General features: G+C 39.9%; 2 protein-coding genes and 1 long non-coding RNA gene across 3 annotated transcripts; all 3 read left to right on the top strand.

Annotated features, from left to right (window-relative positions):
* Positions 1-8,621: 8,621 nt before the first annotated feature.
* On the top strand, positions 8,622-10,486 carry LOC131220447 (uncharacterized). The gene is made up of 4 exons (XR_009158585.1): positions 8,622-8,844; positions 9,187-9,370; positions 10,125-10,195; positions 10,295-10,486. It is a non-coding gene; the product is annotated as an uncharacterized LOC131220447 (long non-coding RNA).
* Positions 10,487-23,011: 12,525 nt separating this feature from the next.
* LOC131220021 (nucleolin 2-like) lies at positions 23,012-56,292 on the top strand. Its single transcript, XM_058214996.1, has 7 exons — positions 23,012-23,166; positions 23,254-23,367; positions 54,817-55,084; positions 55,235-55,324; positions 55,795-55,848; positions 55,934-56,025; positions 56,154-56,292. Exons 1-7 carry the CDS (start codon positions 23,012-23,014, stop codon positions 56,290-56,292), a joined length of 912 nt encoding a protein of 303 aa, XP_058070979.1.
* A 20-nt stretch (positions 56,293-56,312) lies between these two features.
* LOC131220020 (nucleolin 2-like) lies at positions 56,313-67,425 on the top strand. The gene is made up of 5 exons (XM_058214995.1): positions 56,313-56,357; positions 56,418-56,506; positions 56,598-56,682; positions 57,248-57,339; positions 66,962-67,425. Exons 1-5 carry the CDS (start codon positions 56,313-56,315, stop codon positions 67,269-67,271), a joined length of 621 nt encoding a protein of 206 aa, XP_058070978.1. The 3' UTR covers positions 67,272-67,425.
* The last annotated feature ends 4,664 nt before the right edge of the window (positions 67,426-72,089 follow it).

Raw genomic sequence — 72,089 nt, 5'->3', positions numbered from 1 at the left:
CGGCTGAGTGCATCGGCTACTACGTTTGCTTTTCTGGGATGGTATTGTATCTCAAATTTATAGTCCTTAAGGGTCTCCATCCATCGACGCTGGCACATATTCAAGTCTTTCTGGTCAAATAAATATTTGAGGCTCTTGTAATCTGTGTTAAGTTTGAATTTTTCATCATATAAGTAATGTCTCCACATTTTGAGAGTGAATACTATTACTGCCAGTTCTAAATCACGTGTTGGATAATTTTACTCATGAACCTTTAATTGTCAATATGCATATGCAATCACTTTATTATTCTGCATAAGTACACACCCCAATCCTTTGTGCGAGGCGTCCGTGTACACTGTAAATTCCACTCCCTCTTCTAGCAGTGTAAGCACGGGGGATGAGGTTAACCTACTTTTAAGTTCCTAAAAAGCTTCTTCGGTCGTTTCATCCCATTGAAAGCGTGCATTCTTCTTTTTCAGACTAGTTAATGGCCAAGCTATCTTGGAAAATTCTTTGATAAAGTGTTGATAGTATCCCACTAATCCTAAAAAACTTCTGACTTCGATAACGGTATCGGGCCTGGCCGACTGAATCACGACTTCTACTTTAGAAGGATTGACTGCTATTCCTTGGTAATTCACTACTTGTCCTAGGAATTTCACTTATTCCTTCCAGAATTTGCATTTCGAGAATTTGGCGAATAGTTGGTTCCTCCTTAGTATGTCCAGGACCATCCGCAGGTGAACTTCGTGTTCCTCCTTGCTTTGTGAGTAGATAAGAATATCATTGATAAAGATTATAACGAATTAGTCTAGGTATGGTTTAAAAATGTGATTCATGAGATCCATAAAGACGGCGGGCGCATTTGTGAGATCAAAGGGTATTACCAAAAATTCATAATGTCCTTACTATGTCCTGAATGAGGTCTTATGTATATCCCTGTCTTTAATTCTCAACTGATGGTACCCTGATCTCAGATTAATCTTTGAAAAGAAATGTGCTCCTTTAAGTTGGTCGAATAGGTCGTCGATGCGGGGCAGGGGATATTTTTTCTTTATCGTGGCCTGATTTAGGCGGTGGTAATCGATGCACAGCCTTAAGGTTCTGTCCTTTTTCTTGACAAACAACACTGGTGCACCCCAAGGAGACACGCTTGGTCAAATAAATCCTTGACTCAGTAGTTCTTCTATCTGTTTCTTGAGTTCTGCCAACTCAACTGGCGCCATTTGGAAAGCTGGTAGGGCTATCGGAGAGGTTCCTGGTATTAGGTCAATTTCGAAGTCCACCTCTCTCCTGGGGGAGTAATCTTGGTATTTCTTGAAACACCTCAGGGAATTCTTTAACTACTGGAATTTGATCTACTAAAATCCCCTCTAAGCCCATTACCCATGCCAGGGGTTCCTTTTTCTTTCTACCCTGTATTGTAATGGGACAACACTTGGGTAAAGTGAAAGTGATTTGTCTGGACTTACTTCTTATAATTTCCCTGGTTTCATCCAGCCAATCCATTCCAAGAATGATGTCAAATCCTTTCAAGTTCATTTGTATTAGGTTGGCCCAAAGCTTGATGTCAGCTATAGTGATGGGGCAGTTTTCACAGTAATTGGTTAGTTCTATTATCTTGCCCATGTGTGAAACAACTATTTCAATTCTAAATTTAAACGTTCTACTATGGCAGTTGATATAAACGATAGGGTAGCCCCACAGTGAAATAAAAGCACAATTGGGGTACCTTCAATGAAAGTCGTACCTCTATTAGGCCAAGAGTAGCTCGGGATCTCCGAGTGATGTCATGGCGAAAAGGCGACCGGACATGGTGTTTTGGCGCACTGGAGTCGAGATGGGGGTGGCCTTTATCTTTCATCTTCTTATAGCAGTCCTTCGCATCGTGACCCGATTTCTTGTAGTAACCACAACTAGGGAGGCCGTCTTGTTGTTTCTTCTCTTCGAAGATGATATTCTTTTGTGGGGCGGTCCTTAGCCTTGTGTCAGTGGTCTTAAACCTTCTTCCTGCTTTGAGCCACAGTCTAGCCTGTGTCCTACACTCATCGTCGCTCTTGGATCAAGTGGCTTTATCAACCATGTCAGCATAGCTTGTTAAATCTAGACAGCATATTTTAGAGTGGATTGAGGGTCAGAGTGCGTCTTTGAATCGTTTGATTCTAAAGTCCTCGTCTTCGGCTACCTTAGGTGTATATTGTGATAATTATGTGAATCGGGCCTCATATTGTGTGACGCTTATTCTACCTTGGGTGAGTTTCAGGAATTCAGATATTTGTTTGTCTCGGTACGACTTGGGAAAATATTTTTCAAAGAATTTCCTTTGGAATTCCTCCCAGGTCAAAGTGTGATACTGGGGCACTGTTCTTCCCAATGCCTCTCACTAGATAATAGCCTCTCCTTCGAATTTAAACATGGCTAGGGAGACTTTTAGACGTTCTGGGCATCCCATAATCTTCAATATTCTCTTAATCTGTTTTTCCCAGTGTTCTGTTACCACTGGATTCGATGTGCCTGAAAATTCAGAGGGTCATAGTATCAGGAATTTTTCTAATCAGGCAGCCTCATTGTGATACTCTAATCGTGGTGGGACCAGTGAGGTTGGGTGAGCAAGTGATACAAATGGTGTTGTAGTGCGAGTGGATGATACGGAAGGCGAGGCGGCCCTCGGAGTAGCATGGTGAGCTTGTTGTTGTAGATCTTCCATGGTTTGTTGGGTCCTCTCCATGAATGCTTCTATCCATCCCAGGATGGAGTAGAATGATGCCCATGCCTGAGTATCGGGAGGTGCCACTCTTGGGGGCGGTCCTGGAAGAGTGTTTTCCCAATGGACCCCATCTTCGGTCACAGGTTCTGGTAGTGCTTGGGTAGTCTTTCTCTTGGGAGCCATACCTTCTGCAAAACATGGTTGGTTCGGTTAGGGTGATGTTAGCGCTTGAGGAAATTTCTAATGTGATAACTACAAATTCCTCAAGAAGTTGACACACACACACACACACATATATATATATACACACACATATATATATACATATATATATATATTTGTTAGTTACCTTTAGGAATTTGGAGGTTCAATTTTCCAGGCGTCTGGGTGTATCGCTCTTAGTTTCTTGTTAGACTATGGTGGTGTAAGCTTTTCGTGAGTTCTGTAATTTACAGGCCCAGCTAATGTCATTTTCATGCTTTGATACCAACTGTAACGCCCCGGATTTCCATCGTTGAGCCATAGCTCATCTTGAAAACCCTGGCGTTATTTCTATCCACCCATCATTCAAGTGGGGTGTTTAATTGTGTACATTATGAGTATTCAAGCACCAGTGCATGAAAAGGAAATTTTCTAAAATTATTATTTCAATGAAAAGGAAAGAAAGTTCAACGAATCACTAAGCGCTCACTCAGAAGGGAGGTTATTACAAAATCTAGTTTCAGTAAAAATGTAAATAAAGCTAAATCAGGAAAATAATTTCTTATTTATTCAGCGTATTCCTCCTCAGGAAGGGGATCCTCTGGGTCTTCAACCTATTCGCCACCTGCATCATCTATACGGTTGGAAAGTTTCAACCCCCTACTCATAGTGATGGTCATTCCTTTACAATTTACAATATATTCATCATAATTCATAAACAAAATAGAGAGGGAATAAGAAAAGACATCGATAGTCCTTATATTCCACATATACAAAGGCATCGAGATGTGTGTTGTTCTACATGGGATGCATGCCTAGCAAAATATGTGCGATCCATCACACTCCATAGTCATGGTCACATTGCGGAAGGCAGTTGGTTATATCCAACTCGACTTACACTCTCACTATACAGATATTCGCCGGTGCGTCCAAAATTAACGTGGCTTTACGCGAACACCTCAAGGCGACACAACGACACAATTGGGGGATTTACATAACACGATGTGTTCATGGAGTGACTATTTATGACATCCAATATCGAGAGTTGATGTAACACGCATGGCATTTTACTTACATCGATTAGGTATCGCGCCAACCAACCCATGAAATTACATGCCAATTAAGAGGGCTGCAACCCATAACGCATTACGTCCATGAATTTATAAGGACTATTAGAGATAGGATGTTGACACGATACTTGTGTGAAGGAAGATAAAAAATGGATATGAATATAGTGATGACTTACAAGGAAATTCAGATAATGCTTCATAGAAGGGAAGCAGGTAAAGAGGATTAAAAAATAAATTGCTTATTTTAAAGGAACAAGACCTCACCTTGGTATATTTGATCTTTAAGGATATTCCTTGTAGTCGGATTCTAATCTATTTTACCTGTTTTTAAGCCAAGCCTTAGTTAGATCTAATGCATATATGGTGTTAGATATAAGTTGTACAACCTTGGCTATAATCTTTCTAGGTTAAGTCCCTCCTATTACCGAGTTGACTCGGTTCGACGTGATGGCTTCTATTTACGAAAGGCTTTTTAGGAAGGAAAAGGAAAGAAAAAGGAAGAGGAGGGCAAGAAGGAACTTGGACAGTGTTGGCTATCTAGGATACAGCCGGCGTTGCTTCCTTGGAGGCTAGTCGAACTCGGCCATTCTCCCTCTTTCTTTCCCACTCTTCTCCCTCTCTCATTCTATCTCTGTTCTGTTTTGTGGTGCAACCAATGGCCATCTTTTATAGCTGGTTGTGAAGGTTCTGGAGAGTTGGTTACGCATCTTGATGGCGTAACATTGTTTGCAATAGCAAAATTGTCATTATGACCGTGCTGTGTTGATCTTAGGTCGCTTCTTCGGGACTCATCCCCCATCAAGAATACTCAGGCTGTTGGCCATCAGCCAATCTACCGATGGGCCATCTTGTGTCATGATCAGCTTCTCAGTTGAGAAGATGACTCATCTTTCATGGCAGACTTTGATTCCCTAGGTTATCTTTCCTTCCTTTGACCCCAGATGGATTGAATTAGTCATGCAATGATCCCTGGCCCATGAGATCAATGGCCATCATGAGATCGTGTGGTCCCCTGCGTCCTGGAAGAGCAATTTTTGCACCGCACGGTTGTGTAGCAGGAGAGGTGGTGGAAGCACATTTTGAGACATTGTTCTCTCTCTCACTTCCTTCCCTTATCTAATCTGATTCCACACAATTCCTGGTGGGAAAAGGATCGGTTTTAGTTGCATAGGTTGTCCAGAGACTCTCTTCCGGATTGGTGCTCGATCTCATGGGGACAGCAGGAGATCATCATGGGGTCCTGATCTCCCTGTGTGAAAGGCCCACATTGATCAGTTTTCTAAATAGAGGTCCGTGGACAGTTTAGATTTCATATATGTTGTGGTGGTGGCCCTCGCAGATTCATCTAGCCATCTTGTTTTCAAATAATGTTGGCGAGAAAGAGTGATCTCCATATGTAGTGCAGTTATCTCGTCTCAGACAAAGATGATCGATCGTTAAGGTAATGGGACACTGATGAACGGTCTAGATCCGTCCGACCTTTCGTGATGGTGGGTCCCACTGCAAGTTCCTTCCACAATCGAATTTGAAATCTAGAACGCGGGAGAGAAGGGAGAGGATGTGGTCGCAGCCAGTCTAGTCAAAACATGTTTTGACTGGAATCATTTTGGTAGTCCGTGGATGGTGGTGCAACAAGTGCACACGCACTCTATTGTGTTTTGACCGGACTCATTTTGGTAGTCCACGGTTGGTGGTGCAATAGGTGCACATGCACTCTGTCATGGCTTGTTTCGCGAGGATCCGCTTCATCTGTTCGGAGTGTAGGACCCTTATAGGGGTGGGGTCAGGCTTGGGTTAATAATATGTTGTGGTTGCTTAGTGTGTTTTTTGAGGGAAAATTTTGGGGTGTTATAGGAACATCATCACTTATCACTTTATCTGTCAACCGCAACACTACGTTTAGTGGAACCAAGTCACTTTATCTAGTAACCTATCACTTTGTCTAATGGAACCCTGCTACTTTATCTTGTATAAACCCATCACTTTATCTAGTGGAACCTCGTCAGTTTTTCTATTGGAACCCCGTCACTTTATCTGACAACCCTATTACTTTGTCTGGTGGAATCATGTCACTTTGTCTGTTACTTTGTTTGGCAACCCATCACTTTGTCGACCAACCCCATCACTTTATCTAGTGGAACCCCAATACTTTGTCTGACCACCAACTACGTCATTCCATGGAAATGGTTTGGAATTTGAGCATTGCCCTATACACTATTTCCAATCATGTGGTCAACCTAAATCATAGATGGAACTAATTTTTTAGCCTAAGGTTTAACATGGGGTGACACCCTGGTGGTTGGGGTTGACTTTACATGAACATCATAGTGAGCCCCACCTAAGCCACAAACCCATTTGCTAGCACAGGCGGTTGTTATAGATGGGGCTCGAATTGCATAAGGTAGCACATAGTACCACAATGGAAAAGCTTGGTGGCTCCTACCATGATGTATATGTTTTATTGACGTCATCCATCCATTTTTAAAGATCATTTTAGTGCATGAACACAAAATTAAGGCAAATCCAAATATCAGGTGGATCACACCATAAGAAACAATGGTAATTGGATGCCCACCATTAAAAACTTCTTGGAGGCTAGAAAAGTTTTGGATCAAGCTTATTTTTTTTTCACTTTATCTTCATTCATATCTTTATGACCTTTTAAATAGGTTGAATGAAAAATAAACATTACAATGGGCCCCAAGACATTTTTAATGGTGATCGTCAAATCATCATTGTTTCCTATGGTGTGGTCCACTTGAGATTTGTTGTTGCCTTATTTTTGGGTTCATGCCCTAATATGAGTGGGCAAAATAGATGGATAGCATGGATAAAACACATCCATCATGGTGGGGCCTATGGAGATTTTTTGGCTGCATATAGTACCGACATCAGTGTTGTGTGTCACACTACAAAATTTGAGTCTTGAAAAAAGTCGCATGACTTTATTGCAAACCCAGATCCCATGATGTGGGTGCGACCTAATTTGAAATTGCGGTAATGACCACTTTAGTAGAAGTGGGAATATGCCAAGATGTCCTTGGGAGGGGGGTGAATAGGACTTTTTAGAATTTTATGATGATTTAAAATCTATCAACCCTATCCTGAACAAATATGCAAATAGCAGGATTTCTTCAATGAAACTCTATTGGCTTCCAAACCAAATAGAGGATCCAATCATAAGACTATTTAAAACATAAACAAGATGTATAACATAGTTCATGATGGATGTGGCTGTGTGTGAGATGTGTTTCTAATTAATTCTAGGTAATCAAGTAAACATGCATTATGAGAACATTCAAAGAAATCACACAGGCAGTAAAAGTAAATAGCAATCCCAAACACAGTCATTTTTATAGTGGTTCGACTATGTGTATACTTCATTTCTGACAGATACACTCAACTCTTGAGGTTTCAAATCAAGTTCACCTCAAACTAATAGAGGTTTCAAATTAGGTTCACTTCAAACTAGTACAACCTACTCTGGGCTGACTCTAGGACCTACACAAGGTACCTAACATGTCTCCACGAGACATAAGTTTATAACCCACACAGGAGCAAGGGTCAACACATAGTATCCAGATTTTAAGCCACACAGGCCAAGGATCCACACAAGGAACCTAGAGTTTATGCCCTACATAAGAGCAAAGGTCAACACACAACACCTCGATTTTAGGTCACACAGGCCAAGGATCCACACAAAGAACCTAGAGTTTATGCTCCCTAGGAGCAAGGGTCAACATACAACACTCAAATTTTAGGCCATACAGGCCAAGGATCACTACAAAAAAAATGACTAAAGGCTATGGACTATACTGGTTTTTGGCTACGGATATTAACTGTAGCTTATTTGCTACGGCTTAAAACCGTAGCTAAAAGATCCCCAAACCGTAGCTAAAAAGTAACACTTTTAATCATTCAATTAGCATGGGATAGCCCCATAAGGGACTCTATGAGGCCCATTAAAATGTGTGTACTCCATCTAATACGTCTATCCATTTTGAAAGAGAATGTTAGGGCAAGAGTCCAAAAAATGAAGTAGATCGAATGCTCAAGTGGACCACACGGTGGGAAACAGTGGAGATTAATACCTACCATTGATTGATGGTGTGGTTCAATTGAACCTTCAATTTGCCTAGATTTTTGGGTTATTCCCTATAAAACAAATTACAAAATTAATGGACGAAGTGGATATAACAAATGCATCACGACGGACCCCACAAAGCTCTCGGCAAGATCGTCCGTCCAGCACCGTCAGACGTGCGAACGCGGGGGGCTACGAAGGATGGTGTAATGGCTACGGTCCAGAGGGCTTTTAGCTACGGTTTAAAATCGTAGCAGGACCGTAGCAGCTAAAACTGTGAAATTCGCGCTACCTTTTTCTTTTCCCCCTCTCACGGAATGTTTCATTTCCCTCCACACCTTGCTAAAAACCCCATTCTCCCCCTCTCTTCTCTCTCTAGGTCTCCCACACCCCTTTTCTCTCTCTGTTTCTCAATCTCCTGCTTCCCTCTCACGTCCCTCTCTCTCTCCCTCTCTCTCTCCCACGTCCCTCTCTCTCCCTCGATCTCCCACGCCCCTTTTTCTAATCTCTCTCTCTCTCTCTCGATCTCTCTCATTTGCTTCTTATTTATAGTGATCTAATCAGATCTGATATTCTGTCTTCCATCTCTTTCTTTCCTTTGATCTGATCATCTCTATATTTTGCTTTTTTTAGCTTTGGATTTTAGGTGAAAATGGGGCTCACGTTTACAAAGCTGTTCAGCCGTCTGTTCACAAAGAAGGAGATGAGGATTTTGATGGTCAGTCTTGATGCCGCCGGTAAAACAACCATCCTTTACAAGCTTAAGCTTGGAGAGATCGTCACCACCATTCCCACTATTGGTATCGGATCTCACCCCTGTCTCTCTCAATCTTGGATGCTGGATGGTTTTTGTTCTCTTTTTTAACCTAGATTGTGTTATATTGCATGTTTTTGGTGATTGATTGATGTCTGGTTTTCATGCTTTTGGACTCAATTAGATCCTTTCTCTATCTATAAAATCGAACCTGGGTTATTGAAGCATGTATGTTTCTAGATCTATTCATCTATTTGTACAGTTAGGTTTCCTAGCTTGATTCTATTGGAAACAAAGCTGTTTCAATTTTTTCTTGTTATCAATATATTTCTATTTTCTATTATGTGTGCGAACCTTGAGTTTCTTTTTTCTTTTTTAACTTTGATAGGGGTTTCAATGATGCCATCAATGGATTCCGTGATGATGGCTGGTCAGTGTTGGATTCAGATGGAGTCGAAGATGTAATAATTGTAATTAATTCAACCAAGAATATGGGCACCCATGTCACTAATGCAAATGCTCTCCCACTGCCTGAAGGCATTCTCTGTGCAAAGGCCTCCATGTTACTCCAGGTAAGCTCTAAGCTTATTACAACATTTTTCTTTGCCCTCCTTTTTCAGATGATAGTGCTTTGTCATCAATTCCATCACACAGTTAATAGTTAATATTGTTTTCAATTCTTATCTATATTAACTTATATGAGTTGATCTATCAGGGCATTTTGCTTTTTGATGGTACTGGCTATGACATATTTACATATTTTTCAATAAATTGAGAAAATTCAGCTCTTGAGATGTGCACCTTGGATTTGAAATCCTCCTATTGTGTTAGGCATCCTAGATTTGAAATCCTCATGTTGTGTTAGGCACCCTGGATTCAGAATCCATAGTATAGTTACTGAGGTTTGAATTTAATTACTAAATCAACTTTAACAATATGTAATGTTTCACATGTTTTCTAAGTAACCATTGTTTAAATTAAATCCAACTGTTACAATGCTACGAAGGTTCTTTCTTGACCCAAGCCCATAGACCCAACCTGAGCTTGGGTCAGGTTGTCAAGTTCCTCGAGCTGGAAAATGCCAACCTGATTTGAATTTTGGTTGGGTTCAAGTTGAGCAAATTTGGGTCGGGCTAGGTATTTGATTTTTTTTCCCTTCCTTTGTTTCTAGGGTTAGTGTTTTATATGTTTTCCTTTTTTGAAAATGGAATCTGTGTACCAGAGATGGTTACATGGATGAAGAATGGTTCATCTGAAAATGCACATCATTTTGAGTTGGTTTAGTTACATTTCCTTCCTATTTGTGAATCCATCCATGTTTTGGAGTTGAAGAGCTATTTGTAAAAAGAATCTCGTCTACAAGGACAGTGAAGCTGTCCATCACCACTTATACAATGGTTAGCCATTTTCATTTTCTCCTTCGGTTGATTTTTTTTCTAATGTACTCCATCTATTTGATCTTGACTAGGGTTTAACAATATCTATGCAATTGCCAGATTTTAATAGGAAAATGCTGTAAATTTGTTGATAATGAAGCTTGCATGTTCAAACTCTGCAGTCTATATGTGAAAGAGTTGGCAATGCTTTGGTAATTGGCTCCCCAAAATTGGCTACCTGTTTAGCAGATTTTGGGTTTTTGAGTGCTCAGAGCAAGCCCCACTTGCACCAGCATATCATCAACATAATTTGAAATTTGTAAGTTGCTCATGCCCTATTTGGATGTGAAATTTTGGTTTAATCAAAGGTGATATTAATTATATAAAAAAAGAGGTTGCCCTCATGTTGCAGTTACGTTTCTTTTATGCATAATTTGATAAGTAATGCCATTGTGCTTTTTGGGTCTTTTCTCTGATGTACTAGACTAGTAATTGCAATTGAATTCAAAATTGTATCTAAATGCGATTGCAATTTTTGGGACCTCATCGAAGAAACCCACCATGTACCAAAACCAGGGCTTCAACGTTGAGCTAAAATTCGATGACAACATAGTCTATCAAGATGAAGAGGTTATACATGTTCTTCAAACAATCTTGCTGGTAATTTTTTAAAATCAGAGATTTTTTTATTGGACATTGTCAAATACATGAATTTCTTAAATGGGCATCTATTTATTCTCATTTTGAGGGATTTTGAGATTTGTGGCAGGATGATGCGCAGGGGATTTTTGACAATATAGCTAGGCTGCTTGATAGATCATGCTTCAGTTCATTTCTCTATCTTGAACTTCTCCCATTCCCATTACTTATCAATTTTTCTAAAGTTCACATGCTTTCTGGTTTCATCACACATCTTATGCTAACTGTTCTGTTTCTTTAATATCTTAACATTTTTCCTAGATTATGTTAATTGTTCATTTAAACACTGCTAGGATAGAGAGTGTTGTCAATGCTGAATGTTCGATGGATGATCACAATCATGACCATCATCATCATCACCATGATCATGAAGAACATGACCATAAATAGAAGTCAGTATATGCTCTTTAATCCTTTGCATTTTAGTTGAAAAGAAGATGCTTGTCTCCTCATTGTATATTGATGACACTGCGAACTGATGTTGGGTTGTTCTTCTTTTAATGGGTATATTTCATATTTCTCATTTGTAGTTTCAGTCACAAAATCAAATGTTGGGTTGTTCTTCTTTTGATGAAAAAATATGAGAATTTTATAGATTTTCTTTTTCTTTTCTTTATTGTTCTTCTTCATTTTCTTTTTCTTTTTTTTTTTCCTGTAAAGTTTGTTGGTCCTAATGAGATTTCTAAGCATCATGGGCATTTCGTTTGGATGCTCGGCTTCAGGAGAGTGTCCGCAAATTGCTGATATTGGAGAACTATATAATGTTGCTACAACCTTCTCCTGCGTCATGACTATTGCACCTTCAGCAATGGAGAATATGTGAAATTTGGGTTAGGTGAATTAGAGTAATGGTGTGTGCAAGATAGATATATATTCTAATACTCCACACCATAGAGCCCTGCTCATCCTTATGTAGGTTCATTTGGTAGAGCAGGTTTGCAAGTTCTGAGCTTTCCATCAGGTGGGATGCACTGTTTAGATCTTCTGGTCTAGAAATTAGGCCACTTCATACCTCAGGTGGGTCACAACATACAATACAAATGCACGGTTGGAAAATTTGTTTCAACGGAATAGCCTGAAACTTTTAGGCCAGAAGATTGAAATAATGTAGTCCCTGATAGGGGTTGGGTCATGAACTTTCTTCATTGAAGTCAATCATGTGATCCTATTGAATGCAGATGGAGAAAGACACTTCACCCTTCTAGGAAAAGGGTAGGGAGATGGACTGTGGATGAAGACAAGCACTTGAAAATAGCTGTGATGCTTTTCGGGAAGAAAAACTGGATGAAAATTGCTCAGTTTGTCCCTGGCCGAACTCAAGTTCAATGTAGAGAGAGGTATTTTAAAATAATTTCCAAAAAATTTAACCTGACCAATTGCTTAAAACCATTAGTTACTATTCTACCCCTATCTTTGATATACAGATTCTCTCTTTCTTATTGGTAGTAGCTAAGCATTTTAAAGTACTATTCTAATACCATAAATAGTCGAAAGGGAGGCACATTCATAAAAAACAAGGGTTGTAGGATTCATTCATATATAATTATTATTATATATATATATATAAGAACGAACCATTGATTTGACTAAATTGCAGAATCTTGACTGTGGTGACAGGTGGGTCAACACTCTGGATCCGTCTTTAAATATGGAACCATGGACTGAAGAAGAGGACTCTAAACTAAAAGCAGCAATCGTTGAACATGGACATTGCTGGTCCAAGACACACCACTTCTTTTTTCTCTTTTTGGGTTATGCTGTATCAGCAATTTGGCCAGTCTGGATTGCGGGACAATTATCCCATGTGTATGATTGAATAGGAGTGGCAATGGCTGTGGCCCAGTCGTGTATGGATAGGGCTTGGTCCCCTTGGTTATTATTATTATTTTTCTATATTTTTGCTCTACAGATTCTTGAACTGCCAAGTCATCCTTACATTGTTGGTGTCCAGTTTCATCCTGAATTCAAGTCGAGACCAGGAAAACCTTCTGCACTTTTCTTAGGTATCGTCTCTATTGGCTAGTAATCCTTGTAGTAAGTAAATGACAAAAAATTTGTTGTTTCTTCAATTTAAGCATGTATTAGTTGAAGTGCATGCCCCCATGCAGAGTGAGATGATGTCAGAATTGCTTGACAATGTCTTAGACGATGATGAGGCTGAAGAGAAAACTGAGGAACTGACTAACCAGGTAAACTTCGCCTTTATTTAATAATGGAATCTGCTCTATGGAGCTAACCATGCCATAGGTTAGATGATTATCCCTTCAAGCCTCCCAAGGTGACTACAGCTGATCTCTCATTTTAGTGAGCAGTTGGGGACCTTGAATGAAGAAAGGTGGGTTTTGAAGTTTAGGGGATAGGAAAAGGTTATATGCTTAAGGAAACTTTGAAATCAGGAATATTTGTAACATTTGAAGTTTTAACTAGGAGACAATTTTGGCATGTACTGACATCCAGATCTTGGTAGAAGAAAAAAACATAGACTATATTTATTTTGGATAGGTTGGTTTATTTATTCAGGATGAAGTGGAACTTTCTTTACTGAAATAAATGGTCTTTCTTCTTTAACTTACTCCATTGAGAAGAAAATTCCATGGTGGATGATATAAGTCAAATTGGGTGTGGCTAGTCCTGCTCTATTTGTTGTTGTGGCTAGCAGTGGGGTGTGTGTACTACTGTGCTAACCAAAAAGAAAAAGAAAAAAAGTCTTGCTCTATTTGTCGTTGCCTCTTATTATTTATATCTTGAAAGGATATTGTCCTTGTTTCTCACCTTCCATGAAGTTTTGTCTCTGATGTCAAATGTTTTTTTATTTATTATATATATATATATATATATTATTATTGTAGTTTATGCAGTGGTAAAAGTTCTTTAACATTCAATTTGATCTATTATCTTCGGGAAGACTAATGTGACAATGAGATTTTGTCAGTTTCCTATTTTCAATTTTGAGAAACTAAGTAAGAGGATTGAATCTATCCAATATTCAGGTTGCCTTCTGTACTAAAATTTTGCATCCAAACATCAACAGTAACAGTAGCATCTGCCTCGACATTCTGAAGGAGCAGTGGAGCCCTGCTCTCACAATCTCCAAGGTGACTCAGTTCTTAATCTGCCTTGCTTCTTTTCAGGTCTTCTTGTTTGTAGCATATTCATTTTGCATGGTTAAGAAATATCCAACATTTCAATCATTGATAATGATATTACCTTGCTCAAGGTAATTCATATGGCACTGCAGTGGTTCTAAGGTATGGCCTGGTGACTGATCATGTCTGCATGTGAGTCTTATTTGACAATCACGCATCAATGGGTTCCCGGCTATTTTGAGTTGGCATGATGTTTTACATGTCAAGGTGCTTTTTACCTAGCGGTTTCCCTGTCAACTACCCCTCCATGGCCTTACCATGCTTGCTTGCCCTTTAATGTGTGCATGTAATAGTTGTTATTGGGAATCAATACCAAATTACCATGTAGTTGCCTAACAACTACCCCTCCATCACCCTACCATGCTTTGCTTGCCCTTTGGTGTGTGCATTTTATAATTGGTATTGGGAATCAATACCGGATTACCAGGTGGGACTGTAATGTGCTTGTGAATGGTGTCGGTGTGACCCTGTGCCATGGTCAGATCTGAGAGCCCAGGTGGGACTGTAATGTGTTTGAGACTGATGGCTTTCTTCTTAACACTTGCCCAGGTCTTTTAGCCTTGGATTCAGAAGAGAAGACTAACATATGCAAAACATAAGCATGTAATAGCAGGAATTTTAAGGCACGTGCACTCGGAAGCTGCTCTAGGAAGGCTCCTCAAAGAAGGTGATCAGCCTGACACAGACATCATAAAGAAGTTAGTTCTCAACAAATACTTTCTGCATTTTTCAATTTCTTTTTATACATGTTTGATATTTATTTTCTTTCCTGTTGTAATTACAAATTATTTAAGAGAATCGATGAGGATAACAACACATTTTTATCAATTCGCGAGTTAACAGCACTGATCATTGGAATCAAATTTGACAAGATAGGTTTTGATAGGGATGATGCTATGAAAAAGGCAATGGATGAGTTTGATACGTCGAAAGATAATCAACTCTCTGAAGAAGAGTTTGTGAGAGGAATCTCAAAATGGGTTGAGTACGCTAAGCGTTCTGTCCCTCAACCAACTATTGATCAAAATAGATTAATTCACGACTTTCATCAAGTAAGTTGCCTCCTTCTCATGGTATGTTTTCCCATAATTGTCATAAGCAACATTAGTGATTTAAAAAAAATAAAATGAAAAGTGCATCTTTCACCAAGACATAGTGTGATGTAGAGAAACTTCAAAGTTTGGATTGTCACGCCCCGAACTCGGAAACCGGGCTCACAAAATTCCCGATCGCCGAATCCGGCGCCGACAGCCTCCGTAGAACCCCATTCTCGGATCCCGGCACCCATTTACCAGGTTCCAATCCTGGGATACCACAAGAAGGGTTTCAAATCATTAGTCTGATTCATAATGAGCATAACAAAAGCATAACCCACAAACAATAAGCACAAGAACACAACTACAAAATCCACTATGATCAAAAACATTTGAGTACAATACGGCAGAAAGGGGAAATACAATGCAACAAAAGAAACAAAACTCCAGAAGCTCGGCTGCACGCTCCAACTATGGCCAGACTATGGCTGCGACTGCGTCCTGGCGTCACCTGCACGCATCAATCGTGCATAAGCTTATGGAAAGCTTAGAGGGTGGTGTAAGTGTGTGCGCAATATAAACGTGCTCAAAATGCAAGGTCAGAGTGATGCGGAATCATGGTGATGAGCACATGAATACAATCAGCCGTACCAAGGCTATGCGGTGCAAGATATGAATGCTATCGGCCATAACATGGCCATGCGATGTGAGATGCAACTCAAACATGCCAATCCTCATCATGTATCAATACAGTTCTCATTTTGGATAATCACCGGGGTTCAGTACACACCAAATGGCATTGCCGCTCTCCTATCCGCACAGTCCAAGTGAGCGCAAGAAACCTCACTATCCTCCTGGACAATAGTCTGTCAATACCTATCCAGTACATCGATAGCAAACCCATTCACGAGCTGGTCAAACTCAGACTAGTATTGCCCCCTACCCTCGGGGGAGTAAGGCCACACCCCTTTCCAACCGACCACAAGACAGTGGGAGACGCCGCCTCCTAGTATTCGGCCCTCGTGCGCTCATATATCCACTCGGTCTTGACGTTGGAGTCATCCTCTAGTACCATTGAGTTTAGGAATTTCCACCCAAGGACATCTATGGCGCCCCAATGCTTAGTAACAATATTTTCGATATCCAATCTAGCCACCCACGATGTGTCTGTGGAGGCTATGGCCCCGATGTCGCTAGGGCATACAAGAACTACAATCACACAAATGCAAGTGCATGAGTCACACTATCACTCATGTAATATGGATATACCATGCACTTATATGAGGCAACTCCACCTATCAGGGAGCCCATAAACAGTTTATCCAAAGGTATATGCTATGATCGGTCACTCCTCACATCAGGCATACATATGGTGCGAATGATCATGAATCATGGATCTATACTAAACATGAATAAAGAGATGGGCTCTGGATATAATGGAGATGGCCCTAGGCGGCCTTCTTACCATAATTTTGGGCCTATCAGTGGGCCTTAGGGAGAGCTATAATGCGGACATTTAACCAACATTATCAATGTGGACGTCAAACCAACACCGCTCCCAAGGAATAGCCTTCCATGAATCACATAAATCTTATTGGGCCTCGTCCCAACGGCCTTAGGTTCATTAAGTGGGCTGCCTCATATGGGCCTTATATAAGTCAAGTGGGCCGCATCAATGGCCTCATGTACATTGCAATGGGTCATACTCCATGGGCCTTTGAAAACATCACAATGGGTCTCGTAACATGGGCCTTATACATATCAGAGTGGGCCTTGACAACGGGCCACCAATACGTCGAATGGGCCTAATCTCATGGGCCTTATATATATATATCAAGGTGGGCCTCCCCAACGGCCAGAAATACATCAATATGGCTCCATCATATGGGCCTAGGGCCCACCATAATATTTATTTGAAATCCATCCTATTCATAAGGTCACTTGGACCTTGGGTAAGGCCCACTGAAATGTTTGTTTGCCATCCAAACAGTCCACGTGGACCATAGGAGGGTAGGGCCCACATTGATGTCTGCTGCCATCCATCCTGCCACAGGGTCATGCGGAACCCCTTTTTTTTTTATTATTATGATTATTTTATTTTTATTATTATTATTTTTTTTAAAAACCGTTCATAGGGTCATGATTTGGGGCCCACTGTGATGTGGTCCACAAATCCAGCCCGTTCATTATGTGTGTCCCACTTGGCTGAGGGTACAGACCAAGTTTTAGTCGTATCCCAATTTCAGGTAGGCCCCACCAACGATTTTATATATTTTAGGCATGACTTCACATGATTTTTAAATGATGTGGCCCACCGGAGTTCCATATACAGCTGAATTTTGGCATGGACAGATGAAATGTGGGGACCCATCAAATGTACGGTTTGGATGGGAGATATACATCAAGGTGGGGCCCACAGCTGGGGCCGTGACCCCCAGCCAATCCGTCCGCTCGTCACTCAGCAGCAGCAGCGCTGCTGCTTTTTTTTAAATTTTTTTTTATTATTATATGTTTTTTTTTTGTTTTGGGGCCCACCGAGATGTGATTCACAATCCAGCCCATTCATTGTGTGTGTCCCATAATTTTAAGGGTCCAAATCAAGTTTCACTTGCATCCAAAACTCAGGTAGGCCCCACCAAGTGCTTTTATATGTTTAGACATGTCTTCATATGATTTCAGATGGTGTGGCCCACCTGCGTTCCGTATAAGGCTGATTTTTGACGTGGACGCGTGGACTGAGGGTACTCATCAAACGCATGGTGTTGATCGTCGAAACACATCAAGATGGGGCCCACAGCTGGGCCGTGAGCCCCCAGCCCGTCCGCCCGTCGGTGGCCAGCGCAGGCAGCAGTAGCAGCAGCACTGCTGCTTCTCTTCTTTTTTTTTGATTTTTGTTGTTTTCCTACGGATTTTAGTAGATGGGCCCGGTATTGGCAAGATCCACTCCAGCCATGAGTCCCTGTGGCTTGATACAAGCCCATAGAGTCCAATATTGGGATATTTCAGACATACAGGAGCATTAGGGAGGGATTTTAATGGCAATACCGCTATTTCCTTTTGTATGGCCCGCTTGATTATCAGATTAGTCCAAATTTTTGGTTCAACGGCTGAAATGAAATGGGTAACGGAATAGACGGCTTAGATTATACGTGTACATCAAGGTGAGGCCTGCATGAGTGGCCCACCACTCCTTCTCTTGGCTAGCCCATTAGCATAGCCCACGTCAGTTTACACTTCACCGTTCGCCAGCGTCCAGCGTCCAGGGACGCTGGACGGCATGCATGAATACATTAATGTGGTGGGTCCCACGCAGATGTGGCCCACCAATACTTATACATATAATATATATATATTATATTATATTATATATATAATACATATTACATTATATATATTATATATATTATATAAAATATAACATATATTTACATATATAAAGCATTTGGCCCACCTAAACGGTGGATGGTGTGGATCATCACCTACAATAAGATGGGCCGCACCGTCTAATGTAGATGGACGGGTAGATGTAACACATATTGGTGAGATCCACACCATCACAAAGGAAGAGAGAGAGAGATAGAAAGAGAGATATGCGGTGAGATAGAGGAACCCCGCCACTATGGGCCCTCTTGAATAAATCACATACATCCAAATGGGTCCCACCAACAAGTGGGCCCTAAAATTTAAAATAATGGCCAATCACCCACCTTTAAGCCTCCTCCTTGCTCCCTTGGCTTCAAATGCACCTTGCCTATGCCTTGAATGGTGGATGATGGGAGATTAATGGTGTGGATGAGAGATGGGAGGGTGTAGATGGAAGATGGAAGGTGGACCACACTTGAGAGGGAGAGAAAGCTTGGACGTGAGGGGGGGGTTGAATTGCTTGGGAGAGATATGAGAAATGAGAGAGAGAAAGAAGATATGGAGGGGTGAGGTGAGGTGATGGAGTGATGGGTTGGGTTGAAAAAAATGTAAAGGTGTATGGTTGTTGTTGAAATTTGAAAAAGGGGAGTGGTGAGGTGGAAAGAATGATGGACTTTTGGAAAAAGAGGGAATGGGTGTAGTACTTGAGGTATGGTTGCATTTAATGGTTAATTAATGGGACTAATTGTGTAGAGATTCCCTCGAAATCCGCAACGCGCGGTGTTTCTTCGGAATAAACGCTGATCGGCATCTTCTTGCCTGGGTATCGGTTCGGTGCGCAAGTCACGGCGTTGGAACCGCGGCGACGACGCGGTCGCTATGATAAAACTTTCGGATCAAGCCGACGTCGGTGCGCGGGACCTGGCCTAGGATCGTGCGCAAATACCGAATACGGTGCGAAGGTTGCCGGAATTTGACCGGAAGGACCGCGGAAGCTAATGAAATGGTACGGATTAGGACACGGGTCTTACAGCTCTCCCCTCCAAATAAAAATTTCGTCCTCGAAATTTAAACAATCATTACAAGAAAACTTAAATCATAATAGAAGAGGAAGTAATGCAACGTCAAATAAATATCAGAGACAACATATAACATACAATATACAATCAATCATCAAAAAGATGAGGATAGCGCTCTCGAATCTCAGCCTCACGCTCCCAAGATGCCTCATCCACAGAATGGTGACCCCACTGAACCTTCACCAAGGGGATGACCTTGGTTCGAAGGACCTGCTCCTTCCGATCAAGGATACGAACTGGCTGCTCGATGTAAGAAGCGTCCTCACGAACCTCCAACGGCTGCCAGTCAATAACAGGAACTATGTCTGACCCACACTTCCTCAACATAGAGATATGGAAAACGTTGTGGACGCCAGACAACTGAGATGGTAAGGCAAGCCGATAGGCCACAGCGCCAATGCGCTCAGTGATCTCGAAAGGTCCTATGAATCTCGGGGCAAGCTTGCCCTTCGCTCCAAATCTAACTACGCCCTTCATGGGCGAGACCTTGAGATACACATGGTCCCCTACATCAAACTCCAAGGGACGATGCCGGCGATCAGCAACACTCTTCTGCCGGCTCTGAGCTGTGCGCATCCTCTGCCTGATGATATCAATAACCTCTGATGTCTCCTGCACAAGCTCAGGACCTAGGAGACGCCGCTCTCCAACCTCGGTCCAACAACTCGGAGATCTGCACGGTCTGCCATATAATGCCTCAAAAGGAGCCATGCCAATGGTCGCCTGATAGCTGTTGTTGTATACGAACTCAGCCAATCGCAAATACTCATCCCAGCTACCACCGAAGTCAATCACGCAGGCCCGAAGCATATCCTCAAGGATCTGGTTGACCCTTTCGGTCTGGCCATCGGTCTGCGGATGATACGCGGTACTGAGCTGCAAATCAGTGCCCATAGCTCTCTGAAAGCTCCTCCAAAACTGAGACGTAAACCTCGGGTCTCGGTCAGAAACGATCGAGACTGGTATGCCGTGCAGTCTCACAATCTCCTCAAGGAATAACCTCGCAAGCCGGTCCAAAGGCCAAGTCGCACGAATCACAAGAAAATGTGCCGACTTCGTCAGACGGTCCACGACAACCCAGATGGCGTCATGACCTCGCTGAGTCCTCGGCAAACCCATAACAAAATCTGTAGATACGTGCTCCCACTTCCACATCGGGACGCTCAATGGCTGCAATAGACCAGGGGGTCTCTGATGATCGGCCTTGACACGCTGGCATGTGTCACACTCGGCCACAAAACTGGCAATCTGGCGCTTCATCCCTGCCCAATAATACTGTCGCCTCATATCACGGTACATTTTCGTCGAGCCAGGATGGATAGAAAACCGCGATCGATGCGCCTCGGTCATAAGATCTCTGCGCAACTCAGGAATATCCGGGACACATAATCGGCCTCTAAAGCGAAGTCCATCATCAGCACCCATCTGCCAATCTGTCTGACTCTCAGATGCCGCATCTGCTCGGTAATCTTGTAACGACTCATCTGTCTGCTGAGCCTCGATCACCCTTGCGACAAGAGAGGGTTGAATCGACAGGCTCGATAACTGAACGATAGAAGACTGCAGACCAAAATCAAAGTCGTACTCTGCTATATCCTCGAGCATCTTCCACTCCTGAATCATCATATGTGCCACCAGGCCTCGTGGCTGACGGCTAAGGGCATCCGCCACCACATTCGCCTTGCCTGGGTGGTACTGGAGGTCAAAATCATAATCCTTCAGAAGCTCCATCCAGCGTCTCTGTCTCATGTTCAGCTCGGACTGAGAGAATAGATACTTCAAGCTCTTATGGTCAGAGAAGAGCTCGAACCTAACCCCATAGAGATAGTGTCTCCACACCTTCAGTGCGAAGACGACTGCTGCCAGCTCTAAGTCATGCGTGGGGTAGTTCAGCTCATGAACCTTGAGCTGACGAGACGCAAAGGCTACAGGTCTGCCGTGCTGCATCAGGACAACACCTAATCCAATACGTGAAGCATCAGTAAATACAACAAATCCATCACTCCCAGAGGGAAGAGTGAGGACAGGAGCGGACGTCAGACGGTCCTTCAGCTCCATAAATGCTCGCTCACAGGCGTCACTCCAAATAAACTCTGCGCCCTTCCGAGTCAACCTAGTCAACGGGGCTGCAATACGGGAGAAGCCCTCGATGAAACGCCGATAATATCCCGCTAAACCAAGGAAACTGCGGATCTCGGACGCAGTCGTGGGTTGACCCCACTGACGCACTGCCTCAACCTTTGAGGGGTCCACTGCAACACCCTCCCTCGTCACCACGTGACCGAGGAATCTCACCTCCTCCTGCCAGAACTCACACTTCTCCAGCTTCGCATATAGCTGGTGGGCACGGAGGGTCTGCAAGGCGATCTCCAGATGCTGCATATGGTCCTCACGGGTCCTCGAATATATCAGAATGTCGTCGATGAAGACCACAACAAACTGATCGAGATATGGACGAAAGACCTCGTTCATCAACTGCATGAAGACCGCGGGTGCATTGGTCAGTCCAAAGGACATGACCTGAAACTCAAAATGACCGTAGCGCGTCCTGAAGGCTGTCTTCGGGATATCCTCCTCTCGGACACGAATCTGATGATATCCAGAACGCAGGTCAATCTTCGAAAAGAACTGTGCACCCTGCAGCTGATCAAATAAATCATCTATCCTTGGGAGCGGGTACTTGTTCTTAATCGTGACCCGGTTGAGCTCGCGGTAATCTACGCAGAGCCTCAATGAGCCATCCTTCTTCCTGACGAAGAGTACCCGCGCTCCCTAAGGCGAACTGCTTGGACGAATAAATCCCAACTCACGCAACTCGTCCAACTGACACTGCAGCTCTCGCAACTCCATCGGTGCCATACGGTACGGGGCCTTCGAGATAGGCGCGGTACCGGGCACAAGATCAATCTGAAACTCAATATGACGGCGAGGAGGCAATCCTGGAATCTCCTGGAACACGTCGGGGAAGTCGCAGACAACCGGCCACTGATCAATACACAAGGCAATAGGCTCCTCGACGGCGCAGGACATCAAGCAAGATAACGGCTCTCCTCGGGGCTCTGCAACGAACTGAAACTGCGGCAAGCCTGGTATGCAGAATGTGACTGTCCTCGCAGAACAATCTAAGATAGCGTGGTACTCGGCAAGCCAATCCATGCCTAAGATAATGTCAAAATCTGTCATCGGCAGCACAAACAAGTCAGCGGGCAAAAAGATATCACCGACAAGAACCGGGCAAGATGGACAAAAACGGCCCAATACTGTGGTCCTCCCCAAGGGCGTCGATACGATCAATCCCTCACTAGTAGACTCTGTCGGCAATCCAGTCGATCGGCAGAAACCCTCGGACATGAATGAGTGAGAAGCGCCAGAATCAAATAATACTCGAGCGATGCATGAAGAGACAGGAAGTATACCCTCGACGACTCCTCCGGATGACTGCGGGTCCTGCTGAGCCGCCAAGAACCTAGCTCGAGCCGGGCCGGGAGGTGCCTGTCCCTCTCGAGGTCCCCGGTGATGCCGCCGCTCGCGGTGGCCTATACTGCCGCTCTGCCGCCGGGGTCTCGGCGGCCGAGGTGGCTGTGGTCGCGCCGATGGGGCGCTGCCGGCCGAGGCCGCCGCCGAGGTCGCCGCCGTGGCCGAGGCCGCCGTGGTGCTCTCGATGGATGTAGGTGAGGCCGCCGTGATCCTCTCGATCGCCGCAGATGAGGGCGAGGGCACTGAGACAATAATGCCTCGTCCCACCACATCCAAAATAGGTCCTTACAGGCTGCCGGGGTGGCGCCGGAGGTGCCGCTGGTGCTGCTGGGCTCTAGCAAGTGGGTGGCTCCTATACCTCTCGTGGTCGTCGCCGCCGCTGAGCTACCGAGGGGGTCTCGCCTCTTCTGTGGTCACGAACCCTCTGCGAATGGTTCCATTTCGCCTCATAAATCTGAGCCCTCCGCACTACTGCCTGAAAGGTCGGGAGCTCGTGCCCAATCACACGGCCTCGAAGACCGTAACGCAAGCCACTCTCGAAACGGCGGGCCTTCCGCCCCTCATCATCAACCATATATGGCGCAAACCTCGATAGCGCCACGAAACGAGCCGCGTACTGTGCCACGGTCATGTCTCCCTGCACCAAAGTGTCGAACTCCAATGCCCTCTGGCGTCGAATATGGTCAGGGAAGTACTGCTCCTCGAATCGATCTATAAAATCATCCCATGTCCAGACGTAGTCAGGCCCTGCGACGCGGGTAACCGAGGTCCACCAGTGCTCGGCCTCGCCCTGAAAAAGAAACACCGCCAACCGAACTCGCTGCTCGGTCGTACATGACATGGTATCAAAAATCTTCTCCACATCGGAGCGCCACCTCTCACCGCTTGTCGGCTGGCTCGCCCTGGAATCGTGGAGGATCAAACGTCGGAACTCTCGAGTAAGGCACTCGAGCGCTCTGCTCGCTGGGCCGGTGAAACAACCGGATGCCTGCTCTGCCCCTGAAGCGCAGCAATCACCTGCTGCAACTGAGAAGCACTCACGGATACAGTCGGATCTGCACTGGTATCTGGTGGAGGTGCAGCATCCTCAGGATGGGCGGTATGAATCTCTGGTAAAGGAGCGACATCCTCAGGCTGGGCAGTAGGAATCTCTGGTGGTGGAGCAAGGGTCGTAGGTGGTAATGCGGGAGCCGCAGGTGGTGGAGCTGAAGTATCCGATGGTGGTGCGGGAGTCGATCGGGTCACTCTCCTGCGTGCCATGTCCTACAGGAAAGAGCGAAGGTGCCTATCAACTTAAAGGCTCGCGAAGGCACGCATGTTAAGGGTCTGTAATAAAAGATCGCTAGGCTATCCAAACTTAGGACTTAATCGTTCATAGCAGACATGAAATGTTGTTCTTGGTTATTCCCGGTTATGCTCTGATACCAACTTCTGTCACGCCCCGAACTCGGAAACCGGGCTCACAAAATTCCCGATCGCCGAATCCGGCGCCGACAGCCTCCGTAGAACCCCATTCTCGGATCCCGACACCCATTTACCAGGTTCCAATCCTGGGATACCACAAGGAGGGTTTCAAATCATTAGTCTGATTCATAATGAGCATAACAAAAGCATAACCCACAAACAATAAGCACAAGAACACCACTACAAAATCCACTATGATCAAAAACATTTGAGTACAATACGGCAGAAAGGGGAAATACAATGCAACAAAAGAAACAAAACTCCAGAAGCTCGGCTGCACGCTCCAACTATGGCCAGACTATGGCTGCGACTGCGTCCTGGCGTCACCTGCACGCATCAATCGTGCATAAGCTTATAGAAAGCTTAGAGGGTGGTGTAAGTGTGTGCGCAATATAAACGTGCTCAAAATGCAAGGTCAGAGTGATGCGGAATCATGGTGATGAGCACATGAATACAATCAGCCGTACCAAGGCTATGCGGTGCAAGACATGAATGCTATCGGCCATGACACAGCCATGCGATGTGAGATGCAACTCAAACATGCCAATCCTCATCATGTATCAGTACAGTTCTCATTCTGGATAATCACCGGGGTCCAATACACTCCAAATGGCACTGTCGCTCTCCTAGCCGCACAGTCCAAGTAAGCGTAAGAAACCTCACTATCCGCCTGATCAATAGTCTGCCAATACCTATCCGGCACGTCAATAGCGGACCCATTCACGAGCTGGTCAAACTCAGCCTAGTATTGCCCCCTACCCTCGGGCGAGTAAGGCCACACTCCTTTCCAACCGACCACGACACAGTGGGAGACGCGGCCTCCTGGTATTCGGCCCTCGTGCGCTCATATATCCACTCGGTCTCGACATTGGAGTCATCCTCTGGTACCATCGGGTTTAGGGATTTTCACCCAGGGACGTCTATGGCGCCCGTATGCTAGAACTAAATATTTTCGGTATCCAACTCAGCCATCCACGATGTGTCTATGGAGGCTATGGCCCTGATGTCGCTAGGGCATACAGTAACTACAATCACACAAATGCAAGTGCATGAGTCACACTATCAGTCATGCAACAGTCCGGTATATACCATGCACTTATATGAGGCAACTCCACCTATCAGGGAGCCCATAAACAGTCTATCCAAAGGTATATGCTATGATCGGTCACTCCTCACATCAGGCATACATATGGTGCGAATGATCATGAATCATGGATCTATACTAAACATGAATAAAGAGATGGGCTCTGGATATAATGGAGATGGCCCTAGGCGGCCTTCTTACCATAATTTTGGGCCTATCAGTGGGCCTTAGGGAGAGCTATAATGCGGACATTTAACCAACATTATCAATGTGGACGTCAAACCAACACCGCTCCCAAGGAATAGCCTTCCATGAATCACATAAATCTTATTGGGCCTCGTCCCAACGGCCTTAGGTTCATTAAGTGGGCTGCCTCATATGGGCCTTATATAAGTCAAGTGGGCCGCATCAATGGCCTCATGTACATTGCAATGGGTCATACTCCATGGGCCTTTGAAAACATCACAATGGGTCTCGTAACATGGGCCTTATACATATCAGAGTGGGCCTTGACAACGGGCCACCAATACGTCGAATGGGCCTAATCTCATGGGCCTTATATATATATATATCAAGGTGGGCCTCCCCAACGGCCAGAAATACATCAATATGGCTCCATCATATGGGCCTAGGGCCCACCATAATATTTATTTGAAATCCATCCTATTCATAAGGTCACTTGGACCTTGGGTAAGGCCCACTGAAATGTTTGTTTGCCATCCAAACAGTCCACGTGGACCATAGGAGGGTAGGGCCCACATTGATGTCTGCTGCCATCCATCCTGCCACAGGGTCATGCGGAACCCCTTTTTTTTTATTATTATTATGATTATTTTATTTATTTATTTATTTTTTTAAAAACCGTTCATAGGGTCATGATTTGGGGCCCACTGTGATGTGGTCCACAAATCCAGCCCGTTCATTATGTGTGTCCCACTTGGCTGAGGGTACAGACCAAGTTTTAGTCGTATCCCAATTTCAGGTAGGCCCCACCAACGATTTTATATATTTTAGGCATGACTTCACATGATTTTTAAATGATGTGGCCCACCGGAGTTCCATATACAGCTGAATTTTGGCATGGACAGATGAAATGTGGGGACCCATCAAATGTACGGTTTGGATGGGAGATATACATCAAGGTGGGGCCCACAGCTGGGGCCGTGACCCCCAGCCAATCCGTCCGCTCGTCACTCAGCAGCAGCAGCGCTGCTGCTTTTTTTTTTAAAAATTTTTATTATTATATGTTTTTTTTTGTTTTGGGGCCCACCGAGATGTGATTCACAATCCAGCCCATTCATTGTGTGTGTCCCACAATTTTAAGGGTCCAAATCAAGTTTCACTTGCATCCAAAACTCAGGTAGGCCCCACCAAGTGCTTTTATATGTTTAGACATGTCTTCATATGATTTCAGATGGTGTGGCCCACCTGCGTTCCGTATAAGGCTGATTTTTGACGTGGACGCGTGGACTGAGGGTACTCATCAAACGCACGGTGTTGATCGTCGAAACACATCAAGATGGGGCCCACAGCTGGGCCGTGAGCCCCCAGCCCGTCCGCCCGTCGGTGGCCAGCGCAGGCAGCGCCTGCACGAGCGCTGGCAGCAGTAGCAGCAGCACTGCTGCTTCTCTTTTTTTTTTTTTGATTTTTGTTGTTTTCCTACGGATTTTAGTAGATGGGCCCGGTATTGGCAAGATCCACTCCAGCCATGAGTCCCTGTGGCTTGATACAAGCCCATAGAGTCCAATATTGGGATATTTCAGACATACAGGAGCATTAGGGAGGGATTTTAATGGCAATACCGCTATTTCCTTTTGTATGGCCCGCTTGATTATCAGATTAGTCCAAATTTTTGGTTCAACGGCTGAAATGAAATGGGTAACGGAATAGACGGCTTAGATTATACGTGTACATCAAGGTGAGGCCTGCATGAGTGGCCCACCACTCCTTCTCTTGGCTAGCCCGTTAGCACAGCCCACGTCAGTTTACACTTCACCGTTCGCCAGCGTCCAGCGTCCAGGGACGCTGGACGGCATGCATGAATACATTAATGTGGTGGGTCCCACGCAGATGTGGCCCACCAATACTTATACATATAATATATATATATTATATTATATTATATATATAATACATATTACATTATATATATTATATATATTATATAAAATATAACATATATTTACATATATAAAGCATTTGGCCCACCTAAACGGTGGATGGTGTGGATCATCACCTACAATAAGATGGGCCGCACCGTCTAATGTAGATGGACGGGTAGATGTAACACATATTGGTGAGATCCACACCATCACAAAGGAAGAGAGAGAGAGATAGAAAGAGAGATATGCGGTGAGATAGAGGAACCCCGCCACTATGGGCCCTCTTGAATAAATCACATACATCCAAATGGGTCCCACCAACAAGTGGGCCCTAAAATTTAAAATAATGGCTAATCACCCACCTTTAAGCCTCCTCCTTGCTCCCTTGGCTTCAAATGCACCTTGCCTATGCCTTGAATGGTGGATGATGGGAGATTAATGGTGTGGATGAGAGATGGGAGGGTGTAGATGGAAGATGGAAGGTGGACCACACTTGAGAGGGAGAGAAAGCTTGGACGTGAGGGGGGGGTTGAATTGCTTGGGAGAGATATGAGAAATGAGAGAGAGAAAGAAGATATGGAGGGGTGAGGTGAGGTGATGGAGTGATGGGTTGGGTTGAAAAAAATGTAAAGGTGTATGGTTGTTGTTGAAATTTGAAAAAGGGGAGTGGTGAGGTGGAAAGAATGATGGACTTTTGGAAAAAGAGGGAATGGGTGTAGTACTTGAGGTATGGTTGCATTTAATGGTTAATTAATGGGACTAATTGTGTAGAGATTCCCTCGAAATCCGCAACGCGCGGTGTTTCTTCGGAATAAACGCTGATCGGCATCTTCTTGCCTGGGTATCGGTTCGGTGCGCAAGTCACGGCGTTGGAACCGCGGCGACGACGCGGTCCCTATGATAAAACTTTCGGATCAAGCCGACGTCGGTGCGCGGGACCTGGCCTAGGATCGTACGCAAACACCGAATACGGTGCGAAGGTTGCCGGAATTTGACCGGAAGGACCGTGGAAGCTAATGAAATGGTACGGATTAGGACACGGGTCTTACATGGATTCCCCTTCATCAAAAAAAAATTCAAGGTATTGACAATAGACATTCTTGTTAATAGCATTATTGATTTTATTTTATTTTATTTAAATGAAAAGTGCGTCTTTCTTTTTATTGAAATTTCAGTTATAGAAAATTTCTAGGAATCTCTAAGGAGAAATGTGGCAACTCTCTTGAGTTTGTATTCATAATGTGAATTCCCTATTTTTATTTTATTTATTTATTTTTGCATTGATTCATTTTCTTTGTTGATGGAAAATACATCTATTTTCTTAAAGTAGTTTGACTCGAAGGACATACCATCACCCAAAAAGAAGCTATTCTGTCAAGAGATATCCATCTCCTGTAGGTATTTGCTGCTTCTTTTTCAAATGAATTGAACTATGGTTTGTGTTGGTTTTTCTTTTACCTTTTTTTTTTAAAAAAATGCTAGGAAGTGATACATCGGCCAGTTCCAAGCCCAGGTAAGGGAGGACTGATAGCAAGTGGGCAGCTGCTGTGACTTGCACAAGTGGAGATGCTTCTCCAGATTGTCATTGTGTACTGAAACTCCATATATCTTGGGTGACAAACACCCTTTCTGGAAATGGACAATCAAGTAAGTACTGTGTCACACGCACTAGAGAGTACCTCTTCAATATTTTGATTCATGGTAATGTCACTGTATGTGTGTGTGAGAAATGTTCTTATAAGGTCGAGCTTGACACCAAGAGTCAGTGGTGAAAATAGGAACTTGTCAGCCCCTGAAATGGGCGAGTCATGACTTATTCATCGACGGAATGAGTTGGTCCAAGTCGGCCTGTCAAAGACCATGCTCGTCTTAGAGTAGAAAAATGCACTAGCAAAGATTTGAGTTTTATTGTTTTGACAGGATTATAATCCTTTGTTGGATATTCACATTTCTTTTTTTTTCTTTCTTTTCTTTTTGGTCCTAAGAGAATAAAATTGTGTTTTCAATTTTGCCAGCAACACATGTATGGCTGGGACTGTTAGGAGAAAATATTCATTGGTGATAGTTTGAAAAACCAACTCCTCTTTCGATAGTTGGAAATTAATGTATGCATGGTTGTTCATGAGGATATATCCACTACAACATAACGAGTGCCCTATCATTATCTTTTAGCCACTTTCTATACAACACACCATACTGAATTTTGAATTGCAATTTGTGCTACTATGGTCTTTGTTTTCAGTATGGTGTAGAAGGATAGACGAGCTTGTTGATGGCTTGGTTTTCATGTTCATTTTGCTAGGTTTTGAAAGCCATTAGAGTTAACCCCATCAAGGGGTTTATAGATTTTCAGGTGTTGGCTTGAGTTGCAGTCTACTTTGTAATTACCATGACTTTATTTGTCATTTTTAAACTGAGGAATTTGGGTTCTTGATGGTTTAGCTAGAGCTTCATTCTGGATCTCATCTTTATTATGTTTATGCAGGTGGTGGAAAATGTAAAAATCTAGGCAGAAGTGGTATGGATTTTTTTTTTAAAAATAAATCTGGTCTTTTTTAAATGGCCAGAGAGAGTTCTATATTACAACGGTTCTTTTAACTATATAGTTAATTTCAATTTTTTGCTGACATTGTTGTAGGTGGCAGCCATGATACGATTGGATATGAGTGAATATATGGAGCGACAAAGAAAGTAGTTGGCAAGATTAAAGTGGAAGGTTAGTTTTCAATGGTATAAACTGAATTTCATGATGTTTGGTGCAACCAACTGCACCCTAAGCTACACTTATTTTCATTGGTACAGAAATTGTGAGTAATAGTCTATCTTAAATCAGACGTTAAAAAGTTCTAAGCCTTCTTAGAATATCTCAGGTTGTGTTTATGTTTGTATGAGTCCCGACTTTTGAGTTTTGGAACATCTAAAGTTTGAAATTCTCATTATAGGGTATTTCTCTGTGCTTGTAATGTAGTAAAATCCACCATTACTTACTTGCATTTATGTATTGTATGTTAATATCCTAGTACTCTCACCTGCATTTATGTATTGTATTTGAAGACATGTTTAGATGTATCCCAGAATGAGAATGAAATCGAGTATGCATTAGCTGGTGCATATTCACTGGATTGGAGCTATTTGGCATGATTCAAGAGGCTGATATTAGTGTTGGTATCAACAACATTGAAGGCATGTAGGTTTGTTGTTCCTACAGTCAGGCTGCCCATATATCTTCCTAACTATAAGTCACATCTCATATATTTGAGCCATGCTCATACTATAGGATCTTGGAAGCTCTACAACTAGGAATAACAAAATCGCTAACTCTTAGATTAATTTGAGTTACTTGTATCCCACATATATCAACCATCACATCTTGCCAAAGTTGTTATGCCTGAAAGCTACCTCTGTAGAAATACTTTACTGGTAAATATATCCCTTGAGTTTGTGGATGATGTGATTATGACAATATATCTCATGATTTACAAGATAAGCCTATATTTTCCTCATAAAATGAGCTTATGGTCCAATTTGCTTATAATTGATTGTTCCTCAATACAAGTCTTTGATTACAGGACGCTCTTGGTGGAAATTCAAAAACAACATTTATTGCAAATGCCAGCCCATCTATTTGGTGTGTACCTATTTTCCTAGAGTTCTCTAATTTACTTTTTTATTTGTTTCATATTTAGAATTATATTTGTTTTGTATTATGAATCACAAAGATAATTGTTTCCGTGCTTAGTTCCAGCACAAACCAGTCCATTCATCCAGTTTAGTCCAAGTTTTACATCCAGTCAGCTTTTAAGGTTCTTTGGGTTATGCCTTGTTCTTTGCGTTAGTTTTTCATGATGTGGCATGGTGGTTTCCCACTTTCCCTCTTCTTTCAAGAAATGGAAATGGTGTATTTTAGTTTTGTTGTTCATCTGTTCTGTTTTGTTGTCTTATGTGTAATGTGTTTTTCATGATGTACTCCACTATAAATTATAGCTAATGCCGAGTTCTTCTTCTTTGCAAATGCTTTCAGACAACCGAACAAGCTGTGGTTGTTCATCAGCCAAGCAAAAGTCATACCAAAATCTTGTGTTGTGACTTTGTATTATTTGTGGAACCTAATGTTGTGTAACAGTTTGATTAAGTTTGTTTTGAAAACTTTAACTAGATTGTTGTTATTGTAATTGATTGAATGAAGGATTGTAATTGATTCATTATTGAATGAATAATTGTAATTGGATGAAGGAATGATTATGCAGGTGGTAATTGAATGAATGATTATAATTAGATATTTTATTAACAATGAGCATTAGCTACAGCTATTAACCATAGCCCTTTGTTGAAAACTGTAGCTCTTACTAAATTCGGCTTTTTGCTAGGTTCTCATTCTACTTTTAGTTACAGATAAAATCCATAACTGTAGATAGTTTTAAACTATGGACAATATTACTATGGATCTAATCCGTACCTATAGTTTCATTAGCTACGGCTATTAACCGTAGCCTTGTATCTGAAAATCGTAGCTGTTGCTAATTTTAGCCTATTGCTACGGTTCTTGTTTAACTTTTAGCTGCAGATATAATCTGTAGTTGTAAATACTTTAGTGCTACAGAAGCACCGGCTACGAATTTAATCCGTATCCATTATATCTATGGCTACAGATTTGATCCGTAGCCATAACTTTTCGACTTATGGCTACGACACCAATGGCTATGGTCGTGCTACGGATTTTAACCGTAGCTATAGAATTTTAACTACGGTTTTTATCCGTAGCCTTTGCCCTATTTTCTGGTAGTGATCCCACATAAGGAACCTCGAGTTTATGCTCCCTAGGAGCAAGGATCAACACACAACACCCACACGTACTCTCCTATTAGAGGCCTCCTATGAGGACTTGAAAGGGGTGAGAAACACCTATGACCTAATCCTATATAAAGGAATGATCAGCATGGTCTCTGGACTCTAATGACTTATAGATAAATAGATGAGCCCCCTTAAGCACGTTGATGAAGATGTCCTCCTTTGATGATGAAGAATATTCAAGTTCCTTGAACCGCAACACAGATGATGCTCCAATGTAAGGCGACGGGTTGGGTTAAGGTTATGTTGGAATCCTACTCTATTAAATGTTTTCCTATATTAGAGATGGAGTGGTTCCAATCATCTATGCATTTAAGGTATCCCAACTCAATGATTTGCCATTAAGGTGGTAGCTGGAGGATCCTTGAATGCAGAAGTTCATTCCCCAATCCACTCTATTGAATATCAATGATGAGGGTGGATTGAAGGATGAACTCCCATGAGAGAAAAATGCTTAGGGTAGGTGATCTGAATTAAACACTCAAAAGATCTATCTATTTTCTCTACCAACAACCTAAGGCAAGCTCTCATTAAATAGGCAAAAAGTTCACTACAAGAAACAGTGCTTTTACCGACGAATTTTACCGATGAAATTTTTTTTCGTCAGTAAAACTGCACTTTTACCGGTGAATTTTTTTTTTTGTCGGTAATAATATTTTTACCGACGAAAATTTTCATCGGTAAAAGTATTTTAATTTTTAAGATAGAAAATTTTCGCGCTCTTTTGAAAATTTCACGGTAAGACTTTTACCGATGAACATTTTCATCGGATAAAAGCACAAAAACACTTTTACCGACGAAAATTTTCGTCGGTAAAAGTGTTATGATTTTAACTTAGAAATTTTTGCCCTAACTTTTAGCGATGAACTAAAACCGTCAGGAATAATGGTTTTCCTGACGAAAATTTTTGTCGGTAAAAGTATTATGTTTTTCACATAGCAAATTTTCACCTTGAGTTTTACCAACAAACTAAAACTGTCGGGAATAATGGTTTTGCCAACGAAAATTTTCATCGACAAAAGTATTAGGTGTTTTACTTAGCAAATTTTTGCACTGAATTTTACCAATGAACTAAAACCATCGGGGAATAATGTCTTGACTGACGAGTTTCGTGGGTAAAAATGCTATATGTTTTTAACTTAGAAAATTTTCCCGCTACCTTGAAAAATATCGCGGTTAGAGTTTTACTGATGAACCAAAATTGTTGGGAATAATGTTATTACCGACGAAAAAAATTTCGTCGGTAAAAGTAATATGTTTTCACTTGGCAAAATTTCGCCCTTAGCTTTACCGACGAACTAAAACTATCAGGAATAATGGTTTTACCAATGAAAAATTTCGTTGGTAAAAGTATTAGGTTTTCACTTAGAAAATTTTCGCCCTGAGTTTTACTGATGAACTAAAACCATCGGGAATAATGTTTTTACCGACGAAAAGTTTCGTCGGTAAAAATGCTATATTTTTTTGATAAAAAACTCCGCATTGAATTTTACCAACGAAACGTTTCGTCCCTAAAAAGCACCAAAAAAATTTTATCGACAAAGATGTTCGTCGATAAAAATGTTATGCTTTTAAGTTAGAAAATTTTTGCGATGAGTTTTACCGACAAACTAAAATCATCGGGAATAATGTTTTTATCGACAAAAAGTTTCGTCGGTAAAAATGCTATCTTTTTCAGATAAAATATTTCACTCTGAGTTTTACCGACAAAACATTGTTGCGAAAAAGTGCCAAAAAAGCTTTTACTGACGAAGATATTCGTCGGCAAGAATGTTAAATTTTTAAGTTTGAAAAATTTCGCGATGAGTTTTATCGTCGAACTAAAACCATTGGGAATAATATCTTTATCAATGAAAAGTGTCGTCGGTAAAAATGTTATATTTTTTTAACTTAGAAAAGTTTCCTGCTGCCTTGAAAAATATCGCGGTAAGAGTTTTACCAACGACCCAAAACCATCAGGAATAATGTTATTATCGACGAAAATAATTTCGTTGGTATAACTTAAGTTTTATTGACGAAAATGTTTGTCAAGAATAATGATAGAATTTGAACTTGCAAAAATATTCCCGCTGCCTTGAAAAGTTTCGCGGTAAGAGTTTTACCGACGATTCAAAGCCATCGGTAATAATTTTCCGACGGTTAATGTTTTCTACCGACAAACAAAAACATTATTTATATATATTTAGTTTGCATATATATATATATATATATATATAGTTTTTATATCATATGAGTGCAAATTTTTTAATATATATAATTAAAAGATAATATTTAAATGATTTGTAATATCAGATGGAAAAGAATATTGAAAAGTTTAGAAATTTTAACTTTGTGTGAGAAAAATTTCGAGAACAAAATAATGCTTTTGCGATAAATTTTTGAGATTTTGAAAATAAAAATTTAGAATTTGTATTTTAAATTTTTTTTAAAAATATTTTATAATAAAAATGATATTTTGTTAAAAGAGTAAAAAAATATACATTTTGAAAAAAATGTTATTTTTAAATGGAAATTGAAATTTATCTGTGAAAAATAAAATTAGTAAATTATTAGGCACATCCACTAATTGAACCTTTAATCATTTTTGAACAATCTAATCAGTTTAGATTGAAGAGTAAATAACTTCAAATGTTTAAATCAAATTTCACTGAAATTGTTGATCAATCTTGTATGCCCAATATCTTTCTCATATGTAGCCTGATTGAGGCGAGTAACTAGTCAAATTGAGAGTATTGAATAGTAAAATAGAGTGAATGGACCAGACATGTAAAATGGGCCAAATATTCTCATCAGAATTGTGACCCAACTTACTGATCTCGTGAGAACCTAAGAATTGATGTTAGTAAGTTTTGTGGGCCCCATCATGATATGTGTCGAACATCAACATTGTGGATTTGACGTGTCCCTTTTAGGTTATGAGATATCTCAAAAATCATCTGTATACGAAACTCAAGTGGGCCATACCATTTAAAACTATGTGAAGACATCCTAAAAAATATAAATGCACTTGGTGGGGCCCACATGAGTTTTGGATGCGGTTGAAACTTGGTCTGACCCCTCGTCCAAGTGGGACACATATAATAAGTGGGTTGGATATGTGAATCACATTTAGGCAGGCCTAATATATGATCATGAATATTTTAAGGAAACCCTTCTCCACTACATTTAGGTGAGTTACTCGTTACCCTTACCAGAGTAAACTCTGTGGGGTCCACCGTTATTTATTTATTTTATCCACTCCATTCATCCATGTTAATAGATAATTTGAGGTCTAAAGAACAAAAAGGAAGCATATCTAAAGCTCAAGTGGACCACACCATAGGAAATAGTGTGATTGAACCTCTACCATTTAAAATTTCTTGGAGGCCATGGAAGTTTTGGATCAAGCTAATGTTTGTGTTTTCTATTCGTTCATATATTTTTGATATTATGAACAACCTTTAACCATTTTTGGACAATCTGATCAGTCCAGATTAAAGAGTAAATAACTTCAGATGTTTAAATCAAAATTCACTCAAATTGTTGATCAATCTTATTTGCCCAATATCTTTCTTATATGTGTAAGTGCTATGGTTTTATGATCATTTGGTTGTCAAATTTTGTGGTGCCAAAACCTCAATCTATGTCTTGTGTAGCTGATTGTTATATATGTTCAAGACATTGCATCATCTCTTTAAAAAACTTTGCCTCAAGTCAAGAACGAAGATCTACTTCAATTCATTTCAAGAAATGCAAGTTTAAGCTACAACGAAAGAAGTGATCTTGTTCAAGACTCAAGTTTGTGTACAACTCAAGATGAAGTGTAATTCAAGCTCTAGAAGATCTCAAGTTCTATGCTACATCATGTAAAGAGATCTCAAGCTTCACAATCTTCAAAGGTCAACTATCATATGAAGAAAATGAAGTCTCGAAGTTCATATCCCACTTTCAAGGTATGATTGACCTTAAGGTAGGTCATTTTGTATACATAATTCAAATTGAATTACTTTACATGTATTTGGGCTATTCTAAGATTAGTCCTGAACCCTGTTCGACTAGTCCTAGCATTGCTTAGACCAGTCCAAGAAATTCCATGACTAGTCCTAAGGTTGTTACAATTTTTTAGAATTTTTTGTTCGTCTACGATCAGTCCTGGACTCTGTTCGACCAGTCGTGTGAACAGTGCCGACTCGTCCTACGATCAGTCCTGGATCTACGATTCAAACTACAACAACTAAATCTGGTGCCTCACGACCAATCATAGGGTGGTTACGACCAATCGTGGAACGATCTGATCCGATTGCGCTCAAAATTTCAAAATGCTATTGGTCCTACGACCAGTCGTAGTGTCCACAGGACCAGTCAAAGGTCCAATTTCTACTATTATAAATAGAGTACGAATTTCAGAGTTTCATAACTCAATTCAAGTAAAATCAAGGCATCACTCTGAGATAAGTTTGTGTTCATTTTAAGCTACATTGTGCATATTTAATATTCTCTTTTGTTAGCTTTATAGATTTGATTTTGTTTCTATATTCCAATCTGAATTGAAAAGAGGAATTGTGATATTCTTTCTCCTTGGAATCAAAATCAAATAAAGCTAGCCCAACTGGTTTAATTTAAAATTAATTAGAACCTAAAACCATTTTAAAGTGAGTATTGGACATTGAACTTCTACATTCGAATTTCTACTCAGATTGGTTCTTCCGGGCTGCTAGAAAAGGAGAAATCCAGGTATTTTACATTTGTGTAAATTTCCATTATTTTGGATTCTTTTGAGATTAAGCCAGAAAAATCTCATTGTGTTGGTTATTTGAGGAGAGCCAGAAAACTCAGAAGTGGGGTTTTTGAATTGTGTAAGCCCATTTGAAAGACACAATTGTGAAGGTTTTAGGTGAACCTGAGAAACCTATTTTCATAGTGAAAGCTAATATCCACTGTGTGAGGATATTAAGAGTGGAGTAGCAAGCTGTGTGGCTGTTGTTTAATTGTTGGTGAACACACAAGCGAACCACTATAACTCTTTGTGTTTTGTGGATGTGTGTTTTATTTTTTCTATCTTTTATCATTCAAGTTTGTGGGATGTATGTGTAGATGTGAATGATGTAATATTTACATTTCAAGCATTGTGGGGAATATTGTAATAGTTTACAATTTCAATTCCTTGCTATTTATTTATTCCCATTCAGTTTGAGTTTTTGATACAAAGAACTTTCTAGAAATAAAGTTGTCCTACCATAGACCCTTGGTTTTTATGGTGTAAGATTGTCCTTTGAACAACATTTGTATCAACCTCTCAATACTTGATTATTGAGGCTGCTTTTCATTTCAGCATTGTGAATTGATTTCTTTTATTTGGCTATCACATTCTTTTATGCCGCTATTAAAGCTTAAAATTTGGCATAGTCCTATTCACCCCCCCCCCCCCCTCTAGGACATATAGCTTGGCCTTTTCAAGTGGTATTAGAGCCTAATAGCTCATTTTAATTCTTGTTATTTTGATTTATTTCCTGAGCTAACCGATCTAAGCTATTTATAAGATGTCAAATTTTGATAGCCTTTCAGTCACTAGGCCTCCACCATTTGATGGCACCAATTATGCCTATTGGAAAGCCAGGATAAGAACTTTCCTTAAATCTATGGATGAGAGCATGTGCCAAGCCACAGTGACTGAATGGACCCCTCTTACCATGGAAGTAACTGGTATCGATGGATCAAAATCAATGAAAATCTCACCTTATTTTTCTTGGACCATACTTCAGAAAAGTAAGAGTAGTGCCAATACAAAAGCACTAAATGCAATCACTTGCGCACTATCACCTGATGAATTCAAAAGAATTATATCCCGTGATACTGCAAAGCAAGCCTGGGATATATTAGAAATGACACACGAGGGAACATCAATTGTCAAGAAATCTAAAGTCCAAATCCTCACAACCAAATTTGAGGAAATACATATGGAAGAAAATGAAATGTTTATGGACTTATATACTAGATTAAATGACATTGTGAACTCTATGTGGGGTCTTGGTGACAAAATCCCTGAAAGTAAAGCTTGTGCAAGGATACTACGCTCACTACCTGAACGGTTCAACTCAAAGGTTACCGCGATCCAGGAACGTCGTGATATGGACAATATGAGGATAGAAGAACTAGTTGGGTCTTTACAAACCTATGTGTTAAATTTCAAAGCTCCTAAAGGTAAATCTATTGCCCTTAAGTCTTCTAAAAATATTTCTCAAGAAAACAATAGCAATTCTGATTTAGAAAATTCTGAAGACGATATGGCTCTTTTAGTGAAAAAGTTTTACAAGATTTTCAAAAGTAAAAAGAGGGTTGATTTTCAAAAATCAAATGATAAGAAGAGATCTAAATCTAAATCTAAAACTTGAAAATCTTTAAAAGATAGTCAATGTTACAACTGCCAAGAATATGGGCATTTAGCAAATAAGTGTCCTAAAAAGGACAAACCCAAAAAGAAGAGTATGATGGCTACTTAGGATGAATGCTTTAGCTCTGAAGCCTCTTTTGAATCAGAAGATTCTGAAACCGAGTTGGGCAATGAAGTTAAAGCCCTTATGACTCTAGCCAAGTTCACTTTTTTAGATCACAATGATTTAACTAGTGAAAAAAATCTAAATAGTGATCATGAAAATGAAGAAGATCTTTAAGATGCTTACAATGCCCTATACAAGGAAAGTTGTAAAATTGCCATCAAACTTAAACTTCAAAAAGAAAAGTATTTAAAACTTAAAGAAAACTTTGATTCTCATATCTTAGAAAAATCCCGTATTTCAGATTGTTTTGAAAAATGCAAATGCGATTTAAAATTCAAAACCTCCCAGATTGAAAAGCTGAAATCTAAAAATGAAAAACTTGAACTAGAAGTCTCTTCACTTTTGAGTTTGAAAGATACTTGGAGGTATGCCCAAGGTGATCCAAAATTAGAAAAGCTTTTATTCGGATCAAGAAAATGTGGCGACCGATCCGATTTGGGCTACGATAAGAATATTCCTTCTAAACAGAAGAATACTCCTCCCAAGTTTGTGAAAGGAGAGACTTCAAACTCTAAAGGGAAAATTACTGATCAAAATTTTTCTAAAAATGCTAAAACCTTTCAATCTTTTAAACCTAAAAGTAATTATATCAACTATAAAAATCAGAACCGAAACCCTTTAGTTGAGAAAATAGTTGATCTACTTAAGGACCTCTTAAAATCTAACTCAGCAGGTCACTCTTACAACAACTACAAATAAAAGAAGACCAACTATACTCCTAAACCTAAAACAATTTTGAAATGGGTTCCTAAGGTTACCTGCTTAGTTGCCCACATTACTTTCAAAGCCACAAGCCATTCAAAGTGGTACCTAGATAGTGGATGCTCAAGGCATATGACTGGTGATAAAGGTCTATTCACAGATCTCAAAGACATGGTGATGGATCAGTCACATTCGATGATAGCAGCAATTGCAAGATTATTGGCCAAGATACGGTTCAACTCTATAACCTCCCTTTGTTTAAAAATATTTTATACGTTAAAGGGTTAAAACATAATCTATTAAGCATATCTTAAATATACGATAACAATTACAGTGTAAAATTTTCTAACCAAGGTTGTGAAATTCTAAATAATAAGGTTTCAACAATATTAACTGGTCATAGAACTTCTGAAAACTGCTAATTGTTAGTGAATCTAGCTCATCTAGTCATTCATGTTACATGGTCCATACCGATGAGAATGATTTGTGGCATTAACGTCTTGGACATGTACCCTACTATATTTTGTATAAACTGAGCAAAAGAGAACTAATAAGAGGTCTACCTAAATTACAAAAAATAGAAAAAATATGTGGCGAATGCCAGATTGGCAAGCAATCAAGGAGCTCTCACAAGAAGGTGAACTCCAATGCCACATCAAGACCACTCGAGCTTCTCCATATGGATCTTATAGGACCTACCAGGATGGAGAGTCGAGGTGGTAAAAGATACATCTTGGTAATCGTGGATGATTTTACCAGATTCACTTGGGTAGCTTTCTTAAAGGATAAATCAGAAACCCTTGATGAAGCAAAAAGAGTTCTCAAACGAATCCAAATGGAAAAATATTCTCAAGTCTGTAAGATCCATAGTGATCATTGATCTGAATTTGAGAATAACAGTTTTGAGAATTTTCGTAGCGATCAGGGAATATCGCATGAATTCTCTGCACCTAAAACTCCACAACAAAATGGAATTGTTGAAAGAAAAAATAGAGTGCTTCAAGAAATGGCTAATGTAATGTTGAATAGTATGAAGCTATCTAAAAATCTTTGGGCTGAAGCCGTAAATACTGCCTGTTACATAATTAATCGGGTTTATACAAGAAAGTTAAATAATAAAACTTCTTATGAAATGTGGTTCGATAAGAAGCCTACTATCAAATACTTTCGAGTTTTTGGCAACAAGTGCTATATTCTACGTGACCGTGAAAATATGAGAAAGTTTGACACTAAAAGTGATGAAGGAATCTTTTTAGGATATTCTTTAAACAGTCACGCTTATCGAGTATTGAACAAAAGGACCAGTGTTATTCAAGAATCTATTAATGTAGTCATAGACGATCACTTGAATACACCTACCCCAAGTTCGGATAATGATGAAGTTCTTTTAATTGACAAACTAGATACTTCATCAAGTCAAAACAATTCAAAACCGAGTACTGTTAAAGATCATCCAACCACTTAGATTCTTGGAAACCCTCTCACTAGTATTCGCACTCGTAAACAACTTGAAGACATATGTAATTACGTATGTTTCACATCCCAAATAAAACTGGCAAATGTAAAAGAAGCTCTTACTGACGAAAATTGGATTGTTGCAATGCAAGAAGAGCTTACCAATTTGTGAGAAATGATGTCTGGTACCTTGTTCCTAGACCTAAAGATAAACATATTATCGGTACTAAGTGGATTTTCAAAAATAAGTTTGATGAACTTGGTAATATAATTCGAAACAAGGCTAGACTGGTTGTACAAGGGTACACTCAAATTGAAGGAATTGATTATAATGAAACCTTTGCCCTAGTAGCTCGTCTTAAATCAATCAGACTATTCATATCCATTGCTTGCTTTAGAAAATTTAAAATTTATGAAATGGATGTAAAGAGTGCCTTCTTAAATGACGATCTATATGAAGAAGTGTATGTTGAACAACCAACGGGTTTTGAAGACCCTAAGAGTATTGATCATGTCTATCACCTAAAAAAGGCTCTCTACGGTTTAAAACAAGCTCCCAGGGCATAGTAGGAGAAATTGACTAAGTTTTTACTAAGTCATAATTTTCAAATGGGAAGTGTTGATAAAACTCTTTTTGTTAAGAAACATAATGATCATATCTTAATAGTGTAGATCTATGTTGATGATATTATTTATGGATCTACCTGTACTAACATAACTGTTGAGTTTGCAGATTTAATGAAATCTAAGTTTGAAATGAGCATGGTTTGGGAATTGAACTATTTCCCTCGGTTGCAAGTAAAACGACAACCTAATGGTATTTTTATTTCTCAAACCAAATATGCTCTAAACTTAATCAAAAAGTTCAGATTTGAGAATGGTAAGAATTTTGATACTTGTATGAGTACAACCTTAAGACTCTCAAAGGATTTTATAGGTAAAAATGTTGATCCTAAAGTATATCGCAGTATGATTAGTAGTTTACTTTATTTAACTGCTAGCTGACCTAATATTACTTTGAGTGTTGGTATTTGTGCTAATATCAGTCTGATCCTAAAGAGTCACATCTAACTGCTGTTAAGTGAATTATGCGATATGTCGCAAGTTCAGCTAATTTGGGTCTCTGGTATCCATATGATACTAGTGTTCAGTTGGCAGGGTACACTGAGCTGATTGGGTTGGAAATATCAATGATAGGAAATCAACCAGTAGTGGTTGTTTTTATATCAAAAATTATTTAGTTTTTTGATTTAGCAAGAAGCAAAGTTCTATATCACTCTCTACTGCTGAGGCTGAATACATCGCAGCTGGAAATGCATGTACTCAGCTTGTTTGGCTGAAATGTATGTTAAGTGATTATGGAATTACATAGGATTCAATGGTTTTATATTACGATAATTCCAGTGTGATAAATATTTCAAAAAATCCAATCCAACATTCACGTACCAAGAACATTGATATTAGGTATCATTATATTCGTGAATTAGTGGAAGAAAAAATAATATCTTTGGAATACATTCCGACCGAGACTCAACTTGCTGACATTTTCACTAAACCGTTCGACAAAAGCAGGTTTAATAAATTAAAATTTGATCTTGGTATGTGCATTCTAAATTGATTATTTATACATATTTGTATCATAGTATATATATATTTGATAATTTATGTGTTTAAATTTTAAATTTTTATAAAAAATGCATGTTTATGTTGGTTGTAATGTCCCAGATTTTCACTGTTTTAGATTTCTAAAAATCCTTAAAAATTTTTCTATTAATTAACTTATAATATCATTTAATGACATTAACACTCAATGCTAGCTTATACAAGGGTGTACTAGTGAAGAACCGCACAAGTTCGATTAATCATGTAACGTCTCGTCCAACCAGAACAATGTACTGAGGCGTCCATATAGGATTTGCCGTAGGACCGTTCATTTAAACTACTCATGGGTTGGTGCCACAACTAAATTAAGTTAGAATTAGCCCATTAGAGTAGACCAGTCGGGTTGTGATTGGGCCAAGTGCGGGCCGTCAAGCCAAATGGCCATTTACACTTGGCAGCAGCCCGTGCGGGCTATACCGCTACTTGGGAAAGTCAAAAAATTATAAAAATTTAGGGGAGCATAGATCTCACTGGGCTCAGGGACCAACACGGACGACGGACCCAGTGGACACCCAGAAGTGGAATCTGGCACTTGCCAGATGCACCCCACCAATGCCAAATTGGAATCTGGCACGTGTAAATAAAACTGAAATGTAAGACATTTCAATCGTCGAATTTCTTCATAATTTACAGTAAATGTCTAATGTATTTTTCTACGCCCGCCCACAAAATCTGGGTCCCGATCGTGGCACGGTGACCGTTAATCACGAATCAGACCCACGCGACCAAACCCCATATCTGATCATTCTTAAATTTTGCATGGCCCTTCATCGGGCCATGGAGCACCTATCCTATAAGTTTCATGGTCAGAGGACCACCAAAACTACCCCAGTTATCCAAACAAGCTTTATACCGCTCGTTGGTGGACCACTAATTCCAAAACTATAGAATAATGTCCGTCTCATTAGGCTTGACGACCATCGCAGGAATCAGACCTGGGTACAGTCCAGAACCGGTCAGCTTGAGCTAAAGGACGAGTGCATGAGAAGTGCAAATACCCTAAAGGAAGGAGTTGGAACTTAAGTGAATTGAGTCGTCCACTCTTATGCAAAGTTGAGGATTTCGGACCGTCGGTTTACAACCAAACTTTACCCATGGAGTAAGGATATTTTTCTACTTATATCCATATAGCCGCGGCCCTGATCGACTATCGATGACCATTGAACAGACTTTTTATCATATCTGTCGATCGGCGCATCCAAATGGCGGGCTGATCATATATCCATACGTATATCATCATTAGGGCTAGTTATCCTATGGTGTATATTGACTTGTACACCCCATAGTGGGCCTTAGAGGCTAGAAAGACCCTCTCATGGGTCTAGTATAGTAAAAACCCAATACTTGGGGCCATTGTCACCAAATCTGGCATTATAAAAGGGCCTCATTTGGGGCACCCCTCTCCCCATACGAATTTGCCCTAGAGAAAAGAAAGAGAGAAAGAGAGAAAGAGGAGAAAGGAGGAGAAAAGAGGAGAAAGAGAGAATGAGAGAAGGAAGAAGGGAGAGAAAGGTGGGCCCAAGGGAGGTGAGATCTAGAAACTCCTCTTTCCTTTGCTCAAGAAATCCCACATCTACAAATACAAGTGATTTTCATCCGATTGGGGAGGTAAACACCCATCCTTTTTTGTAATCTTTTGTGATGAGCTAAGATTTGTATGAAATCCTAACATGCAAGTGCATTGTCTTAGGATTCCGGCCGATCAACATCGAGTTTGGCATTTTTAGGTCATTTTTCAAGATCTCAACGATCCATAGGTGCGGACTATTGTTCTTAGGTGGCTTAGCACCAATTTTAGTGTGAGTTTAATGATTTTGCTTGATTGGATGATGCATTTGAAGAATCTAGACAAACCTAGGGAAGACCATACCCTTGATCCTATCGATTCACATGAAATGGTTATGGAATGTTGTTGCTTTTCATATGATTTGGTTTGAATGGATGATTGCACGTACTTGTCTTGTTTGGTTCTCACATGATGTTGCCTCATAGCATGTATGATCCATTAACTCTTGTGAAATTTGGTTCTATTAAGTATAGGAAGTGCTTAGCTTCCTCACTAACCCACACCACACACATACACCTTATACATGATATTAAGAGTTTGATTGCTAGAGAAATTTGAGTTATATGTTGAGCAACATGAGAACATGGTGTTGAATATGTTTGATGTTACATTAGTAGTTGGCATTCTATGAGTCACTATTCCTACCCTTGGGTTGGTCAGGAACATGAGGAGAGCGAAGGTGGTTCCTTTGGTAGGACCATCTTGAGGCTAAACCCATGGGTTTGGACGAGTACGTGTGGGCGGCAGTAGTTAGGCTACATGAGTCACTTGTACCCGATGTCGTTCTGCCGCATACTTGCCTGAGCTCGTGCGGTTTAGTCCACTGGCTGACCCACCTAGTTTGTTAACCTTGTTTGCTAACATATGTATGGAAACTTGAACACCCCACCACCATTGTAGCCCATCGATACCGGATGGAATATTGATCCACAGTCTCGTGACTCGGGCATGGTGGAATGAGACACTATGTCCGAGCTGTCGGCCTACGCTGGGGTGACACGCCTCCCCGTAGTGACCTCGAGCGACCCCATATTTAACACCTCCCATATGCTTGAAGTCGGGGATGGGAAAAACCCGACGGGGTCAAGGATCGTGGGGTCTCGGCCTCACACATTGGGGGGTCTTGGCCTCGCAACTAGTTTATGGCATTTGATATGTGGGGTGTATCAGATTCTCAAATCTGCTGGATGAATGGACTTAACTAAGAACCCGATTAACATCATCATTGCATGGCATTAGCTAGGTTGGCGACTCGGCAGTCGAGGTCGCACTGAGGGAGTGTTGTCATACGCGATCGTTAGATGGAGTCGCTCCAGGGAGTGTTGTGGCGAGGGCATACATCATATCATCCTGCATGCATGTGTATTAACAAGACTAGATAGATATTTATGATTGATTATTTTTCATTAAATTCTTATTATAATTGATGCTTGTTGCAACTTAAGACTAATAGCACCCACTGAGTTGATCACTCACTCCCACTCTGGGACGGTGTTTTAAAACACCAACCAGACCCGTTCATAGATGCAGGTGATACAGATTTCGTGAAGCTTGGCGATGCAAGCCTCGAAGAGGAGGACGAGTTCTCTTACTTCCAGCTGATGAACGGGCCCTCGTCGGATCAGTAGATGGGTCGTTGGATCGCCGAGCAGCGGCTCAGCTTTATTCTTTTGGACATGCCATTCTTTTTGTGATTTTATTGGGCATCACCTTGTGCGCCTGTTTGTATTCTTTTGGACGTGTATATATAGGTATAGTTGATTTTCTTCCATTTCAGTAGACTTGTGTGTTGTGCTTTATGTTCCAGGAAATTCCAGAATACACATTTAGACTGGATTAATTGCATATTAATGAAAACTGGTTATAAGTGACCCCGGGAACTCGGGAGTCGAGCATATGCACGACCCCCGATTTCCAGGGTATTACATTGGTACACAACCAGTCGTGGATGTGCTCGACCGGTCCTGGTACGACCAGTCGAGGACAGCTCAAGACCGGTCGTGTAGCACACTGGTCTCTTTAATTTGGAGACAACCATCATCTTCCTCATTTCTTCTTTTCTCTCCAACAAGCCGTGGCATGACTAGTCGAACCATACTATTTGATTCATCAAGGTTAGTGTATTTTTTCAAGTCTTACTTGAAGATTCATGGTCTATTTTCTTCAATTTCTTCATTGGAGTGCTTGATTTCAAGCTTTGTTGAGTTATTTGGGGTTTTCTTCTTAAATTTCTATTTTTGAGAAAACCCATTCCTCATCTTTTATAACTCCTTAATAAATTAATTTTCGTGTTGCCAATGGATGTTAGAGGGAAAAAGAAAACTTCTCATGCTCCATCTTCCTCTGGATCAACTCCTATCACTCGGTGTCATCTTCAGTCACCCGAAGATGATCCCTCATATGTGCAGGATTTACGTATGCGCAATGTCATTGTTGAAAGAGCTGTTGATCTTAACCACATTGCTCCTTTTGGTATCATTCCACTCTTCTAAGCTGTAGGATGGGATAACATCTTACATTGGGGTGGGCCTACATACCAATCTATTCCACAGGCCATGTTTGCATGTATCTCTAATTTTTCTATTGAGAATTTAACTTTTAAAATTGACGCTAGAGAAGGTCCTTTTGAAATTGACCGTCATCTGATTTCAGCTCTTATGGATATACCTGTTAATGATGAGGGTATTCCAATTTATACTTTAGCTGAAAAATCCTTAGAATCAAAAAAACGCATGCTCACTAGAGCATTATGTAATATGGATGTGCAATGGACTCATAAAGGGAATGCGCTCCCCTTAAAGTACTTGTTACCCAAATACAGGGTTCTCCATAGAATCTTTATTTCTAATCTGTATCTGTGTTCTGGTAATAAAATAGAGCTGATGCCTTTATGGTTCGAGTTTTGCATTCTGTCATCTCTGGTACTAAAGTTTATCTTCCTTCCTTAACATGTCATTCCATCATTCAGTTTCGTCTCCATCTAGGTCATAGTGATATTCCGTTTGCCTATCTTATGACTGTTTTAGCTTCTCACATGCTAGTTGCTATGCCTGTTGGAGAGGCTCCTATCCATCATCTTATTTTTAACAATTCAAATATTCATAAGATGAAATTGGATTTGGTACCTGGCCAAGTGGATTCGGTGGTGGAGTTGAAGCAGGGAATGAAGAAGAAGATGGTGATCTTTCTCCTGATGATATAAACATGGATGATATTTTTGATGAAATTGAATCTGATTCTGCTAATGATCCTGACTACGAACCATCTGATTTTGATGCGCGTCTTCGTGCACTTGAGAAGAAGGTAGAGAACATGAATGTTGCCCATGATTTACAATTTAAATATATGCGCAAGTATCTTAGGCACTTAAACAAGGGCCTTCATCAACTTGCTCCTACCATACCTGCTCGTTCCTTAGGATCTGATTAAGTGATTTACTCTTTGGTCTGTAATAACTTTTATTCTACTTTGCTTTATTTTAGTTTGTAAGACTGACTCTTTCTGATTTTGGTTTATGGTTTATGGTAAGTGAACTTGGACATTTCTTATATATCTTTCATATCTTGACTAATTACCTCCTTTATTACTCCATTGTTGATTTTTACTTCTCCATATCGTTGTTTCTTCCTTTGTCATATTTTGACAAAAAGGGGGAGAATATTTGTGTTTGTGGAGTAGGAGTAGTAGCAGTAGCATTTTTTTTTGGATATTTGTGTGCTACTCAAGGGGAGTACGTGGGGAGATGTTTTGATTATGTTGTGCCTAGTTCAAAATGATGTGCTGATGATAACTGGTGCATGATTCTTTAACCAGGTTGTAACTGGTTTTCTCTTATAACTAGTGCATATATGATTCTTTGTATGTGTATTGGTGATATTATTATTGAGTATGTTTTGTCACAAATTTAACAAAGGGGGCGATTGTAAGTGCTATGGTTTTATGATCCTTTGGTTATCAAATTTGTAGAGCCAAAACCTCAATCTATGTCTTGTGTAGCTCATTGTTATATATGTTCAAGACATTGCATCATCTCTTTAAAAAACTTTGCATCAAGTGAAGAACGAAGATCTACTTCAATTCATTTCAAGAAATGCAAGTTCAAGCTACAAGGAAAGAAGTGATCTTGTTTAAGACTCAAGTTTGTGTACAACTTAAGATGAAGTGTAATTCAAGCTCTAGAAGATCTCAAGTTCTATGTTACATCATGTAAAGAGACCTCAAGCTTCACAATCTTCAAAAGTCAACTATCATATGAAGAAAATGAAGTCTCGATGTTCATATCTCACTTTCAAGGTAAGATTGACCTTAGATTGACCTTAGGGTAGGTCATTTTGTATACATAATTCAAATTGAATTACTTTACATGTATTTGGGTTGTTCTAAGACTAGTCCTGAACCTTGTTCGACTAGTCCTAGCACTGCCTCGACCAGTCCAAGAAATTTCATGACCAGTCCTAAGGTTGTTGCAATTTTTCAGAATTTTCTGTTTATCCATGACCAGTCCTGGACTCTATTCGACCGGTCGTGTGAACAGTGCTGACTCATCCTACGATCAGTTCTGAATCTACAACTCAAACTACATCAACTAAATCTGGTGCCTCACGACTAGTCGTGGGGTGGTTATGACCAGTCGTGGAGGGATCACAACCGGTCGTAGACTGCCTTCGACCTGTCGTGGAACGGTCTGATCCGATCGCGCTTAAAATTTTAAAATGTTGTTGGTCCTACGAGTAGTCGTAGTGTTCATAGGACCAGTCGAAGGTGCGATTTCTACTATAGAGCATGAATTTCAGAGTTTCATAACTTAATTCAAGTAAAATCAAGGCATCACTCTGAGATAAGTTTGTGTTCATTTTAAATTACATTGCATATTTAATATTCTCTTTTGTTAGCTTTGCAGATTTGATTTTGTTTCTATATTCTAATCTGAATTGAAAAGAGGAATTGTGATATTCCTTCTTCTTGGAATTAAAATCAAATAGAGCTAGCCCAACTGGTTTAATTTAAAATCAATTAAAACCTAAAACTATTTTAAAGTGAGTATTGGACATTGAACTTCTACATTCGAATTTCTACTCCGATTGGTTCTTCCGGGCTGCTACAAAAGGAGTAATCTAGGTATTTTACATTTGTGTAAATTTTCTTTATTTTGGTTTCTTTTGAGATTAAACCAGAAAAATCTCATTGTGTTGGTTATCTGAGGAGAGCTAGAAAACTCAGAAGTGGGGTTTTTGAATTGTGTAAGCCCATTTGAAAGACACAATTGTGAAGGTTTTAGGTGAACCAGAGAAACCTATTTTCAAAGTGAAAGCTAATATCCACTGTGTGAGGATATTAGGAGTAGAGTAGCAAGCTGTGTGGCTGTTATTTAACAGTTGGTGAACACACAGGTGAACCACTATAACTCTTTGTGTTTTATGGATGTGTGATTTATTTTTTTTTATCTTTTATCATTCAAGTTTGTGGGATGTATGTGTGGATGTGAATGCTGTAATATTTACATTTCAAGCATTGTGGGGAATGTTGTAATAGTTTAGAATTTCAATTCCTTGCTATTTATTTATTCCTCTTTAGTTTGAGTTTTTGATACAAAGAACTTTCTAGAAATAAGGTTGTCCTACCATAAACCCTTGGTTTTTATGGTGTAAGGTTGTCCTTAGAACGACATTTGTATCAACCTCTCAATACTTGATTATTGAACCTCTCAATACTTGATTATTGAGGCTGCTTTTCATTTCAGCATTGTGAATTGATTTCTTTTATTTGGCTATCATATTCTTTTATGCCGCTGTTAAAGCTTAAAATTTGGCATAATCCTATTCCCCCCTCTAGGACATATAGCTTGGCCTTTTCAATATGTAGCATGATCGGGGCGAGTAACTAGTTAATTTGAGGGTAATGATTAGTAAAATAGAGTGAATGGACTAGACATGTAAAATGGGCCAAATATTTTGGTCAAAAATGTGACCCAACTTATTGACCTCGTGAGAACCTAAGAATTGATGTTAGTAAGTTTTGTGGGCCCCATCATGATATGTGTCAAACATCAACACCATGGATTTGATGTGTCCCCTTTAGGTTATGAGATATCTCAAAAATCATCTGTATACGAAACTCGAGTGAGCCATACCATTTAAAACTAATTGAAGACATCTTAAAAAATATATAAGCACTTGGTGGGGCCCACATGAGTTTTGGATGCAGTTGAAAATTGGTCTGACCCCTCATCCAAGTGGGACACACATAATGAGTGGGTTGGATATGTGAATCACATCTAGGCAGGCCCAATATATGATTATGAATGTTTTAAGGAAACCCCTCCATTATATTATGTGGTGTGGCCCACATTTAGGCTGATGTTTGTGTTTTCCCTTCATTCATATTTTTTTGATATTATGAACATGTTGGATGACAAATAAACATTACTGTGGGCCCAAGGAAGGTATCAGCGGTGGAAATCATTATTCCACACTGTTTTGTGTCGCTTAGTCCCCTTGAGTTTTGGATTTACCGAAAATTTGGGATCAACCCACACCGTTCATCCATTTTTCGAGATCATTTTATAGAATTATCTAAAAAATGAATCATATCCGAAGATTAAATGGACCACACCACAAATAAGGGGAACGAATTGGCTCCTCCCCCTACACCATCCAATGGCTGGTGGTTGGTGCTATGTGGGCCCAACCATGATGTATGTGTTTAATCCATGTTGTCCATCTATTTTTAAAGATCATCTTATGGCATGAGACTAAAAATGAGGCATATCCCAATTTGAAATGGACCACATTACAAGAAATAGTGTTGAATGACCGTCAACCATTTAAAACATTCAAGGGGCCATAAAAGTTTTGAATTGAGATGATTTTTGTTTTTCCCCTTCATCTAAGCCTGTATGACCTAATAAATAGATTGGATGCCAAATAAAGAGTACAGTGGGCCTTACATAGGATTTTAATGATGGATATGCAATCACTATTGTTTTCATGTGGTGTGGTCCACCTAATATTTATATACCTCTCAATTTTGGGCCCCACCATAATGTATGTTTTATATCCACACCTTCCATCCATTTGGAGAGATCATTGTAGGGCAATATCCAAAGATAAATCCAAAGCTCCAGTGGACTGAGCACAGAAAACAGTGGGGATAGTGACACGCACCATTAAAAACTGTTTAAGGGCCACGAAAGTTTTAGATCAAGCTGATATTTTTGTTTTACCTTATTTCATGGTTTTTTTAAAAACTTTTGAACAGGTTGGATTTCAAAAAAAATTATGGTGGGCCTTAGGATAGTTTCAACAGTGGGAATCACTCTCCCCACTATTTTCTGTGGTGAGATCCACTACATCTTTTCATCTGCCTCATTCTTTGGCTCATGCCCTAAAATAATATCTCAAAATAGATGGACGATGTGGATACAACACATACATCACAGTGGGACCCACACAACTTGGTGACGTCACTTCAGTAGCAAACACGCTACTCAACCTGTATATAAGCCTGCCCGTGAGAGGGTCTCTCTCTCTCTCTCACACACACACACTCTCTCTCTCTCTGTCTCACACCCTCTCCCTCCTCTCGCTCTCTAACTCTCTATTCCTCTCTCTTTGATCTCTCCACCCTGTCCTCTCTCTATATCTCTCGCATCCTCTCTCTCTCTCTCTCTCTCTCTCTCTCTCTCTCTCTCTCTCTCTCTCTCTCTCTCGACAGTGAGGTATCTCTCTCTCTCTCTCTCTCAATCTCAATATCGATTTAGGGCCTGTTTGGATGCATGTAAGTTGGGTAAGTGAGAAGTGACTTACAGGGAAGTCACTTACAGGTGGCGTTTGGGGGAGAAAATCACCTGTAAGTCACTTACAGGAAAATCTACCAAAAAACTGCAGGGGGATGGGGGTGGGAAGTCACTTCCCTGTAAGTCACTTACAGGCTCAATGGTCAGATTTTTAAAAAGAGGGGAAGAGGGAGAAACACACCAACCCACCAAATCTCTCTCCGTCTCTGCAATCTCTCGCTGCAGTTACTGCCTTCTGTCTCTTCTCCTCCTAAAACGGTAGGGTTTCATCTACCCTTTTTTTCTCCTTTGAAAATGGGAGTGGTTTAACGTTACTCTATAAGGCACGCTGGCATCCAAATAGTCACTTATACGCACCTAAGTATTTTTTCACACGTGTCATGGGCCTCTAATCCAAACGGACCATGTGATGCAGCATCCCATGAAACTATCAGGGACTGTGGCCTGTGGTTGGTGATCCTGTAGATCGTTTATCTGGTTGGTCTCACTGTGGCCTGTGGTTGGTGATCCTGTGATGTACTCACAGTGTTGGTGAATCTCTTAGATTACACAGTTAGAATGTAAGTAATTTAATGATCTACATCAGTGTTGGTGAATCTCTTAGATCTTGAGCATCAAACTCCTCATTAGAGAATGAGAAAAACTTTGATGATAGAGTGGGATTGATGATGCGCTGGCCCTTGGAAATTACATCAGATTGCACAGTTGGAATGCGAGTAATTTAATTATTAGATTTTCTATTAATGTTTTTAAGTTTATTCTCAATGCTTAAATTGAGTTATTACTCCATATTATAGATTTTTTGAATTCATGGGCCCACTTTTATAGCGTACTTGATGATTGGTTTAGCTTAATAATTATCTCAAAAATTCATCTTGATGGGCTTAACAAAATAACATATTTGATCCCTTATTTTTTTTATATGATTATAACATTTTAGAATGATTCCCCAATCTAAGCTATGCTCGATGTGAATATACAGCTTTCTACCTATAAGTAACTTACAGGTTATCCAAACAGAAAAAGTAACTTACCTGTAAGTGACTTACAACTTACATCCAAACAGGTTACCTGTAAGTAACTTTCACCTATAAGTCACTTACAAGTAAGTCACTTACAACTTAAAAGAACTTACAGGCATCCAAACAGGCGATTTGGGGATTTAGGGATTTGGGGCGTGTTTGGGTAGTGGGATTAGAAGGGATTAGGTAGGATGGAATTGCAATTGGTCTTGTGCCAATTCCACTCCATGTTTAGCAGTGGGCCCCATGATTGGAAACCCCCTGGATTCGAAACCCCCATGATTGGAAACCCGCTGGATTTGAAACCCCCGTTATTAGAATCCAAACAGGTAAGCTCTTTGATTTTGTCTGCCTTTTGTGGATTAACTTCTGCCATTTTCTTGACATGGCCATCCTCAGTAATGTTTTTTTTTTTTTTACTACACGTCTTACTGCTTTAAAGTTTCAAAAGCGTTTTCTTCTCAGTTAAAGAATATTTATGAAAGAGGTGTATTGTATTATGAGATAGTCCTTGTGTAATTTGTGAAAAAGAAACTCATGTAGAGCTTCATCAATAGTAGTATCAGTAGTCACAGTAGTCACAACCCTCTCTGATATTATAAAATATCACAATACTATCCTGATATTTATTTTTTTTTAAATGACATTTACCTGATACTATCCATATATTTTAAAAACATCTCCAATGGACAGATCGTATAATGATTATTGATATTTAAGATTTCTGATATGTTCTATTTATATTTTTACTATTTTTTGTTTTCTGTTTTTGGTGGATTCATGTATACTGAGAAAAACCAAAAATAAAAAATAAAAAATTGTAAATATCTGGAGAAATTCCTTCTCAAGTAGTCTACTGGAAAGGAGATTTGTCACCACGGGAATTACTAAGTGTTTCATGTTTTCAACTTATAGAAAGTTGGAAGGTTTGACATATGCGCCTGTTTTCAGTGGTAGTATTGCCAGTACCCGAAGTTTGATGTTCTAAATGTATCATGTGCAATGAAAGGTTTGGACTGTTTCTTTCGTATTTGCTCCATTTACCATAAGAAAGTAAGATGTGGGTGCTTTCGTGCACACCCTTCACTGAAATCATTATTTAGCATATGTTTTTGGCCTCCGGGATTTTGGATTCTTAGTTTGGTCAATTTCACACATCGCACGGAGCTTGTTGATATCTTCTTCTTCTTCTTCTTCTTCTTCTTCTTCTTTTTTCCTTGACATTTTTACTTATCGTCTATTATTGTGTTACTGCCAAACAAAATCTTATAGTGATATTTCTCCCTTTTTCTAGGGAAGTGACAATCACGATCTTATTGTGGTTATTTTTACTTGCTGTATTATTCATTTGGTATCACCATTCATGTGGGTATTCAATACTCTAGTGCTGCAGTAACATCTTAGGGATATTTCTTTCTTCGTCTTTTTTATTGGTATTCTTGGGGTCTTGTTTACCATGTTGGTGGTTGGTTGATGCTTTGACGTTAATTGACTCTTTTTTACTAAGTTCATGCAACTTTGTATCCGGAAAAATGTTGTTCCCAAGAAAGATGATAGTTCTGATGAAAGCTCCGATGATAGTTCTGATGAAAGTGACGACGAGCCAGAAAAGAAGAAGTTGAAAGTTCCGATAGTTTTAATCATTTCTTGGAATATTCAATCATAATTATATATATATATATATATATATATATATATAATAAACATCTAAAACATATATTCTTTGGTTTGATTGATTTCCATGGTCTTGTACTGACCACTATTACCGATAATGCTGACAAAGCCGATGCAATAGTTGTTAAAAAGGACAGCAGCAGTGATGAAGATGAGGATGACAGCTCTGATGACGAGGCTGTAAAGAAACAACAGAAAAAGGTGAACAATGTTAATGGTGAAAATATATTGGAATATTCAATCATAATAAACATTATCTGTTGATACTGTGGTATTCTTTCTCATTTGGTAATCAGCTTGGTTTGTTTTAGCTACTGAACTGCTAACACTATCTTTTGATCTCTATCCCAGTCAACTGTAGCTACAGAGAAAAGTAGCAGTTCAGATGAGGAGTCTGAGGAAAGTGAGGAGGAAGAGTCTGCCAAGACTCCTAAGAAAAAGGTAATGATGTATGTTCATGATTTGATAAATTAAATAAGGAACCAGAAGCCATCTGAATGGAGTTGATGATACTGTAAATATTATTTGTAATCTGCCTCAATGAAATAAGTCTACATGGGTTGATCGACAAACAATGTGTAGAATCGCAGCTGTCCGTTGTTAATCTACAGACTAATTACATGGGCAAAATTGTCCAAAACTACTGGTGTTATATGTTTTAGATGTTTTCCCCCTTGCGTTTTTGTGCTGGTATCTTTCATGGTATTTACAAGTTTGCTGCAATACAAGGGTACATCATATTAATTGTACTAACTTCAGAATGGTATCTTAATATCTTATGTATTTGCAAAGATGGCATCATATATAATAATAAAGTGCTGCACACGCTCTGTTTCTCTTTCCTTGTACAAACTGTTTATGTTGTTTTAGTTTCTAATCTTTTAATTGATTGAAAGACGTTGCAACCGCAGGATGGTGATGTCAAAATGGCAGATGCCACAACAGCAAAGACCGAAAAGAAGGCAGTAATATTCTTGACTATGTGGCTATGATATATTTTTTTTAGCTCTATATTACAGAACCTGACAGCCACATATTAAATTGATACAGCCTAAAACACCTGCAACTCCCTGTGCCCAGCCTTCTGGATCAAAAACCCTATTTGTTGGCAACCTATCCTATTCTGTTGAAAGATCCAATGCGTAAGTATCATTTAAGAATACCAGAGAACTACTCTTCTGAGTAGATTTTAGTCTATCAATGTGTATGGGAAATGAGATGGCTACATCTTGATAAAATGAGGTAATCTGCTTCCTTTGTTCACCTGCAGAGAGGAATTCTTCAAAGGTGCTAGTGAAGTCATTGACGTCCGATTTGCATCAAGTGAAGAGGGTGCCTTCAAGGGATTCGGCCATGTTGAGTTTGCCACTGAGGCAGCAGCTCACAAGGAAGGCTTTTTTGCTTTCTGAGTTACCTGTGTTATGTCTACATGAAACTGTTGGCAGCATTGGCTGGAATTGTTGTTGCTTGTCTTGTTTGTTTGCCCACTCCGTTCTCATTCATGATTTCTTTCTCGCTTTTGGGTTTGGTGCAGGTTCTTGAATTGGATGGTCAAGAACTATTAGGTCGTGCTGTGAGGCTTGATTTGGCCCGTGAGAGGGGTGCATACACCCCACAAAGCGGGTATTGCCATTATGCTCCAAATTTGTCTTCTAGATTATTAGGTTGTCTTATGTCTCTTAGTCTGCAGCCTAACTCCATGTTGAAATTTTAGCAAGGAGAGCAACTCTTACCAGAAGGGTGGTCAGACCCAAACCATATTTGTATGGGGTTTTGACAAATCTCTTGATGTGGATGAGGTGAAGTTTTATGAATCCTTTACCTTTTTGAGTGTATGCATGTGCTTCCAGTAGGTTTTGTACTTGGAGTACTTCACTAGGGGTGTTGGACAGCTTTGTCTGAAGGAATGCTACTCTTGGACCTCCATCCATGGTCATCCACATGTGCAGAGGTGGCACACACGGGCATGGTCGAAGCTGCATCAGACGGATTCCACTCCATTGTGAATGCTACCCGCCTGAAACCGTGGACTGGTCCCCTTACCATGGGCCACTCTTCTGTAGAACGTGGACTGGCTGACACCCTTTATGTCTATACTTCTGTTCATTTGTGGTACACTTGACGAGTGGATGAGCCTAATTGTTAAATATGGTACATGTACCAAAGTCCCGCCTGATGAAAACACCATCATATTGAACATGTGTGGTGCTCTTCTCTTTGGTGCATATGGATGGGTGCCTGAAAGTAGACTTTTTGTATATGGGCTGTCGTAGACCTTGAGGTCTTGAGCCGGGTTATTTTGCCTGTCTGCTCCCTCATCTTGTAATCGTGGTTTGGATTCCCACTTCTTTTTTTTGGCTGCAGATCCGCAGCAGTTTAGAAGAACATTTCGGTTCCTGCGGGGAGATCACAAGGATTTCAGTTCCAAAGGATTATGACACCGGTGCTTCCAAGGGGTCTGTAGTCTGTAGATCTTTCTTTTCTAGTCTTAGTATCTGTTGCTTCCACTACAACAAAAAGCGGTATAAACGGCATTTGCGTTACAGGTTTATCGGCGCTAACGAAGACCCAACGACGGATATCGTACCATATTAAAAAAAAAAAAAAAACTCTCTCACATCTCTCTATCTCTCTCTCGCTTCGTACCATATTAAAAAAAAAAAAAAAAAACTCTTCACATCTCTCTGTCTCTCTCTCACTCACACACACACTCTCTCTCTCTGCAACTCCACGAATCTCCTATTTCCTACCCGTCTCTCTCTCTCTCTCTCTCTCTCTCTCTCTCTCTCTCTATGCAACTCCACGACTCTCTCCTTCTCTCTCTCCTCTTTCTCTCTCACGGCTGCTTTGGGATCTCTCCGTAGTATCTATATCTGATCCTCTCTTGTTTCCTAGGGTTTTGGATCTGTTTTCTGCACTCTGCTGCAGTTCGGTCTTCTACTGCTGGTGAATCTCAGATTCTCAGGTATGATCTATTTTAGAATACTTGATTAGGAATATGTTTTGTTAAATACAAATCCCTAATTAGGGATTTGCGTTGTCGAATCCATTTTTAGGGATATGCATTGTCGAATCCATTTTTAGGGATTTGCATGGTCGAATCCCTAATTTAGAAGTGCTTATTACATCTGCAGATTCTCGAATCAGGGTTGTTGATGGTGTTGATCTGATTCACAAGTTCAAAGGTATTAGCTAAAACCTTCATATATATATAGAGAGAGATAGGGTCTGCATTTTGGAAGATTAAAATGAGAAAATGGTTTTTTTTTTTCATTTGAATTTGCATTCTCCATACGCACACAGCGCCCTACACATCTGCACGTGGGCACATGCATCAGAGGTCCGGATTCTGCATCCAGTGGACCACACTGATTAGATCGTATTCCAGGGCCCACGATTCTACCCTGAAAATTAGGTTGTTTTGCTCCTCAGGCGTGGAAATATAATCAGGGTACTTGATGTTTTTTGGATCTATGATTGTCTCTGTTTTTCCTTTTCATCCCTCTTTTTTATTACTTTAATTGTATTGTATTTGTTTGTTTGTTTGTTTTTTTTTTTAATTTTTTAATTTTTATTTTTGTGCATAAAAGGGCAATACTTGTTTTTGCTCAGAAAAACCAACCATTTCATAGTAGAATATGTATGATGTTCGTCTGAGAAATGGCTAGTTATATATATATATATATATATATATATATATATATATATATATATATATATATATATATAACGCATTTACGCCTCAAGCTGATAAAGAAGGAACTGAACAATGTGGAACTGGGCCCCATATCTGCTACTATGACCTTTAAAATTATTTGGTACACAACTCGAATTGCTTGGAATTGCAACTTGGGCTTCCACCATTACTATGAATTAGAATGGTGCCATGCCAATTTGGAAATTCACTCTTTATTTATCTTAATACAATATAATTGAGCATCCAAACATGCCACTGTGGCTGCAAATCCATCTGCATCAGATACTTGTGAGTTTGGGTGTGAAACCATCTGCTTCAGATACTTGTACTATTCAAGATTTTAAGGGGATTAGATAATATGTATTTGGCTCTTGGTTTGTTTAACCTGCATTCTTTTTTGTTCGTCACAACATGAAATACTCATCCTTCTCAAAGGGGATATGACCTCTAGATATGACCTCTTTACATTAATCTTGTATGTGAACTGTCGCCATGAAAATATGTTGATGCATTTGTGGAGCAGGCATGCCTGGCTAATAAAACATGTGTATGATGTATGTTTTTTTTTTGTCATTATAGATTCTTTTCAAGTATCATCCTACGAAGAGCTTTGCGGCAAATGACATGTTTGGTTTCTCTGTTCGGACCAGGCAAAGGTAAATTGGCTTTGGGTTTTCTGATTTCTGTACCATTAAAAAGAAAAAAAAGATGCACACATTATGAGTATATTAATGTGTATTTCGTATTGGATTGTACTTGCCTGCAAACAGTACCTTTCAAAATGTAGCATATCACAATATGGTAGCTTGTATTCTATATATTTCATTCAAATGCCTGTATCTCACTTTTGCTGTCACCTTTTCTAATTTGGGATCTACCTTAACCGTTATTTGCAAATTCAAAATGCAAGAGGTACTTCCACAACCAGCTGAAGCTGTCAAAGCTTTCCTGGACCATGTATAGGAAGCAACATAAGGAGGTGATATTCATTTTATTTCTCTAATTTTGCTTGAGATGGGCCTTCTTGCTTTTTGTTGTGCAATTTTGTCAAGTGGTTTTGCCCATTGATTGGGTGGTGGAAATTAAACTTTGATGGTTCCTCAATGAGGCAACTTAGCACAATACTAGATTGGAGTCTTAGTACATGATAGAGGCCAAAATTGAATGTTCTTTTCTGGCCTCTGTTTTTTGGTGATGCTTTGGAAGCATTGTTGAAGTTTTCAGCTTCCAACTGCTTCTGTATTCCCATTGGAATTTCAAACTTTGATCATCAATGTGGGAATTCAAATGTGTCAACTTAGTGAGTTCTAGATTTATGCTCATGACAATCATGTTTATAGTAGATTTTAGTCATTTTCACTTTCATGTTTGAGAAGATTCTCAATTTGAATCAGTCACATGCTGTTATAAATTCTTCAATCATTTAGGAACTGCTATAGGATGAGGGTGGCAAAAGACCAGTGCTCTCATTAACCTTGGAGCTTTCTACATTGTGGGAATTCCAACTGTTGTTCTCTTTGCTCGTCTTCCATTTTGGTGGAAAGGTGAGCTTTCATCTTTCATGGCTACACCCTTCTTGTAAAGGTTTGCTAATTCAATAGACAACAGACATTCCAACACATGAGAATGTGGCATACATGTGCTACATCTAGGCTGTGCATCAGGTAGACCACCCCAATATGATCTTTTGTGGACCTACTATAGTTTGTATCCGTTTTCTCTTCACTAAGTCATTTTATTACATTTTTTTTTTCGTTGCAGGGAGTGTTTAGCAAAGTAAATTCAGCAGCTATGGTGGATACTCACAATCTCATGTTGAGGTGAGATATGGTTGCCTTGCATGTTTGTGTGCGTATGTGCTGCTAACTTGAAAAAAATAAAGAAGCTTTGTGTTTCATGTGCATGTTTTCATGGGGAATTTTCTTTGAAGATGAGTCCTTGCTTCACCAAATGGGTTGTTGTATATCATCTTTAAAATTTTAAAATCCCATGAAGTACCTTTGGTTTCAATGTAGACACTTCATTAGTGCCAGCAAAGAACTGGAAGTTTATTATGTTTTTTTATTCCTTGTGTTGAAGAGTTGTTATTATGCAGGTAATGCTTATGACAGGCATATAACTTTAAGAAACATAAATCTTGGGTGCGTTGGTTAAGCCCATCGTCACATCCCAGTGCAAGTTAGAACAGCAGCCTTAGTCGTTTGAGTTTCCACACCCGAGCCGAAAAGCCATTTTCCGACTCTTCAACAAAAGTTCGCCATCTTCTTCTCCATCAGACGCTATAAAACGCCCAAACCCCACCCCATCTCGGGCGCGAAATTGCAACGGATGAGATGAGAAATTCAAGCTGCAATTTCAGGTATGTTCTCGCTAGAAATATTTTTAAAAATTGCATTTTCTCATCAATATACGATCTTCAAAGGCGTATCCGGCGATTTTTTAAGGTATCATGGTTGATTTTACGATTCTCATTTTCATAGATTAACTGCTAAAACATCGGAAAATGAGATTTTCTAGTGAAATTCTCGATTTCCAAAGGCGATCTTGTTGGAATTTCATGAAAATTTAGGTTTTTTGCTCTGATTTTTCCATCTTCAAAACAATAGCTTTTTAGTGGATTTACAGTGAGAAAATGGCTGAAAATGAGGTTTTCTACTGAGATTTCTCCTGTTTGATTGTACTGTAAAAGTATGAAAATGAGGCTTTTGGTTTGATTTTTCCATTTTCTAACAGCATAACGAATGACCACTAATCCAATCTCCAGATAAATAATCACATAATAGTGAGAAAATCTACATTTTGGAGGACTATTTATTGTATATATTTTGTATCAGATGGGCATTTATTGCTTTAAGTCCAGGCCCTTTTTCTTGGAGTCAATCAGCTTGCTATTTGTATTTGCCGCTGTACATGTAGCATTCATGCATTGTGTGAGACATTCATATTTGATATTTAGCTTGTTCTTCAACCACTGTTTTCATTTCTTCATGACAATTAATATGGTTGTCACAAGGTGTTGGAAGGAATTTTCCACGGACTTGTACCTCCCACATGGATCAGATTGGCGGGCTTTTCTTTTTTTTGTTGCATTAATTCAAAAGGGTCGTTATCCAACTTATATTAGGGCCAGAACATTTGTAAGAATTCACCGCTGATGGATTTTTGCGTAAATTTGAAAGGGCTATGATTCAACTTCCATGTGTCACAATTTAGGGCCATTCATCAGGTAGAGTGCACTGTGATAGAGCCACAGTCATCCTAGAAACTTCAACAGTTCAAACTATATGATAGATCATGTTGAGCAGCTGACAATACTGAAGGTGCTTTACTCATATTTTCTATTGTGCAAACTATATGATCTGTAATTTATCTGTGTTAAGAATTTTGTTGGGCTGTAATTTAAAGAATCCTTCACCAGAAGCTGCACATTTACAACTAGAATGTTAACACATACATAGACGCTTATGCGTAATGATTTTCAATACATAGATGCTTCTGATCATCATACCCGATAGATCAGGTCCTTTGCTTCTGCAGACACATGAGCAGTGGGAGGAAAACTCAAGTCGATCTCCACAATCCTACACATAGATAGTAGTATTATAAGCTCTGTGTAAACTTTGGGAAATGTAGATAGGCGGATGAAGATTTTCTAACCTTTTGAATGTATCTTCCTGGTTCTCGGCTTCGAAAGGTGGGACGCCGTAAAGGAACTCATAGCAGAGGATGCCCAAGGTCCAGTTGTCAACTGTGTAGTCATGTGCTTTGTTTGTTACCATTTCTGGTGCTAGATAATCCAAAGTTCCACACATGTTGAGCCTCTTTGATCTGGATTGCATTGACCATCCAAAATCTGTAATTTTCAGTCGGCCCTGCAGGAGAGGTAATTGATTTATCAGCAGTGGTGGAATTCTTTGGTTTCCCTTCTTTCATGGAAGGTCAGAACAAAACCCAATAGTGGCATTCCTCTATGGTTGAATATCATCGTTGAATGATGATGGAAGTGGGCCACACCTGCCTCCAGCACCTTTGGAGCCCTATGAAATTTGGTCAAGCATTTGGTGCAGTGCAGTGAGACCCAAATAGAAATTATCAATTTTCTGTTTTTTATTTTTGCCTTTCATCTACAAATAAAAAACAATTCCCCTCATTTCAAATTTCATCAAGCAGTTGAAAGTTGAAACAGCGAAACACTGATGTTTGGGGCAGGGCAGTGGGACCCAAATGGCAGTTATCATTTTTTAGGGCAGGGCAGCAGGACCCAAATGGCAGTTATCATTTTTGGGGCAGGGCAGCGAGACCCAAATGGCAATTATCATTTTTTCACTTTCCATCCCCAAATAACAAAAAAAATTCACTCATTTCAAATTTCAACAAACAGTTGAAATCTGAACAGCAAAACATTGATGCTTGAGGCAGCACAACAGGACCCAAATGGAGGTTATCATTTTTTCACCTTCCGTCCCCAAATAATAAACAATTTCACTTGTTTCAAATCTCAATGAGCAGTTGCAAGACCCAAATGAAAGTTATCAAATTTTTTTTTCCTTTTCCATCCCCAAATAACAAAAAAGTTCACTTGTTTCAAATTTCAACAAACAGTTGAAAGCTGAAACAGTGAAACATTGATGCTTGAGGCAACACAATGGGACCCAAATGGCAATTATCATTTTTTCACATTTTGTTCCCAAATAATAAACAATTTCACTTGTTTCAAATCTCAACGAGCAGTTGAAATTTGAAAACGCAAAGCACTGCTACACAAAAAGAGCTTTCTGTCTGCCACCAATTCCTGAGTCAGTTATGAATGTACCTAAAAGAATTGCAGCCCACTTCTCGAAACAGCCCAACAATCAAACCGTAATTTATCTGTGCAAACAATTTAGACTGTTTGATTTGAAGTGCTTGCATGCTGCATGCAATGTCCAAGTATTTTCAAATAAGTTTTTGGTTCATGATGCATCCACATTCCGAGCCTCATATGCTGCCACATGCAACCAACACTACAACAAAAATAGCTATACACGACATTTGCGCTTTTCTTGAATTTTAGTTTTTATTGTAGTTGCATGAATCTTCTAACTTGTGTACCAATAACTATGTTTCTTATAGATTACATGTATAGACTGTCTAAATTGGGTGCCAGGTTGGCAAGGACAACAGGGTTTGGTGTCCCATCTATAAGTAAGGAGAGTTGAGAGAGAATCATTATCTTTTTGGTTGGCCACTGCATGTTCATGATAGGCCCTACCTGATGAAGGGCCTGGATCTCGTGCATTGCACCACGTGTTGTGCAAAGCTCCTCTTCAAAAGTCTCACTTGGATCTCCTTTTCTTTGCTTTCTCTGAAGTCTTATTTTGTCTAAAATGTGAGTATGTTGTTCCTGTGGTGGATCTGTTGTACAGATAACCAAGGCTAGCGAGATTGGGTCTTCCACTATGCCCCACAAAGTCAATCCGATTGATTTTGAAAACAGTGAGGATAACCTGATTGTAGCTAATGGAACTTTAAACAACCTGAGCACAGAGTTACCCATTTCACGTTGGCAGGTAATATAGTTCCATTTGCATTTCGTTACTTTTCTTTTCTTTTGTAGTTCTTTCACTCTTTGGTGTTGGTCTTCTTATAAAGAAGAGAGTCTTGATCTGGGCTTGTTGAGCCCAACCCTTGCAATGGGTTTTTTGTTCCTACTATTTGAACTAATGGTAGGTGCATCTGGAAGTTCCCCATTTATGGTGAGGTGGATATGCTCCATCCTAGCTGCAAGTTGTAGCAACTATTAGCACTTACAATCTGGAGTGGTAAGGTTGGTAAATGGGAGGCTAACATTGTTCCCATCTCCATGGAAAACAGATAGCAGATTTGTTCTGCTGGAATAGTAGAACAAATCCTTATTTCACCAAACTTCTAAATGGTCTTTAAAGCCGTGATAAATGGAGGGCATCATGTTTATATTGAAACAGCGATAGCAGTGAGTCTTCTCATTTGGCAAGAGGGATATCAGTGGTCATGTTTAATTTTCTCATTATTTTGTATGCTATTGCCAACGAGACCTCACAGATTCAACAGTTTTGAGGAATATTGGCGTGGTATTAGGGCATTCCCTCCTTGCCTATAAAAGTGCACTTCAGGGAATTGGGAAGCTTCAGGTGAGCCCCACAAGGATCCACTGTGATCCACCAAGCCGCTTCAATGACACGTGTCATTTCAATAACCAAAAGTCTCTTGCTTGTACTTTTGCTACTATTTTTTTTTAAAAAAAAACACTTTTGCAATTTGATTCAGTTGTGCATCCAAACAAAGCTTAAATAGATATAAAATATTGGTTTTATTTTATGGTCAGTGTTAAACTTTTAGCCATCTATCTAATTCTTTGTACAAATATTACCAGGCATCATTGGCTCGACAGCAGCAGATGTTGAAAGCTCAATCATTGCACACTAGTTCTGATATGAGGCATGCCATGGCGGCTTCTGCTCTAAATGGAAGTAATAGGTATGGTTCTATTGATGGCATGCTTACTGTTTGACATTAATCACTTGAAATCCTTGTTTACCATGTATTGATTGATGCAGTGATCTTGAATATGTTTCCTTTTCCTTCCATCTGTTTTTATTTTCGTAAATGAGAAGTGTCAACCTAACTTCAATACATGCTTGGTAGATTAAATCTTTGTGAGGGAAAATGGTGTCAGCCCTATGCTTTTGGGGGTGTAAAACAATGTAAGAACATCATTAAATTGGCTCCAGTTGAAAGTCTAATAAATTTATTTTTTGACCAGCCTAACATCATGTAATTCTAATACTATTTGAATGACTTAGAACCATTTGGTTCTTTGTTGGAAAGCTTTTAGCCCTTTAGTGAAATTGGTGGGAGCTGCTTTGATGGTTTTGTTCATCTTTTCTGGTACAAAAGTGGAAGCAGATGGATCAAATCACAAGTATAAGCCCTTTGTATGCAAACAAAGTGGGTCTTTTTCACATTCCAAGGTAATCTTTCTTTTTTTTTTTTTTTTTTCTTTTTGGGTCTTTTGAAAATTATGTAGATCTGTATTTATCTTGTTCTCTTTTCCCAAGACAATTTTTAATGAATTTATTTATTTTTCTTTTATAGACCTCATACTATAAGTAGAGTAACATTGTAACCATGGTTATGCCATTGATGGGAAGCCACTTAAAGCGCCGAAAAACCAACTTCCATGGAGCAGCTAAGGACTAGCCTGGTTCTGGCTATCATAGGAGCAATTTTCAAAGGGCTAATGGTGGGTGATCCACTCTTCTCGTTGCATACAAGTGGGGCAATCCAGAGTTCAAATCACTTCAGCCTTTTGACGCCACTCGTGCTAGGAGCAAGACCGTATAGAGGATTTGTTTTTATTTATTTATTTACATTCAAGACCATTTATTGTAATATTTTTTTCATTGTGTGGTAATATAAATTTTGTTTAATATTCAGTTTTATTTGTATTTCATCATTTTTATGTTTCAAATATTTAAAAAATACAGGTTTTGATTGAATTATATATAATAAAAAAAAATTACTGGCATGCTAGGGCCTCACAAATCCATACAAAGGCTTCTACCGGCGCTTGTATAGAAATCTTACGGCACTTTTTCGCAAGAAAAAGTGTCTAGAAACCATTTTTAGCGGCGCTCTAAGTGATTTTTACCGGCGCTTTTTCGCGTCGGAAAAACAGACAGTTATCGGCGCTTAGAAAGGCGCCGATAGAAGTTAGTAGCGCCGCCAATACTTTTAGCGACATACCCATTTATCGGCGCTTGACTAGCGCCAATAATAGAATCGCCGGCGCTTTTGGGGACTTATAGCGGCGCTTGTGAGCGCCGCTAAAATTCCCATTTGTTGTAGTGTTCCTTCGTTCTTTTTGTTTTGACGATTGTGCCGTGAATGTTGTTCTTACTTTTCAAAAAAAAAAAATGTCGTTCATGCAATATTGCTTTGAGCTATGAAATCTGTAGATTGAAGCTCTTGTTATTTGTGACAAGAGGTCTTGTGAAAACGCTAATTGTTTTACTAAATGTCAAATGTGCGTAGGTATGCTCGTGATTTTGTTCTGACATCTTTTGAGAAAAGCTATTGTATTTATTACACCTTTAAAATAGAAGGCTCTTGCGATTTGTTTTGCCAATGTGTATAGATGTATGCTAAGTGCAGTTGTGTGCTCAATAGATGCCAGCCCGAGAAATGTGCTGATTGGCCTCATGTGTACTAATACTGTGTTAAATGGGAAGATGCCATTTCTTTCAATATTGCCACTTCTGACATACTTTTAATCTTTTTTTTTTGAGCAAATAATTTGGGGATTTTCCATATCTGTTTGGTTGTTGCTTGTTAAGTGACTTTTGCCTCACCTTTGTTTGCAGGTCAGGTTACCTAGATTTCACAGATGGTGATAGTTTCTCCAATGCCTTGGAACTTAATGGTTTAGGACTTGGGGACTACGCCTTGACAGTAGAGGAGGCAAGGCCAAAAAGTGAAAACCGTGAAGGTGGTGGATGGAGTGGTGGTGGCAGGAGCGGCGGTGGTAGAGGTGGCAAAGATAGTGGTGGACGATTTGGAGGCCGACGTGGAGGCGGCCGAGGTGGTGGTCGCTTTGGTGGTAGTGGTTTTGGCGGTGGTAGGGGATGTGGAAATAAACCAAACATGGGCGCAGCTGGTACAGGTAGGTCATGAAGTCTCATTACTTATTAGCCAGTGTCTGGAACAGATAAATTGTATGATCTGCAACCCGAGGATTTTGTGTAATATCTCAGTTCCCATAAGTTGAGCCCATTAGCGTGAATGAATGTGAATATGATGAAATATATTATATAACAGGTGTATATTAGGAAGAATATGATGAAATTATATCAGGAAGGGAAAAAATAAAGAGACTTTTACCTATGAAAATTGTCGTAGGTAAAAAGTTTTGTAAATATTTTTACCTACGAAGATTTTCGTAGGTAAAAGTATCATGAAATATTTTAAGAGTTTTTAACTTATTTTTTACAATTCGTTGGTAAAATATTTTTACCTACGAAAATGATCGTCGGTAAAAGTTTTTCACTTATTTTTTACTGACAAAAAAATTCGTTGGTAAAAGTTTTTTAAATATTTTTCCTACGAAAAAAACCGTCGGTAAAAGTTTTTTACTTTTTTTTTTACAGACGAAAAAATTCGTCGGTAAAATTTTTGAAAATATTTTTTCCTACGAAATAAATTGTCAGTAAAAGTTTTACAATTTTTTACCGACGAAAAAATTCGTTGGTAAAAGTTTTAGAAACATTTTTACCTAAGAAAAATATCTTAGGTAAAAGTTTTTGCTTATTTTTTACCCACGAAAAAATTCGTCGGTAAAAGTTTTGAAAAAATTTTTACCTACGAAAAATATCATCGGTAAAAGTTTTTTGCTTATTTTTTATCGATGAAAAAAATTTGTCGATAAAAAGCTTGCCATTTCTGATGATTAAAAATTTTCGTTGACAAAAACCTTTTCCTATGCTGTTTTACCAATGAATTTACCGACAAAAATTTTCGTCAGTAAAACTCTTTACCTACGAAAATATCACTTTTAGTGACAAAAATTTTCGTCAGTAAAAGTGAGTTTTCTTGTAGTGGTTCTAACAGAAATAAAATAGTCATAATTTTTACAGAGTTTAATATCATCGAGCAGGCTTCGATGTCATCAAACGTATACTCTCAATAACGTTGAATGGCCGCTCGATGACACGAACTCAATCTGTCAAATGCTTATGAACCTTTTTGCCAACTGGTCAAGGATATCGAACATGCTTTGATGTCATCGTATTTCAAACTCCAATTTTATCAATGCATGGTTTGATTCATTGACATTTGAAAAACATGAGAGTAGACTTGCCTTTGAAACTTAACAGGTATTGATATGATCGAGCATCCCTCAATATCATCTGATTTTAAATGTCGATGATATCGATACCAGTTTCAATTCATCAATATTTTCAAGGAATTTTCCTATAAACTTACTGGATAGTTTGTGTCCTATTTCGATGACATCGACCTGGTCTCAATATGATCGATTTTTAAATATTGATATCATCGAGTGATCCTCGATACTTAAAAGATTTTACCTGAAAGCTTGCTCGTTAGATTTGTGTCCCAATCTGATATCATCGAAGGTCCATTGATATCATCAAGATTAGAATTTCGAAGATATCAAGACTCCCTTCGAAGCATTGATAATCACATGATTTTTCTTAACTATTTTCTAGACACAAACTAACTAGATGTCGATTTTATCGAGCCTTCTCGATGGACTCGAGATTCGAAAGTCGATGATATCTGTAAGACCTGTATCCTAGCCCGTACTATTCCGTAGGCTTTCGCAGTCCTCCCGATCGAATTTCGGTGACCCACGACCTATAATCGACATTTACACGCGACCCTAAGTCATATCCCGTAGATCTGAGTTGGCACGATCCGAGACTTATACCATTGCGACAGCACTGTCACCGCAGTTCCAATGTCGTGTCTTACATACCGATCCGATACCCTGTCCAAGAGATGTGGGCCCATGTTTATCTCAAAGAAACGCCGCACATTTGCGAACCCAAGAGAATCTTTACAACATGTCCCATCAATCAATTAATCAATCAATCATCTCATGTCAAGTACAAGAGCAACCCCAAAGTCAACTCTCTCCCCCCCCCCCCCTCTCTCTCTCTCTCTTACACACCCATACATGTCAAGTCCATCTATCAACTCACATCCATCACTCACACCCATCACCTCTCTTACAACCACCCCTTCTCTCTCTCTTTCTCTTCACATTTTCTAAGCAACTAAAGAAGTGCACGTCCAAGCACTCCAAGGAGAGAAAAGATATTATGTGTGGCCCACTTCCCATCCCAAGATCTATCATCCTAGCCCTTCATTTCTCATCATCTTCCATCAAAGTGAGACACAAGGAGTTCGGCATTACATCGGACCAAGAAGATCGAACGGTGGGTGTTCTATAGGTTTAGTTCCATGTTTTGATGATGGGCCAAGTGGGGCCTATCGATTGATGGTATGGATCTCACTTTGGACCCTAGATGTGGCCGATGGGCCACTATGATTCTCATGATCATTCCATGATGGGGCCATTCTCCATGGACCCCATCATGATGTTTACTTTCTAGTTTGAAAGAGGTCATCTAGACCTTTCATTTTGGTGGAGAAGGAATCTCCACTGTTGATTTTTGATTTGGTGGGCCCACATGTATTGGGACCCACTTGATGTATGATTGAATGCATGGAAGGGAGGGCCCATAGTGTCAGGGTCCCTCCATCACACGTCTCTCTCTCTCTCTCCCCCTCTCTCTTTCATTTTTATGATGATGTGGCCGTGTTGCCAGCCCGGATGGACCCCACCACGAAGCATGTATTTTATCCAAGCCATTTGCAGGTGGGGTCCACCTTATACATGTGTTACCTAAACCATCCAGCATCGTGAATAGACGGTGTGGTATAACGTCCAGCAACGGAAAATAAAAATATCAGTTTGATTCTAAACCTTGGGTGGATCGCTCATGCAGGCCCCACCTTGATGTATGGCTTTAATCCACACCATCCATCCTATTCCTCAGCTCATTTTAGGTGTTGAGATAAAAAATGAAGTCAATCCGAATTTTTGGCGGGCCATAGCATAGAAAACAATGATTTCTACCATTTAAGGCTGTTATGACCCACATTAATGTTTCGATTTGCGAAAACATACTAAATATTGGGCTCGTTTAGACTGTCTTGATCCATAAAATCTAATGGGTGGATTGGATCCACCTGATGCGGGCCCCATGTAGGAAAAACCATCAGAAATTTAAAAAAAATACTAAGCATGCAGCAGGCACTGCTGCTGCTGCGTAGACGCAGAGAGGCAGGGACCATTGGGTCCCAGCCGTGGGGCCCCACCGTGATGTGTGCAGACATCAACACCGTGCATTTGGTGCCCCCCTCCTGGCTGTGGGCCACCCCAAAGATCAGCTGCATGTGGAGTCAGGTGGACCACGTTGTAGACAGTGAGGGATTGAACGTTTGCCATTGAACTCCCTTGAAGTCCAGACGTTTTAGATAAATATAATATTTATTTATTTATTTCTTTTGGTCTGTGTGACCTTATTAACAGATTGGATGGAAAATAAACATTATTGTGGGCCCCACATGAGACCCACTGATGTATGTATTCCACACATTCCATCAGTGTGGCCCCCACCTTGAGGTATGTGCTTTATCTATGTTGTCCATCTATATGGGGCTGTTAATGCATGTGTTACATCCAAACCATCCAACCATTTTGAAAGATAATTTTAAGGCTTGAGACTAAAAATAAGACAGATCTAGGATCAGGTGGACCACATTTTAGAAAATAGTGGGTTTGAACGTCCACCATTATATCCCTTAGGCTACCAAGTTAGGACCTATATGATATTTGTTTTTCCTCTAAATCCAGGTCTTTGTGACCTTATGAATAAGATGGATGGGAAATAAACCCTATGGTGGGGCCCATTGGGATTTAACCGTGGAAATCATGATCACCACTACTAGTTATTGTATGGTCCAGTTGATCTTTTGATATGATTCATTTCTTGTATATACATTGATTTCTAAAAATAGATGAGTTAAGATCGGCCCATTCGACTTGGCCCATTCGACTTAGTCCATTTGATTTGGCCCATTGTTTCAGCCCATTTGATTAGGCCCGATGTGATATATGTGGCCCGTTGTTAAGGCCCACCTAGATGTGATATATGAGGCCGTTGTTGAGGCCCACCTTGATATATATGAGACCCGTGTGATACAACCCATTTGATGTATTTGAGGCCCATGGGTTGAGGCCCAATGGGATGTATATAAGGCCCATTGCAATGTGTGATTCCACCATGGTTTGTGTAATGATGTTTATGACAAGCCATGCCTTGGGAGCAATGATGGTTTGACGTCCACATTGTAAGAATAATGTTAGTTAAATGTCTGAATTGTAACTCTCCCTAAGGCCCATTGATAGGCCTATACTTGTTGTGTGTAGGTCGTCTAAGCCCATCTTCGTTGTGAAGATAGTTCATCACCATATAACATGCTTAGTATAATTCCATGACTCATGCCTATACACATCATATGTACACTTAATATGAGTAGTGACTGATCATAGCATATGCCATTAGGTATATTATTTATGGGACTCACTGATAGGAGTTACCAACATGAGCGCGCGGTACGCGCAAGATTGCTGCATGACTAGAGGGTGTGACTCATGCATCTCGCATATATGTGACATGATCATTATACGCCCTAGTGACATCAGGGCCATGGCCTCTACAGGCATATCGTGGATGGCCGGATTGGACACCGAAAATGTTTGGGTTCGAGCATCTGGGCACTTTGGATGTCCCTGAGTGAAAGTCCCTAAACCTCTGAGGCCAAGAGATGCCCCAAGATTTAGACCGAGTGGATACATGAGCGCCCAAGTACCGAATACCAGTATGCCGTGTCTCCCACTGT

Source organism: Magnolia sinica, chromosome 12 (genome assembly GCF_029962835.1).
Source record: "Magnolia sinica isolate HGM2019 chromosome 12, MsV1, whole genome shotgun sequence".
Taxonomy (NCBI): Eukaryota; Viridiplantae; Streptophyta; class Magnoliopsida; order Magnoliales; family Magnoliaceae; genus Magnolia; species Magnolia sinica.
The sequence above is the reverse complement of the archived record's forward strand: the minus strand, read 5'-3'. Positions and strand labels throughout refer to the sequence as shown.

Bases quoted from the DNA above. Each gene is read 5' to 3' on its own strand.
- LOC131220020 (XM_058214995.1), top strand. From the start codon at position 56,313: ATGAAACTGTTGGCAGCATTGGCTGGAATTGTTGTTGCTTGTCTT. The intron at 56,683-57,247 runs GTGAAGTTTTAT...TTTTGGCTGCAG, and splicing joins AATCTCTTGATGTGGATGAG to ATCCGCAGCAGTTTAGAAGA. The intron at 57,340-66,961 runs GTCTGTAGTCTG...CTTTGTTTGCAG, and splicing joins GACACCGGTGCTTCCAAGGG to GTCAGGTTACCTAGATTTCA.
- LOC131220021 (XM_058214996.1), top strand. From the start codon at position 23,012: ATGCCGCCGCTCGCGGTGGCCTATACTGCCGCTCTGCCGCCGGGGTCT. The intron at 23,368-54,816 runs GTCTCGCCTCTT...ACGACGAGCCAG, and splicing joins GCCGCTGAGCTACCGAGGGG to AAAAGAAGAAGTTGAAAGTT. The intron at 55,325-55,794 runs GTAATGATGTAT...TTGCAACCGCAG, and splicing joins CCAAGACTCCTAAGAAAAAG to GATGGTGATGTCAAAATGGC.